We start from the raw sequence: 72,089 nt of genomic DNA, 5'->3' as shown, positions 1-72,089 counted from the left end.
ACTCGTCGAAGAAAATATCTGCAACATAAGACGTTGCAGCCGTGTAGGTCAGCATATTGAATATGCCGGCAAGTCACATAAGAGAGGGGTGAAAAGTAATCATCTATACTATATGCATATATGGCAGGTGGGGCTATAAGTTTTTAGCGAAAAGCAAGTTTTCTCCTACATCAAGAGAGGGCTAAAAGCAAAATGTTACTACATTGTTGGTTGTTAACGAGATGGTTCCACCAACCAGTTCTCGTACCCATGTTGTCAATAATACCCACATCAATATTATTATTTGTGTTGAGAATTTCAGATAACTTCAGTTCCTTTGGCTCAAATTGTCCATGACCGTGGACACGGCTAATCGATTAGGTTTGAGTACTCTGCAGAGTTTTGCACACGTTCCCCACAAGATTTGATCGCCTCCGTGTATGTCCTCGCACTTCAGGGTGTTTGAAGACCGGGTGATCAAAACATGGTCTTTCAACGGGTCCCTCTGAATCCCTGTCGGTGCCCATCCATTCCTACCGTTCTTCTACATCTGCTAGCACCGCCTATCCAGAGTCGCCGCATTGTCCAACCAAGCCAGAGCCCATAATGACTTGTGGCTATGCAGGTAAGCCTTGGGTCTTGAAAAATATCCGTCCGTCTCTTTGAGCCGGGGTGAAGCTTTCCGCAGGATGTCATGGCCTCTCCAGCATCCCGGGTCATCCACTGGGTTCTCCAGGGAGCCGATCAACCGTCCTTCACCCAGAGTTGCATTGCGTCTGAGGTCTTGAAAATCTTGTCTTAACCGGTCTTGATTATTTAAGCAACCTTGCATCACTCGTGTTATGCACTCAACCGAAATCCCGTCTACTCAAGCATAGCAATATGAAATTTGTCGTCCCGGGGCCAAGTATCGGGGTTGTTGTGTGCCTACCACATGATACTACAGCTTATACTAAAATTTCCAAGTACCTAAGAAGCATGCAATTTGGGCATAGGATGGTAGAACTACGATGCATAAAACATAGGTGATAGTATGATCAAAGTGACTTGCCTGGTGATGTTGACGAAGAAGAATTTCTCGAGAAATAACTTGATAGACTACTCGTCACTCTCAGATGAAATCTTTATAACAAACATATCATTCACATAAGCACTCATACTAGCAATCATTCTAGCAATCAAAACAAAAGAGAGAGGGAATAGGAATCCGAAAGAAACTTCAAATAAGGCTAGGGAGTCTTCTACTACATCAAACACTAAATAGATTTTGTCTAACAGAAAATAGTAACAAGGAACTAAGATATAAATTTAACTAAGATAAAATAAAGTACTTTTCACAAAACTTTTTCAAAGTACTTCCAAACGGGTTTTGAAACAGTGGTGAAACCAATTGCAGGAACTAGAATTGATTTCATGATAACAAATAAAATAAAAATCAAAACTTGTTGCAAAACTACTGTTAACTAACATAAAAAAACAATAATCTTTCTGAAATATAAAATAAAATAATTTTAAAACAAAAATAGAAAAGGAATTAGCCGAAATCCTAAAAGAGGTGAAACAAAAATTGTTTCACAAGAAACAGTGAGCTAAATTACTCAAACAAATCTGAAATTTTTACCACTGATAAATAAGATCACTAGTGATCAGTAGCAAAAAGAATCAAATTAAAAGCTATTTTTAAACTCCTGGAATAAGCAAAACAAGGTTTAACCTAAATCTGATCTAATTCAAATTTGAAAATTTCAAACATACACAAATTATATGGTTTTAAAAACTACAGGAAATTTTTGAGCTACTGGAAAAAGAATCAACTCCATTGGACTTATGGATCAAAAGTTATGGGCTAAACAAGATTGGAACTTTTCTGTTTTTGGAACTAAACAGAAAAATAAAACAATTGCTACAGACTACGTGGCAGTCCCTGATTGGCCGTATCCGTGCGCTTCTAAAACTAACTAACGAACGGCCCCTATGTAGGAAAAACAATTGAGTTAATAAAAATAAACGGCCGGTTCTTGTCAAAGAACCGAAGGGGTATGCCCTTCTAATCTACACCGTAGGTCTTTGATCTAAGGGCAAACCCAAAAAAAGAAAAAGAAAAAAAGAAAAACAGGAGGAGGAGTCTTACCGTGGCTGGGAGTAGCTCCCGTGCTGGCAATGGTGGCCGATGGTGGCTCGGGTCGGGGTGGAGCTCCGGTGAGGGTGGGGAAGGGGCCGTTGGAGGAGGGGGGCGGCAAGGTGGAGGGGCCTGCAGGGGGGGCGAGGGGGATATGGAGAGGGGTTCAAGGGGGGGCGATGGGAGGAGTTCTTCCTGGTCATGGCGATGTGGGGGAGCAGGGGGGTGGCCGACGGGGTGGGGTGGTGGAGGAGGGGGGCGAAGGGGTGGGGAGGCGCGGCAAGGGTGGGGTGGGGTGCAGCGAGGTAGGGGAGGGGGTGCAGTGGCGATGTGGAGGAGCACGGCGAGTTCTCTGGTGACCGACTCCGGCGATGGTGCAGGGGGAGGAGGAGGTGGGGAGAGGCGGCGGTTTCAACGGGAATGGAACGAGGAGGACCGGGGCCTTCTTATAGGGGCGACGGGATGAGCTGGGAGGGAAAGAGCTTCGCGAATACCGGAGGTGAAGATCTCCCTGTCCATGGCTAAGGAAAGCTCCTGTGACATGGGGAAGAGACAGAGGAGGAAGCAGATCCTCTGTTGGGCCGAAATAGGAAAACTCTTGATGGGCCAGCAGGTGTTTCCAAATAAAAGTGATTCCTTTCCTATTTTTAAAACTAGGAAACTAAAACGATAAAAGGGAATTCAAATCAATTCGGAATAAAGAGTTTCTATATACTAAAATTATCAGAAAAATAAAATCTAAAGGATGGGCATTTTTCCACGGCAAAAATAAAAACTTCAGAAAAAATTATTTTCACAAAATTGCCTAAAAGATTTATTTTCTTTTGTAAATAATTTTCAAATGACCCTCTAAGTTTTAGGGTTCAAATAACTTTCAAAATGCCCGTGTGTTTGAGGGTCATGTTCCTCCTCTCTTTTCTGTTTGACAAAATGTATTTCCCGGCATTTCTTGCACGAAGAAAAACAAATAGAAATGCAAAAGAATTCAAATGCAAATATCTCCGTTCAAATTCTTTATAGTTGAAGAAGTCATGTCATCTTCTCTCTTTGCTTTTAAAATATTGAATTTGAATTCATCGGAGATGGGGAAAGTCATTTTATTCCCTCTCATTCAAAAGTTTGGAAAAGTTTCAAATTTCCACTCAAGTTTCAATCACAAGCAAACAAACAAACAACTAATTATTATTTTAACATTCCAAAATTTGGGATGTTACAATCAACAACGGCCTCATAAACTAGCTCCTGCTTGGGAAGGATCCTTCATCATTACAAAGGTGTTAAACAATGGAGCTTACGGACTCTACAATCTTCAAAAGAGGACAGACGAACCGCATGCATGGAATACGGATCTACTAAAGCGTTTTTATGCTTGATTGCCAATTTATTCGATGTAACGTACAAAGTTTGTTGAATAAAGTTGTTTGTCCATGTCATAACTTCCTCAGTTTTAGTCGATTCCGGTCGAGTGGCTACGCGCCCAAAAAATGTACTCCGAGTGGAGAGTGATCCTCACACTCGGGGGCTTAGCTGCAAACAAGATTCGACTAAGTTAACAAACTCTTCCGAGTGGATAAAAATTATCCACTCGGACGCTTAGCTGCGAAGAAGTCTTCGCCTAAGTGTAAATGTACTCCGAGTGGAGACCGATCCTCATACTCGAGGGCTTAGCTCCGAACAAGATTCACCTAAGTTAACAAAGTCTTCCGAGTGGATAAAAATTATCCACTCGGACGTTTAGTTGCGAACCAGTGTTCGCCTAAGTGTAAACGTACTCCGAGTGCAGAGCGATCCTCACACTCGGGGGCTTAGCTGCGAACTAGATTCACCTAGATTCCGAGTTGAGCAAGTCTGGTGAAGCTAAGGCGGAAGAAGAGCAAGGAAAGATTAAGGCACAGCCGTAACCCTAGCCACGGTTACATTTATATAAGCAACCAACTGGGTCACCGACTGGTGGGACCTCCACATCTCAGCGTATCCCGCTATCAGTGGAGACATGACGTGTGGCGATGATGACGATGCAATAATCGAGGCATCATTGCTCAACTTGCCTTACAGTTGCGTCATCAGTCATATCAAGAGATACACGTAGTCACTCGGAGAAAGCCCAAGCATCCGAAACCACTCGGGCAAATTTCAGAACAGAATCGATCAAGGCGAATGATGAAGATTTAAGACGACCCGAAGTTTTGTCAATCTCAGGAAAAGGACCAAGATCAGAGCGACTCGACAAGAACTCATGTCGACCCCTTCCTCACTCGATCCCCGATCCATTCGGGCGCTAATGATGGGGATATGCACCTAGGGTAGGGTCATAGGCCTGACCTATATGTCCTACCCAAGGGCACCTCATTATTAGGACAAAGGCCAGATAGAAAGCTCCGACTAGATGAAGATGGTATTTAAAAGTCACTCGGTATGAAGCCACTCAGATTAGATTTATATCCACTCGACAACCCAAAGGCACTCGAAAAGATTCCAGTCGATACGGAAGATCAGAAGTCACCCATGACTGCCAACGAACACACGTTCAAGCAATGGTCTTTACTAGCATTTATTACCCACTTATGTTATAAGTAACGTATATCTTGAAACTCATATTGATCGAGCCCTTAGATGCTGATGTATTGATGAGAGGTGGCGCACTCTATATAAGCCACCTCTCCCCTCTGGCACAAGGGTTCGCACCCCTTGTATTACACAAAAACCACTCCGTAGGGCTATTACCTCCAAGAGAGGGGCCTGAACTCATACATCTTGTGTACAATCTTGTCGCAGCTAGGACTCTGCCCTCTCCATTCGTACCCTACACCTCTACTGTCAGGTTTATTCCCACGACATCCCCTGGTGGGCTCTTGCGAGCAAGGGAGGAGGCACAAGGTGCAAGGGAGGCCAAACCCTAGGCGTGGGGGCTGCCTTGGGTTGCAAGCCACCCCTAGGGCGCCCCCTCCTCGTCCTCTAGTGATGCCGCCACACCACCTAGGGAGACCCTAGGGTGGTCGGCCCCTCTCCCTCCCTTCTATAAATAGAGAGGGTTTTGGGAGGGATGCACACACCTTGAATATCACCTCTTGGCGCAGCCCTGCCTCTCCCTATTCTCCTCCTCCATGGTGCTTGGCGAAGCCCTGCCGGAGAACCACATTGCTCTACCGCCACCACGCCGTCGTGCTGCCAGAGTTCTCCCTCAACTTGTCCTCCCTCCTTCCTGGATCAAGAAGGAGGAGACGTCCCCGAGCTGTAGGTGTGTTGAACACAGAGACACCATACGTTCGGTGTTCGGATCGGATCTTCCACGATTTGAAACGCCGCGAGTACAACTCCATCGACTCCGTTCATAGTAATGCATCAGCTTAGCGATCTCCAACGGTATGAAGATGCTCTTCCTCACTCGTTACTGGTTTCTCCTAGATGGTCTTGGTGTGACGTAGGATTTTTTTTTGAATTATTACTATGATCCCCAACAGTGGCATCCGAGCGAGGTCTATGCGTAGATTCTATGCACGAGTAGATTACAAGTAAGTTGTGGGTGATGATGTGGTCAATTTTCTTGTCATCACTAGTCTTATCTTGATTCGGCGGCATCGTGGGATGAAGCGGCCCGGACCGACTTTACATGTACTCTTACGTGAGACTAGTTCCACCGGGTGACATGCACTTGTTGCATAAGGTGGCTAGTGGGTGTCCGTCTCTCCCACTTTAGTCGGATTGGATTCGATGAAGAGGGTCTTTATAAAGGGTAAATAGCATTGGCATAGAAACATTGTGGTTGTCACGTAGGTAAGAAGTGTTCTTGCTAGAAACCCAAATCAGCCACGTAAAACTTGCAACAACAGTTAGAGGACGTCTAACTTGTTTTTGCAAGGTATGCTATGTGATGTGATATGGCCAAAAGGATGTGATGATATATATGTGATGTATGAGATTGATCATGTTCTTGTAACAGGATTCATGACTTGCATGTCGATGAGTACGACAACCGACATGAGCCATAGGAGTTGTCTTAATTTATTGTATGAGATGGAACGCCATGTGATTACTTTAGTTTATTGCTAACCGTTAGCCATAGTAGTAGAAGTAATAATTGGAGACACGACTTCATGGAGACACAATGATGGAGATCACGGTGTCATGCCGGTGACAATGATGATCATGTCGTGCCCCGAAGATGGAGATCAAAGGAGCAAGATGATATTGGCCATATCATGTCACTATATGATTTGCATGTGATGTTTATCATGTTTCTATATCTTATTTGCTTACAACGACGGTAGTAAATAAGATGACCCCTCACTAAAAATTTCAAGAAAAGTGTTCACCCTAAGTGTGAACCGTTGCGAAGGATCGTTGTTTGGAAGCACCACGTGATGATCAGGTGTGATAGATTCTAACGTTCCCATACAATGGGTGTAAGCCACATTTACACACGCAAAACACTTAGGTTGAGTTGACGAGCCTAGCATGTACATACATGGCCTCGGAACACGGGAGACCGAAAGGTCGAACATGAGTCGTATGATGGATACGATCAGCATGGAGATGTTCACCATTGATGACTAGTTCGTCTGACGTGATGATCGGGCACGGGCTAGTCGACATGGATCATGTATCACTTGGATGACTAGAGGGATGTCGATCTAAGTTGGAGTTCATTAAATAATTTGATTAAATGAACTTAATTATTATGAACATAGTCAAAAGGTCTTTGCAAATTATGTTGTAGCTCGCTTTGTAGCTCTACTATCTTTGATATGTTCCTAGAGAAAATTTAGTTGAAGATGATAGTAGCAATTTTGCGGACTAGGTCCGTAAACTGAGGATTGTTCTCATTGCTGCACAGAAGGCTTATGTCCTTAATGCACCGCACGGTGTGCAAAACCTCGAGCGTCGTGTGTAGATGTTGCGAACATCTGACATACACGTTTTTATGACTACATGATAGTTCACTGCATAATGCTTAAACGGCTTAGAATTGAGACGCAGAAGACATTTCGAATGTCGCGGGACGAACGAGATGTCCCAAGGAATGAAATTGGGATTTCAGGCTCGTGCCCTTGTTTAGAGGTATGATAACTCCAACAAGATTCTTTGTCTACAAAGTAAGGGAGAAAAGCTCAATCGTTAAGCACGTGCTCAGATTGTCTGAGTGCTACAATCGCTTGAATCGAGTGGGAATTGATCTTCTAGATGAGATAATGATGGTTCTCCAGAGTCACTGCCACCAAGCTACTAGAGCTTCGTGATGAACTATAACATATCAGGGATAGATATGATGATCCTTGAGCTATTCGTGATGTTTGACACTGTAAAAGTAGAAGTCAAATGGAGCATCAATTGTTGATGGTTAGTAAAACCACTTGTTTCGAGAAGGGCAAGGGCATGAAGGGATATTTTATAAAACGGTAAACCAGTTGCTTCTCTATTTAAGAGACCCAAGGTTGAACCAAAACTCGAGACTAAGTGCTTCTGTAATGAGGGGAACAGTCACTGAAGAGGAACTACCTTAGATGCTTGGTAGATAGAAGGCTGGCAAAGTTGACAAAAGTATATTGGATAAACATGATATTGATGGGTACTTTACTTGTACTCCTAGTAGCACTAGGATATTAGATACTGGTTCAGTTGCTAAGTGTTATTAACTCAAAATAAAAGCTATGGAATAAACGAAGACTAGCTAAAGGCGAGGTGACAATATGTGTTGGAAGTCTTTCCAAGGTTGATGTGATCAAACATCGCATGCTCCCTCTACCATCGGGATTAGCGTTAAACCCAAATGATTGTTATTTGGTGTTTGCATTGAGCATAGACATGATTGGATTGTGTTTATCGCAATACGGTTATTCATTTAAATAGAATAATGGTTACTCTGTTTATTTGAATAATACCTTCAATGGTATTGCACCTAAAATGAATGGTTTATTGAATCTCGATCATAGTGATACATATGCTCATAATATTGATGCCAAAAGATATAAGATAGTAATGATAATACCACTTACTTGTGGCACATCCACTTGAGTCATATTGCTATAAAACGCATGAAGAACCTCCATGCTGATGCATGTTTGGGCTCACTTATTTTGAAAAGTTTAATACATGCAAACCATGCCTATTGGTACAAACGCATGAAGAAGCTCCATGTTGCTGGATCTTTGGACTCACTCATTTTTGAAAAGTTTGAGACATGCAAACCATGCCTATTGGTACAAACGCATGAAGAAACTCCATGCAGATCGATCATTTGGACTCACTTGATTTTGAATCACTTGAGACATGGAAATTATACCACATGGTCAAGATGACTGAAGGCCACGTCTTCGAGTGAGATGGAACAAGAAAGCAACTTGTTGGAAGTAAAACATTTTGATGTGTGAAGTCCAATGAGTGCTCAGGCACGCAGGGGATATCGTTATGTTCTTACTTCACAGATGATTTGAGTAGATACTAGTATATTTACTTGATGAAACACAAGTCTGAATTATTGAAAGGTTCAAGTAATTTCAGAGTGAAGTTGAAGATCGTCGTGACAAGAGGATAAAGTGTCTATGATATGATCATAGAGTTGAATATCTGAGTTACGAGTTTGGTACACAATTAAGACATTGTGGACATTGTTTCACAACCATAGTCAGATGGTGTGTCCGAACATCATAGCTGCCCCCTATTGGATATGGTGCATACTATGATGTCTCTTATCGAATTACCACTATGGTTTATGGGTTAGGCATTAGAGACAACCACATTCACTTTAAATAGGGCACCACGTAATTCCGTTGAGATGACATCGTATGGTTTATAAAAAGCTAAGCTGTCGTTTCTTAAAAGTTTGGGGCTACGACGCTTATGTTGAAAATTTTCATCCTGATAAGCTCGAACCCAAAGCGGATAAATGCATCTTCATAGGACACCCAAAATAGTTGGGTATACCTCCTATCTCAGATCCGGAAGCAAAATGTTTGTTTCTAGAAACGGGTCCTTTCTAGAGAAAAAGTTTCTCTCGAAAGAATTGAGTGGGAGGATGGTGGAAACTTGATGAGGTTATTGAACCATCACTTCAACCAGTGTGTAGCAGGGTGCATGAAGTTGTTCCTCTGGCGCCTACACCAATTGAAATGGAAGCTAATGATAGTGATCATGAAGCTTCGGATCAAGTTACTTCAAACCTCGTAGGTTGACTAGGAAACATAATACTCCAGAGTAGTACGGTAATCCTGTCTTGGAGGTCATGTTTCTCGACAACAATGAACCTACGAGCTATGGAGAAGCAATGGTGGGCCCGAATTCCGATAAGTGGCTGGAGGCCATAAAATCCGAGAAAGGATCCATTTATGAAATCAAAGTGTAGACTTTGGACGAACTGCTTGATGGTCATAAGGCTGTTGGGTACAGATGGATTCTAAAAGGAAGACGGACAATCATGGTAAGTGTCACCATTAAGAAAGCTCGACTTGTCGCTAAGATGTTTCCGACAAGTTCAAGGAGTTGACTACGATGAGACTTTCTCACTCGTAGCGATGTTGAAAGTATGTTGCAATTATGTTAGCACTTGCTGCATCATTTATGAAATCTTGCAGATAGGATGTCAAATATTGTTTCCTCGACGGTTTCCTTGAGGAAAGGTTGGATCTGATACAACCAGAAGTTTTTTTGTCAATTCTAAGGATGCTAACAAGTATGCAAGCTCCAACAATCTTTCTAAGGACTGGAGTAAGCATCTCGGAGTTGGAATATGCACTTTGATGAGATGATCAAAGCTTTTGGGTTTATACAAAGTTTATGAGAAACCTGTATTTCCAAGTAAGTGAGTGGGAGCACTATAGAATTTCTGATGAGTTGATTGGAAATAATGTAGAATTTCTGGAAAGCATAAGGTTGAAAAGTGTTTTTCAACGAAAAACCTGGATTGAGCTACTTGAACATTGAGCATCAAGACCTATAAAGATAGATCAAAATGCTTAATAGTACTTTCAAATGAATACATACCGTGACAAGATTTTGAAGGAGTTCAAAATAGATCAGCAAAGAAGGAGTTCTTGGTTGTGTTGTAAGGTGTAAGTATTGAGTAAGACTCAAAACCTGACCATGGAAGAAGAGAGAGAAAGGATGAAGGTCGTCCCCTATGCGTTAGCCGTAGGCTCTATAGTATGCTATGTTGTGTACCGCACCTGAAGTGTGCCTTGGTATGACTCAATCAAGGGGTACAAGAGTGATCCATGAATGGATCACTGGACAGCGGTCGAAGTTATCCTTAGTAACTAATGGACTAAGGAATTTTTCTTGATTATGGAGGTGATAAAAGAGTTTGTCGTAAAGAGTTATGTCGATGCAAGCTTTGACACTAATCCGGATAACTCTGAGTAGTAAGACGGATTCGTATAGTGGAGCAGTCATTTGGAATAGTTCCAAATGGCGCGTGGTAGCAACATCTATAGGATGAAATAGAGATTTGTAAAGCACACTCTGAAAGGTTCATACCCGTTGACTAATACCTCTCTCGCAAGCAAGACATGATCAATCCCAGAACTGTATGGGTGTTAGATTCATTACAATCACATAATGATGTGAACTAGATTATTGACTCTAGTGCAAGTGGGAGACTGTTGGAAATATGCCCTAGAGGCAATAATAAATTGGTTATTATTAAATTTCCTTGTTCATGACAATTGTCTATTGTTCATGCTATAATTGTATTAACCGGAAACCGTAATACATGTGTGAATACATAGACCACAACATGTCCCTAGTGAGCCCCTAGTTGGCTAGCTCGATGATCAATAGATGGTCATGGTTTCCTGAACATGGACATTAGATGTCATTTATAATGCGATCACATCATTAGGAGAATGATGTGATGGACAAGACGCAATCCTAAGCATAGCACAAAATCGTGTAGTTCGTTTGCTAGAACTTTTATAATGTCAAGTATCATTTCCTTAGACCGTGAGATTGTGCAACGCCCGGATACCGTAGGAGTGCTTTGGGTGTATCAAACGTTACAATGTAACTAGGTGATTATAAAGGTGCACTACACGCATCTCCGAAAGTGTCTGTTGGGTTGGCATGAATCGAGACTAGGATTTGTCGCTCCGTGTGACAAAGAGGTATCTGTGGGCCCACTCAGTAGTACATCATCCTATTGATCTCAGTGTGACTAAGGAGTTAGTCACAGGATCATGTGTTACGGAACGAGTAAAGATACTTGCTGATAACGAGATTGAAGAAGGTATAGAGATACCGAAGAGAGAATCTCGGGCAAGTATCATACCGGTAGACAAAGGGAATTGCATACGGGATTGAGTGAATCCTCGACATCGTGGTTCATCCGATGAGATCACCGTGAAACATGTGGGAGACAACATGGATATCCAGACCCCGCTGTTGGTTATTGGCCGGAGAGATGTCTCGGTCATGTCTGCATGATTCCCGAACCCTTAGGGTCTACACACTAGAGTTGTTATGGGAATCGTATATGTGGGTATCGAAGGTTGTTCAGAGTCCCGGATGAGATCCCGGACATCACGAGCAGTTCCACAATGATCCGGAGGTAAAGACTTATATATGGGAAGTCTAGTTTCGGTCGCCGGAAAGGTTTCGGGGTTTGTCGGTATTGTACCGGAACCACCGAAAAGGTACCGGGGGTCCACCGGGAAGGTCCACCTGCCCCGGAGGGATACATGGGCTGCAAAGAGAAAGGAACCAGCCCCTGGTGGGCTAGTGCGAGCAAGGGAGGAGGCCCAAGGCGCAAGGGAGGCCAAACCCTAGGCGTGGGGGCTGCCTTGGGTGGCAAGCCACCCCTAGGGCGCCGCCCGCTCCTCCTCCTCTAGGGCTGCCACCACACCACCTAGGGAACCCTAGGGTGGCCGGCCCCCTCTCCCTCCCTCCTATAAATAGAGAGGGTTTTGGGAGGGCTGCACACACCTTGAACATCACCTCTTTGCGGAGCCCTACCTCTCCCTATTCTCCTCCTCTGCGGTGCTTGGCGAAGCCCTATCGGAGAACCATATGGCTCCACCGCCACCATGCCGTCATGCTGCCGGAGTTCTCCCTCAACTTATCCTCCCTCCTTTGTGGATCAAGAAGGAGGAGACGTCCCCGAGCTGTAGGTGTGTTGAACGCGGAGACACCGTAAGTTCGGTGTTCGGATCGGATCTTCCGCGATTTGAATCGCCGCGAGTACGACTCCATCGACCGCGTTCATAGTAACGCGTCCAGTTAGCGATCTTCAACGGTATGAATATGCTCTTCCTCACTCGTTGATGGTTTCTCCTAGATGATCTTGGTGTGACGTAGGAAGTATTTTGAATTATTACTACGATCCCCAACAGAGATGAGGTGGTTTCGATGGTGAACATCTCCATGTTGATCATATCTACTATATGACTCATGTTTGAAGTTGCGGTCTCCTATGTTCTAAGGCCATGTATGTACATGCTAGGCTCGTCAAATTTAACCCAAGTGTTGTGCATGTGCAAAACTGTCTTACTCCTATTTTATGCGAACATAGAGTCTATCATACCAGATCATCACGAGGTGCTTCGAAACGACGAACCTTCATAACGGTGCACACTTTGGAAGAACTCAATTTTATGTTCATATTTTAGTGAGGGATCATGATGCTACCGTCACCTTAAGCAAAATAAGATGCATAAAAGGATTAACATCACATGCAAATCATAAAAGTGACATGATATGGCCATCATCATCTAGTGATTTTGATATCCATCTCGAAAGCACCGGCATGATCTCCATCGTCAGTGGCATGACACCATGATATCCATCATCGTGTCATGATTGGGGTTGTCGCACCAACTATGCTTATACAACTATTGCTAACTCATAGCGATAAAGTAAAGCAAAAAAGGCACAAATAAATTAAAGACAACCCTATGGCTCTTGCCGGTTGTCGTACTCATCGACATGCAAGTCATGATAATTCTATACAAAACATGATCATCTTATACATCACATATATCACACCATGTCTTTGGCCATATCACATCACAACATGCCCTACAAAAACAAGTTAGACGTCCTCTACTCTGTTGTTGCAAGTTTTACGTGGCTGCTAGGGGCAACCAGGAAGAACCGTTCTTACCTACACAAAGCCACAACGATGATAATCAATTTGCTATTTAACCTTATACAAGGACCGCCTCTATCGGATCCAATTCAACTAAAGTGGGATAGACAGACACACGCAAGCCATCTTTATGCAACAAGTTGCATGTCAGTCAATGGAACCGGTCTCTCATACGTAGACAAGTAAGGTTGGTGTGGGCTGCTTCATCCCACAATACCGTCGAATCAAAATAATACCAAGGAAGTAAGAAATCTGAATATCAACACCCACAAACACTTTGTGTTCTAATCGTGCATGTTATCTATGCATAGACCTAGGTCATGATGCCACTGTTGGCGAATGTTCCTTGGGAAACAAAAAATTTCCTATGGGCACCCATGATCAATCTATGGAGATCAACAAATACGAGAGGGGGAGTGCATCTACATACCCTTGTAGATCGCTAAGCAGAAGCATTAAGAAACACAGTTGATGTAGTCGAACGTCTTCGCGATCCAATCATGATTCATCCCGATCTAGTAACGAACGGATGACACCTCCGCATAAACCATCTTGATCCAGCGAGCATGGATAAAGTAGTAGCTGACTTCTCCGACAGCATGATGACGTGGTGACGGGGTTGGTGGTGCGATCTCCGCAAAGCTTCGCCAAGCGCTACCGCGATTGCGACGGTGGACAAGTAATACGAGAGAGAGAGAGAGAGGGAGGGCACCGCCAAGGACTTATGTATTGGCTGCCTCCCTGTCCTCTCATATATATAGGGGGATGGTGGAAGGTGGCCGACCTATGATTTCCCCTAGGAGGGTTGGCAGCCAAGGTGGGGCTGCATGTGCCTCTAGGTGGGAGGGGCGGCCAGCCAACCAGGGGCTTGTGCGACCTCTCTCAGAGCCCACGGGGGCTTCCAGGGTAGATGGACCCTCCCGGTGGACCCCCGAAACACTTGTGGAACCTCCGTCACAAATCGGTAACTTTCTGAAACTGTTTCCAGAACTCGAATGACAACTTCCCATATATCAATCTTTACCTCCGGACCGTTCCGAAGCTCCTCGTCATGTCTGGGATCTCATCTGGGACTCTGAACAACCTTCTGTCACCATCATAATAACTCAACAATACTCTATTGTCACCAAATGTTAAGTGTGCAGACCCTGGGGGTTCGAGAACTATGTATACATTACCGAGACACCTCTACAATCAATAACCAATAGCGGGACCTAGATGCCGATATTGGTTCCTACATATTATATTAAGATCTATATCGGTCAAACCACGATGTTAAGGATTCAGCCAATCCCGTATATAGTCCCCTTTGTTCATCGATATGTTACTTGCCCGAGATTCGATCATCGGTATCTCCATGCCTAGTTCAATCACGTTACTGGCAAGTCTCTTTACTATTTATGTAATACAAGGTCCCATGACTAACTCCTTATTCACATTGCTTGAAAGCTTCTTCTGATGTTGTATTATCGAGTGGGCTAGAGATACCCCCCCCCCGTCATACGGAGTGACAAATCCCAGTCTCGATCCATGCCAAACCACCAAATACCTGCAGAACATCTTTATAATCACCCAGTTACTTGTGACGTTTGATATACACAAAGCATTCCTCCGGTATCAGGCAGTTGCATGATCTCATGGTCTTAAAAAAGATACATTGACATGCAGAAAGCAATAGCAGTAAACTTAGTGATCGATCAAATGCTATGATTACGGTTTGGTTCTTGTACATCACATAATTCTCCTAATGATGTGATCGCATTATAAAATGACAACTCATGTCTATGGCTAGGAAACCTTAACCATCTTTGATCAACGAGCTAGTCTAGTAGAGGCTTACTAGGGACTCTATGTTGTCTATGTATCCACACATGTATTTGAGTATCCAATCAATACAATTATAGCATGAATACAAACTTCTTATGTATCGGAGTTTCCCACGAGAAGCCTCATGGTTTCCATAGGGAAGATGTCACCTTTGTGGTCGAAACGACATTGAGTTTTCTAGTCAAGCACTTAATGTGAAGAACTCAAAATTGAAATTCAACAAGTGTGTGCTCCAAGGTACCAGAAATGGATTAAAAACCATTTTGTGGTCCCTATTTAAATCCCATGCACTGAAGGTCAATGAATTACAAACATCTTGGCGTCGTGAGTAGGCCGCAAACATTGCGAATATTGGTTTTTAAATCCTCGAGAACCCAATGCTCGTATGAAATTCATGAAACTTACCCAGTGTCATGGCACGATATATAAATGGCGTGCTATTTTTTATGAATTTGGGACAAACTAGTTAAATGATACTCCCTCTGTTCCTAAATATAGGGTGTATAGTTTTTGGCACGGAAATTAAAGAATGCACCTAGAGGGAAGATTTCACAAGTTTTGGCTGAGATTACACCTGACTAATTGACATCAAAAAATAGAGGAGCTTGCCTGATATAAGGAAATGTAATCAAATCCCTAAAATAAATATCCAAACAAGTGGCACAACGCAATACGCCTTATATTTTGGATTTTTTCTCAAAAAACTATACACCTTATATCAAGGAACGGAGGGAGTATATAATTAATTTTTTGTTCACATTTTGTAGTGCATGGAGATGCAACTCAAATCATGCCATATTATTGTTTGTTGCAAGCCTTCATCTTTCTTCCACGTCTCCTATTAGCTCATCACTTGACTCGGCTCCACTCCACATCTCTCCGATATAGCATGCTATTATTTATCACATCCTATATATCTCCAGCCCGTAGTGCATGTCTTAATTTTTTCTTATATCCTATATATCACATCCAGTTGTGCATGTCCTAGTTTCTCTCTGAGTCGTCTCTTCTTATCCTCAACTTTATTTTCTTTGTTTCTCAAACTTCAAGTGCCTTTTGGCATTATAGATATCACTTTGCAGCAATTAGTAGCGCCCTGATGCATCAATATAATGAAAAGCAAATACAATTCAATGAGATGAGGGTTATACGATAACCAGATTGGATATGTAGGTTGTGACACTACGACATTCAATGGCCATGAGAACACACCCATAGGCTTCACATTTAAATCTAACATTTGTGCTCCGCTACTATCGTCATACACATTTTTATCATCGAATTGACTTTTATATCTAGAATAATTTTTTTTTCTTAAACTGGAAGGATGGACCAATGGGAAGTATCGCAATCATAATATACCAACAAGAAACATACAAATGTTTTGTTGCCAATCAAGACAAGGGAAACAGAGATCATAAATTTGCTCATCATTTTCCAATTTGATGTCATATCACAAGTTGTGAATTGTGGAACGGTGACGAGATAATTTGATCCGGTAGGATAACGACCACAACAAAATAAATTTTGCCATAAAAATTTTCTAATGAATACAAAATAAATAGAATGCTAGATAATGCATTGTTAAAGCAAGAAAAACATTAGCTTCACCTTCACGTACAACACATTCATTTTAGACTCTTATCTCTAGATGGCTGCTGTAACAATGTTGAGTCATAGGGACAAAAAGGTAAGCCTGACCAAGGCAAAAAGCGATAACACATATTCAAGTTACAGTCCTACATGCAGATAATAGCTAGCTGAATACATGGTCAGGAAAAAATTAATTATATGAACGCTGTCAGGTATCGCCTCTTTACAATCTAAATTCTAGGCATTTCAGAATGACCACCGCCTTGCAGCTCCTAGAAACAATAGAAACCTGTAATATTGATAGTCATGTCAACAATAAGTATTCAGAACGATAGGAAGGATATATCCTAACATCCCACTATAGGTACAAGTCCAAACCATTTAATGTCATTGGATTCATAAGATACATGCATGGATATTGTGAATTTTGATATACACATTCCAAGGTGGATTCAACATGGACATGATACGGGGACGGATTGCATACCTATCAAGTAACTTCAAGGCCCAGTGCTAGTTACCAGGCACCACCACTCTCATTTCATGTATCCTTTAGATTCAACTATATGGATAGAAGGGCACCGGTAGAAATGGGCATACATTAAAATCATGAAACTATTTGGAGAAAATACAAAAGCAATATATGTAACACGGTATCTCACGAACCAATATTTTTTTACTGTTTTCTTAGCTGCTTCTTTATTTCCTAGCAATATATGAACCTATGTTAAGTTGGTAAGGGAACAAAAAAGATATCTTGGTTAAAAATACTATAGTGTGAGGTAGTCTCATTAACAATTCAATTTTAATGATACGTGCCTCAACAAACCTTGTAACCTTCCAAAAAAAATTGGATGTTGTATTTCAAAAATATATGCTACAAATTATTGGTTAGAATTAATATTCTACGAATGCATGCTTGTCATGGAGGCATTTTCATTCTAATTTGTTAGCACACAAAAATCAAAATTGCATAGTATCAGATATGTAGCCTGCTCTAGTTAAAGTGATTCATAAAAGGATCTCCACTAACTATCTTGAAAAAATACATTGTTGGATCATATAAGGCATCGATCACATGCATCCCTGCATTATCGGGCGGCCATCCATAGAGTCAACGAAAATCCCTTGCAAAAGAAGGCGGGTTGTAAAGAAAAACCGGCATGTTTCTTGTCCTGCACATGATCCAACATATAAACAATTACCTACAGATCAAACACCATTCCAAGAATGAACATCAAACCTTAGGTTGTTACTTGCCTCACTACACGTGATCAGACTGTATGGCTGAAAGATCATGATCATTGAAGAAGACATCCTCTCACAGAAAAATAAACATTGTACATTCGATGAGGAGATTGATTGATAACATATTTGCAAGTACTAATTACACACGAGAGCCAACCAAAGGACAGCTAGTTAAACCCTTTATGTCGGTAGTATCACAACAATAAGTGTGGCAATGGAAATGTCAATTTCACCCAACAAGGAGGTGAGAAGATCGTCTCAGATGACTGCGACGAGCTTCTCAGGAGCTTGAGTACAACCAAGTTGTGTTTTCATGGCCTCAAAGAACCCGGTTTACCTAGGCCCGAGGGCATCCCGGAGGCCCAATACATACGACACGAATGTAGCACCATTGGAAGCCATCATCTCTCTATTTTCCCTGGCTTCTCGTCCCCACCCTCCTCGATGATGGAGAAGCTCACGTACTACCATCTGAGGTGAGAGATCTGAGGATTTGGTGGCACCCGCGTGGAGCAGCGATTATTTATCGGGAGGGGACAACCTAGGAGCGAGGGGTTGGGAAAGATGGGGCGTCGGTCATGTGACCGTGGTTGCTTTCTCTCTTTTTTTGCTTACTCTTTGAGCGAGCACGTGGGCTGGTTTTGCGGTGGAAGGAAGAGGTTGATTGAACCGCTTGGTTCTCTTGTTTACTTGCCTCTGGTTTTTGGAGAGCTTAAAATATATCGGTGAAAGGATGAATCCATAGATAGCGACACAAGGGGGTAGCGAACAAAGTTTAACCATCACGATGTTCAATTTCCTTTTAATAGTAGAGATATTGGGACATGTATCTTACAAGCCAAAGCTTATGCAAGAAGCCTCATGATTTCGATAGGGAACATGTCACCTTTCGTAGCGAAACTACATTCAATGCGTCCATCTAGTGCACTAATTTAGCCCTTTTTATACATTAATTGAGTTTTCTAGGGATTTCATACACGTAATACAAAGTTTGAACTAGAAGCACATGCTCTAATGCACGAAAACTCATTGGAAAATCGTTTTCATGTCCGTGAGTGCTTGCTTACCTCAAGAGGGATTTGCATATCCCCAACAATAAGAGTGTAATATTTCTTCTTGGCACTAGGAAGAGGATTTTTGAAACCTCCAATGGTGACTATAGCGATTGGCTCAATGACATTCATATTATTAACCAAAGTTTGCTTCTTCGGAAAATCCATGGTATTTTTGTTTGCCATTGACATTAAAAGTGACTTTGCTTTTGTTTCAATCAATAAGAGCCCCTACAGTCTTTAAAAAGGGTCTACCAAGGATGATCAACATGTTGTCGTGCTCGGGCATATCAGGAATAATAAAGTCTGTCAAGATAGTAACTTCGACAACCACAACAAGAACATCCTCGCAAATTCCAATAGGTAAAGCGATGGATTTATCAGCCATTTGTAAAGATATCTTAGTAGGTGTAAGCTTATATAAACCAAGTCTCTTATAAAGATAGAAAGGCATAACACTAACACCAGCTCCTAAATCACATAAATTAGTTTTAACATAATTTCTTTTTAGGAGCAAGGTATTGTGGTTATATGTGGATCTCCCAACTTCTTAGGCACTCCACATCAAAAGAATAATTAGCATGGATAGTAGCAATTTTTTGAGTTTCCAGTATTTTTCTTTTGTTGGTAATAATATACTAAGCATATAGAGGTATTTTCAAAATATCAGTCAACAGAGTGCGCAAAAATACATGCCTAATCATTTTAGCCAAGCGCTCAAAGTCTTCCTCGTCCTTACTCTTAGAAGGCTTGCGAGGGAATGGCATGGGTTTTTGAACCCATGACTTTATTTCTTTCCCATGTTTCTAGCAAAAAAATCTTTCTTCTCATAACGTTTATTTCTAGGTGGTGGGTTATCAAGATCTTCAGTAGGTTCTATTCCCACATCATTATCGGGTTCTTTATCACTGGTTGGTGAAGCATCTATATGAAAAGTATTGTTCTCCTCATCACTATGTGAATGTTCATTACTAGATTGTGTCTCGGCATTAGAAATAGAAACATCATTATGATTTTGAGCTTGTTTTTCTATTACAGGTTCACTAGAAGCATGCAAAGTCCTATCATTTTTGTTTTCCTTTTTCTTCTTAGAAGGACTAGGTGTATTATCGTTAATTCTCTAAGAATCATGTTCTATTCTTTTAGGATGACCTTCAGGATAAAGAGGTTCTTGAGTCATGCGACCTCCTCTAGTCATTACTCTAACAACATTGTCATTCATATTATCATTTATGTGAGCAAGCAAATCATTTTGAGACTTAGTAACTTGGTCTAGTTGGGTGTCAATCATAGAAGCATGTTTACCAAGACCCTTACCATCATTAGCAATTCTAAACATCATGTCACTCAAACGGACTATCATCATAGCATTACGTCTTAATTGATCTTTTACACAATTATTAAAATGTTCTTGCTTAACAATATAATTATCAAATTCATCCATGTATTGACTAGGAGTCTTACTCTAATTTATATCACTTTTATTAAAGGTACAGAGAGAATTTACCTCTACTACGTGTGACAGGGTGTCAAGTCCATGTATTTCTTCAATAGGTGGTAATTTCTTGACATCTTCAGTTTTAATACCTTTTTCTTTAATCGAACTTTTGGCTTCTTGCATATCTTCGGGACTAAGGAATAGAATAACTCTTTTTTAATAGGCTCTGGTGGTGGTTCGGGAAGTGTCCAATCATCGGCATTTTGCAATTTCAGCTTGTCCAAGAGTTCTTTCACTAAAAACACAACCAACACAAATATCTAGGAAGTCCCTAGAAGCATCGGTTAGTCCATTATAAAAGATATCAAGTATTTCATTTTTCTTAAGAGGATGATCAGGCAAAACTCTGAGTAACTTGAGAATCCTCGCCCAAGCTTGAGGGAGATTCTCTTCTTCAATTTGCAAAAAAATAAATATCTCCTACAAGGCAGCTTGTTTCTTAGCAGCAGGAAAATATTTTTCACAGAAGTAATAAAGCATATCCTCAGGACTACACACACAACATGGAGAAAGAGAAAGGAATCATTCTTTAGACTCACCTTTTAGCAAGAAAGGAAAAATGCTTAAGGATATAATAGTAACATATCTTTTCCTCATTAGTACACAAAGCAGCAATATTATTCAATTTAGTGAGGTGTCCAACAACAATTTTAGTTTCATAACCATTGAAAGGATAATATTCTACTATAGGAATCAACTCATGGTCTATAGAGAATTCATAATCCTTATTAATAATAAATATAGTAGAAGTAGCAAATTTAGGATCATGTTTCAATTTCTCCCTCATAGATTTTTCTTTGAGTTTGCATAGAAGTTTCTTTAACTCATCTTTGTCTTCACAAGGAAGAAAGTCCCTAGCTACTTCTCCATCCATAACATAACCTTTAGGTACATAAGGCAATTCCTATTCATTGGGAGAGCAAGGTGTATTAGGTGATTCAAACTCTTCATTAGTTTCAACATTTTCAAGTTCTTTAGCTTAAGCAATATGAGCATCAAGTAATTCATTGAGTGGCACAGTTTCAGTTTCATCACTAATTTCAAAAGTAGCATCATCATTAATTTCAAAAGTAGCATCATCAAGTTCAAGCCACATATTAGAACGAGCAACACACGGTGCAGTAATAAGCTGATCCAAAGCAATACGTGAATCAAAAGGAGAGCTAGATGGCACTTCTTTACCTCCTTTCGTACGAGAGGGGATGATCTTAGTTCAAGTATCTTTTAGATTATTCCTATTAGCAATTAGATACCCTTAAGTTAACACAATAAATATAGCTATGCTCCCTGGCAACGGCGTGTGAAAAAGGTCTTGATAACCCACAAGTATAGGGGATCACTACAGTCTTCATGGGTAGTATTTCATCCTAATTTATTGATTCGACACAAGGGGAGCCAAAGATTATTTATCAGCCTTGATAGTTGAGTTGTCAATTCAATCGCACGTGGGATATCTTTCTGCAGCAGAGGTTTAGTAGCACGACATATAATAGTAGTAGCAGTAACATTGATAACATCAATTTTTGTAACAGTAGTGATAGTGGCACTAGCAATAGTAACTTAGCAAGATTCAGTACATTTAAAGCATAGGCCATGGTACAACAATGGAAAGATATGGATGACATCAATCATGTAATAGTTACACACTAGAGCGACATAGATCTAGCTCCATTTCATTGATATAATGTAGGCATGTATTCCATATATAGTCATACGTGCTTGCAATAAGAACTTGCATGACATCTTTTGTTCTACCCTCCTGTGGCAGTAGGGTACTATTGGAAACTAAGGGATATTAAGGCCTTCTTTTAATAGAGAACAGGAACAAAGCATTAATACGTGGTGAATACATGAACTCCTCAAACTATGACAATCACCGAAAAGAATCCTAATTATTGTCACCATGGGGTATGCGAGTCAAGACACGTAATAGGTGCATACAACTTGCAAGATATTATCTTAATACTTCCAAATTCAGAGAGAAAATAATAATTTATTTTTGAAATCATGGCACTCGGTCCCTAGTGACAAGCATTAAGCATAACAAAGTCATAGCAATATCAATCTCAGATCATAATGGATACTAGGGATCAAGCCCTATCAACTTAACTCGATTACATGATAAATATCATCCAAACCACATCACCATCCAGCAAGCCTACAAAGGAATTACTCACTCCGAGTGGTGAGCATCATGGAATTGTTGATGGAGAAGGGTTGGTGATGACAACGGCGACGAATCCCCCTCTCCGGAGCCCAAAAAAGACTCCAAATCAGCCCTCCGGAGGAAGAGCAGGAGGTGGCGGTGGCTCTGTCTCGTAGATCGTGATGAAAAATTCTCTCTGATTTTTTCTTTGAATAGGTGAATTTATAGGACTGGAGATAGGGTCAGAGGATCCTTGTGGGCTCCACCACACTATGGGGTGCAACAAGGGGGTTGGTCGCACTCTGCTACCTCATGGGCCAAAGGACACCCCCCCTCTAGTGGGTCTTTGCTTCATAAATCATTATAATTCCCAAAAACAATTCACTAAATTTTTTGTCCAATTCTAAGAACTTCTATTTCTGCATAAAAAATACCAAGGTAGTTCTGATGAAAACAACACCAGTCTCGGTTAGTTTCATTCAGATCATGCAAATTAGAGTCCAAAACAAGAGCAAAGGTGTTTGGAAAACTAGATACGTTGGATACGTATTAGTTGCCACGTGCTCCGCTAGGTTGCCTCCCGGTTCCCCTCTCTGGCCTATAAATTCACATATATTCAAAAAACCCTAGAGAGCAACCCAAAACACTTGTTTCTCCATCGTAACTCTCTCTTCCGTCGCGAGGCCATGTGGAGCCCTTCTCTAGTGGCCTGCCAGAGGGGGGGTTGATCATGGAGGGCCTCCACATCATCCTTGTTCCTCCCATGGTGATGTGTGAGTAGTTCACCATAGCCCTATGGGTCTGTAGTTAGTACCTAGATGTTATCTCTCTCTCTCTCTTGATCTTCAATACAATGATCATCGCATCTTCACTTTGATCTATCTGATGCAATTCTTTTGTGCGATGTGTTTGTTGGGATCCAATGAATTGTGGGTTTATGTTTAGATTATTTATGAAAAATATTTGAGTCTTCTCTGAATTCTATTATGATTCTTATGTGAATGACCATCATAGCTTTGTAAATATCTCCAATCTATTGATTTGGCTTGGCAAAACTACATTGATCTTTCTTCAATTAGAGGGGTTCGTTGTAGTTGGTTCAATGCCACGGATTTCTATATCCCTGTGACAGAAAGGGACAAGATACATCTTTGCATTGTTGCCAGTAAGGATAAAATGATGGTGTTAGTTCATGTTAATTGAATTCTCTTTGTCTACATCATGTCATCGTTCTCCAAGAGTTACCCTGTTTTAGTTAATACTCTAGATACATGCTGGATAGCGATCGATGGGTGGAAGTAATAGGTGCACGCAGGAGTAAGCCTATATGATTATGGACGTGATGCCTATATACACATGATCATTGTTGTGAATATCACATAACTATGTGTTTTTCTATAAATTGCCCTACAGTAATTTGTTTACCCACCATATGCTTACTTTCATGAGAGATGCCACTACGGAAAACTATGTCCCCTCACTCTATTCAATTATAAGTTTACAAACACTACAATACCTCGATGTTCTTATTTACTTTTTATTTTGGTTTCCAATTTAAAATTATCTATTACCAACCACACTACTTACAAGCTTGCAAATAAGGAGTCCAAGGTGATTTACAACCCTGTTGCCCGCGTTGGGTGAAAGTGTTTGCTCTTTTGTGTGTAGCCCCAGAAGATGGGAGCTGGTTGTTACTCCTATTGGTCCGATAAACCAATTATCTACTAAGGGAGATACTTACCTTTATTGTGTTGCATCACCCGTTCCTCTTCAAGGAAAACCCTACGCAGATCAAAACCACGAGGAAGGATTTCTGACGTTGTTGCCGGGTAGTATCATCAACCTACTATCAAGTAACTTTGCACAAATTATCATTCACTTGTTCTTCTTTTTCTTTTTTGTTATATTTTTATTGCTTTAGAAAAATAAAAAAATAAAAATATTTATCTTTGCTAGTTGCTGCTTTACTTCTTTGCTTGTCGTTATGGCTAGTTATTCTTTTGTTCCATGTACTCCCGATAATGAGGTACTCAATTTTGAACAAAGGGGAGGAGAAAGTTTAAAAGATGCATGGTATAGGATTTGAAATGCTCAAAATATATCAGTTCATAAGAAATCCCCCAACATCTTGCTACGTAATTTCTATGTTGGTATTACCACTTGGTATAGATTTGTACTTGACACGATCACCCGTGGTAATTTATTAATGAGTCACACTTCAGATTCTTTCAAGGCCATGGTAAATTTAGTTGGGTCACCACCTATTATTATTATTGAAACTATTTTGACAATGGAACATGTTATGTGAAGACTTGATGCTATTGTAAGAAAAATGAGTACTAATGAAATAATTGGGGAGTTAGATAAAAAGCTTCACAATCACATCACTCAATTTGGGTCACGAGTAGGAATGACTCTGAAAACTTTAAAGGAGAATGATACAATTATTGATGAGAGGGTAGAACAAGGCATGAATAGATTGATAAAATGGAGGATGTCAATGATAAAGTAGGTTCCGCTTTCATACTCTCAAAAACTAATGCTTGTACCTATTAAAACAAAAGTCCCAAGTTCTTATATGTTCCTAAAAGCGTTAGTACCCCTCCTACCAAGAGAAACGAAGATCTCAAAATGATTAGTGCACATCCCAACTTTACAATAAATTTGATAAAGGGTCCTATTTTCAAGACTCCTATTGTTACTATTATTTATGGTTGTGTTATTGAGGAGCTTTATATCAAAGATGACAACACTTGATCGTATGCATTATGCCTAGCTAGGGGTGTAAAACTATAGCGCTAGTTGGGAGGCAACCAAATAGTTATCTTCATATTTTGTTTTTACATTCTGCGCGTGTGAGATAAAATGATTTTTCCTATGTATTTATTGGGTTTTTGTGTTTAAATTAGTGTTTGTTCCAAGTAATGCCTTTGGGATGATTTGAATGATAGTAGAATTGATGCAGTGCAAAAACAGAAAGTTAGTGTCGAGTAAAGATTTTTTTTTATTTTACTAGAATGTATTTTGGATCTGAAACTTTTACATAGTATTTCTATACAAATAACCCAAGTATTAATAATTCTTAAGAATTTGTGGAGTTACATAAGTATGCTACTTAACAGTATCTCTACAGACTGTTCTATTTTAGACATTATTCTGTTTTTGCTTGCACAGTTTGCTTGTTTTGATGATGCGATGGATTATATCGGGGGTATACATCATGGAGAACTTATACAGTACCTTATGAAATAATAAAATATTAATAAATTTATAACATTACCTAAAGTATTTGATATGTTTATTATACTAATGGGTCTCACGAAGTTTCTATTGAGTTTTGTGCGCTAAAGTTTTCAAGTTTTGGGTGTTATCGCGTTGGACGAAGGAATAAGGAGCGGCAATAGCCTAAGCTTGGGGATGCCCAAGGCACCCCTAGGTAATATTCTAGGAATACTCAAGTGTCTAAGCTTGGGGATGCCCCAGAAGGCATCCCCTCTTTTGTCTCAATCCATCGCAATGTCACTTGGAGCTATATTTTTATTCATCACTTGATATGAGTTTTGCTTGGAGCATTGTTTGCTTTAGTTGGATATTTGTTTTTAGTATCCTGCAATCATTTTTTATGGACACAACCATTTGAGGGAGACACACCGTGACCATGATTTATTAGAATACTTTATGTGCTTCACTTATAACTTTTGAGATGAGCAGTTGCTGTCGTACTTGACTTATATCTTTTAGAGCATAGTGGCGTATAGATTCTATAGAAATAATTGTACTCTCGTTCTTCATTTATATTTGTTTGAGAGTTAATAAATAGTGATGGTAATTTGCATGGGTTATAAGACTATTTGAAAAATAATAAGTATTCAGTGAGTACATAATCAAAACCACATGTAGCACTTAAAAGAGAAATCAAGGTCAATCAAATTATTGTTGTTATGTGAAAGAGCATCACTGAATGATCATTGGTTGATAAGAGTACCGTGAATTGGCAGTTGTTAACTTGTTGTTCATCCAAATATTTCTATGGCATGGTGATTATGTGTGAGCGTACTTGTTCCTCGTTGAAAATCTAGTGTTGTTTAAGACGGGCGGGCGCGATGGTTAACTCCTACCAAGCTACTCCCTAGGGGCATGTGAGTATTGCTTTGATGCGAGAGACCAAATTAAATCTTGAAATAAGTATGTGAGTTCTTCATGAGTAATGTGAATCCATGGATATACGCACTCTCACCTCCACATATTTGTTATCCTCTTCAGTACCGTGCATTGCCCATTCTCACCTCGATGATCGGTGCAACTTTCGCCGGTGCATCCAAACTCCGTGACAGGATATGCTTTGTTGCACATAAGCCTCATTATATCTTTCTCAAAACATCCACCATACTTACCTATCATGGCATTTCCATAGCCATTCTGAGTATATTGCCATGCAACTTCCACCATCACACCATATGACGTATACTTCCATTGTCATATTTCTTTGCATGATAATAAGATAGCTAGCATGATAATTACATGGCTTGTCCATTTTTTCATATCTTTTGCTACGCTAGATCATTGCACATCCTAGTACACTGCCATAGGCATCCATATAGAGTCATATGATCTTATCAGTTTTTCATATCGAGTTGTAAGTAAATAAAAGTGTGATGATTATCATTACTTAGGGCACTGTCTTAGTGAGGAAAGGATAATGGATATGATGATTGCCCCACAAGTCGGGAAGAGACTCCGGACAAAAAAGAAAAAAAATAAAAAAATAAAAAAAAGGGAGAAAGAAAAAAATAGAAAAAGAAAAAAAGAAAAAAAGAAATGAGAGAAAAGAGAGAAGGGATAATGCTACTACCTCTTATTCCACACTTGTGCCTCAAAGTGGTACTATGTTCTCATATAGAGAGTCTCTTGTTTTGTCACTTCCATATGCTAGTGGGAATTTTTCTTTATAGAACTTGGCTTGTATATTCTGTTGATGGGCTTCCTCAAATGCCCGAGGCCTTCATGAGCAAGCAAGTTAGATGAACACCTAGTTAGATTCAGTTGAGATTTCATACACTTCTAGCTATAGTGCATCTGTTGCATGGAAATCCCTACTCCTAGCATTGATATCTATTGATGGGCATCTCCATAGCCCGTTAATGCGCCTAGTTGATGCGAGACTTTCCTCTGCACTTTCACCCATTTGAAACTTACCACCATATTCTATTCCACCTTTATGCTATGTCCATGGTTCATGCTCATATATTGCGCAAGTAATAAAAAGTTGAAGCTTGTTAAAACGTATGATCCATTTGCCTCACTTGACATCGTGGTGCTTAATATTCGTATTTATGTGGTGAGGACGGAGCCATGATCTATTCATATGATAAAATGAATAGAGGTGAACATTTTTTAAGTATCGTATCCTTTGAAACTTGAATATTTTGTTTCTTATGTTTATAAGAATTACTATGTTGATGTTTATTAATTCATCATTTCTCAATGATTAAACCTGCAATAGATTACATGTTGGGTAGTATGTCACATCAAAAATTCTGTTTTTATCATTTACCTAGTCGAGGACAAGCAGGAAGTAAGCTTTGGAATGTTGATACGTCTCTAACATATCTATAATTTTTTATTGTTCCATGCTATTATATTATCATTCTAGGATACTTTTGGGTGCTTATTAACCAATTAACTGTAGCGACCCGACCTGAAACAACCAAGTCTCAGGTGTTTCTGTACCATCCCAAGATCATGCTGGTACACACACAGTACATCAATGTATATATCGAGAGTTCAATCACACAACTTTATTAATCGGATCTCATATGGAGTAGTTTATTACAATAAAGATTAGAATAAAGAGGCTGAAGGCTAACTCGTGAGATAACTAAATGAAGACTCGCGGAAGCTTCAAAGGTAGTTGAGTCCATCTGACTCCATGGCATATCACCGAGCGTAGATCGTGACCTCACTCCTGGTCGGAAAAGTACTCTACAACATGACACGTTGCAGCCGTGTAGGTCAGCATATTGAATATGCCGGCAAGTCACAAAAGAGAGAGGTGAAATGGTATCATCTATACTATATGCATATATGGTAGGTGGGGCTATAAGTTTTTAGCGGAAAGCAAAGTTTTCGCCTACAACACGAGAGGGCTAAAAAGCAAAAATTTACTACATTGTTGGTTGTTAATGAGATTGTTCCACCAACCATATCTCATACCCAAGTTGTCAATAATACCCACCTCATTATTATTATTTGTGTTGAGAATTCCAGATAATTTCAGTTCCTTCGGCTCAAGTTGTCCATGACCATGGACACGGCTAATCGATTAGGTTAGGGTACTCTGCAGATTTTTGCACACGTTCCCCACAAGATTTGATCGCCTTCGTTGGAGTCCCCACACTTCAGGGTGTTTGAGAACCGGATGATCAAAACATGGTCTTTCAACGGGTTCCTCTGAGCCACTGTCGGTGCCCATCCAATCCTACCGTTCTTCTACATCTCGTAGCACCGCCCGTCCAGAGTCACCATGTTGTCCGACCAAGCGAGAGAGCCCATAATGACTTGTGACTGTGCAGGTAAGCGTTGGGTCTTGAAGCATCCATCCATCTCTTCGTGCCTGGGTGAAGCTTTCCGCAAGATATCATGGCACTTCCCCATGCATCTCGGGTCCTCTGCTGGTTTCCCCAGGTAGCGCATCTGAACCGTCCTTCACCCAAAGGTATATTGCATCACGAGGTCTCGAAAAGTCTTGAAATATCCGGTCTTGATTATTAAATTGTCACAAAACCCCGTCTACCAAAAAGCATAGAAAAATAAAATTTGTCGTCCCGGGCCAAGTAACAAGGGTGATGGATGCCTACCACATGATACTACATCAAGATCCAAATTGTCAAGTACCAACTTTGCATGCAATAGGTGAAGAAGGTAGAACAAGATGCATATAACATAGGTAAAACATGATCAACGTGACTTGCCTTGTTGATGACTGTCGAACTCGACGCTTCTAAATAACAATCTTTGCACTCCGGATGATCTAACGAAACAATAATTTCACACAATAACATCACAACGACAAGTAATCAAAATAAAGCAACAAACAAAAAATAGCTAGAACATAAGAGAGAAAAATCGTCCTACAAGAACCAAAACAAAATCTGTTTTTTTGAAAACCCCAAGATAAAATATCCTAAAAATTCTGAAATTGAACCAACTGATAAATAAGATCACTAGTGATTAGTAGCAAAAAGAATCAACTAAAAAACTATTTTTAAACTCCAGATATTTACAAAACAATATTTAAACCAAATATGTTCCAATTCAAAATTTAAATTCTCAAACATGGTCAAATTTTATATCTACAGGAACTACATAAAATTTGTGATCCACTACAAAAAGAATCACCTCATTTGGAAGTATAGAATAAAAGTTATAGGGATTCTAAAATTTGGATCAAATCTGTTTCAGAACTAAAAAAACATAAAAAAGAATAGAAGCCTATGCTACGTGGCAGATTTCTATTGGCTTGAAATTGTGCGCGTTTTAGGCTAACTAGCGGACGGTCGCAATTTAAAGAAAACCCTTCGGTTAAATTAACTAACAGAAAACCGTGGTCTTCTTTGACTGAACCGAAGAGGTATTTCTAGTCTAATCTGAGGCGTAGGTTGAAGATCCTAAAGTGGAGGAAAAGAGAGAGAGGGAGGGAGGGAGCTCACCGTGGCTGCAGGGAAAGAACTCTCGCGAGGTGCTCCGGCCGAAGGGGTGGTGGCGGCTGGGGGTGTCTACGGTGGCGGTCCGAGGTGGCGGAGGTGTCCAGCCGACGGAGGGGGACCCCCGACGATCTCTGGTGGCGTCGGGTGGTGCCTGGGGTGATGGAGGCTCGTGGAGCTTCGTCTCCGGCGCTATTCCAGTGAGGTGGTTGGCGGCGGCTAGAGGCGAGGAGAGGTCGGGGTGGTCGGAAAAACGGACTGCGGGGATGGGGTTGATACTTATAGGGGCCTGGGCGCGACGGGAGGGAAGGGGATCGCGAGATCGGGCGCGGGATCCGGCGAGGACCATTCCTAGTAGGTACCGTGCGCAGGGATGGAAGGTGATGGGAAGAAGAAGAAGAAGTGAATCGGGCCTGATCTGATTTCCCATCGGGCCTAGGTTGCCTTCCTAAAAAAATGATTTGTTTCCTTTTTATTAAAACAGGATGGAAAGCTACAAAAAGGAAATAAATATTTTTCTGAAAATATAATTCTTATATATCAAAATGATCAGAAAAATATTTCCCACCACATGGACAATTTATTTTTCACAAAATAAAAACTTTACAATTTATTTTAAAAATCCAAATTTTGGGCTTTTAAAATTTTGGCACTATTTTTCTTGTGACTTTTTTTAGGTGTCATGTTACCTCCTCTCTTTCTTGCTTGGCAAGTATTTGTGAGGAAAAATTTGTGGGTGAAATCTCTTGTGCCAAAATAAAATTCAAATCAAAAACCGAAAGAAATTCAATGCCACATTCATTCCAATAAAATGCATAGATGCTTAGCTACAATTGTAAAACATTCCAAATTGAAAATTCGGGATGTTACAAACCTACCCACCTTATGATGAATCTCGCCCTCGAGATTTGGGTTGGCTAGAAAATAGGTGTGGGTGGTCTCGACGAAGATCTTCTTCCCGTTCCCACGTGGCTTCTTCCTCGGTGTGATGACTCCACAAGACCTTGCAAAACTTGATGATCTTGTTGCGAGTAACTCTGTTGGCAGTCTCGAGAATCCTGACGGGTTTCTCCTCATAAGTCAGATCACTTTCAAGCTGTATGGCCTCCAGAGGCACTATGTCTCTCAACGGAATATCAACCATTTCAGCATGGCATTTCTTCAACTGGGAAACATGTAAAACATCGTGAACTCCGGACAATCCTTCCAGCAATTCCAGTTTATATGCAACTTCCCCTCTATGTTCAAGAATTTTGTAGGGGCTAATGAATCTGGGTGCTAACTTTCCTTTTACACCAAATCTCTTGATTCCTCGAAGTGGGGACACACAAAGATATGCTCGGTTCCCACTTTGTATGTTACTTCCTTGCGTTTGCTATCAGCATAACTTTTCTGCCTGGATTGAGCTATCTTGAGTCGGTCATGAATCAGCTTGACCTTCTCTTCAGAATCTGAGATAAGGTCGGGACCAAAAAGTTTCCGGTCTCCAACACCATCCCACATCAATGGCGTTCTGCACCTCCTTCCATTTAAAGCTTCGAAAGGGTCCATCTTCAGACTGGTCTGATAGTTTTTGTTGTATGAGAACTCAGCGTAAGGCAAATTGTCGTCCCAGCTAGACCCATTTTCTAGTGCACAGGCTCTCTACATGTCCTCCAGTATTTGATTGACTCTCTCGGTCTGTCCATCGGTGTGTGGGTGAAAAGTTGTACTAAACTCCAATCTCGTTCCCAAGGTTTCGTGTAGTTGATGCCAAAACTTGGACGTGAATTGGGTTCCTCTATGTGACACGATACTCTTCGGAACTCCATGCAGACATGTGATCCTGGTCATATATATCTTGGCCAGCTTAGCACTCGTGTAGGTAGTCTTCACGGGAATGAAGTGAGCTACCTTGGTCAAATGATCAACCACTACCCAGATAAAATCATAACCTGAACGGGTCTTGGGTAATCCTATGATGAAGTCCATACCAAGTTTCTCCCATTTCCACTCGGGTATCGGCAAAGGTTGAAGTAATCCTGCTGGTTTATGATGCTCGGCCTTTACTCGCTGACAAACATCACAAATTGCTACAAACTCGGCAATATCCTTCTTCATTCCTCTCCACCAGAAACTTTCCTTTAAATCCAGATACATCTTGGTGTTGCCGCGATGTATCGAGTACGGGGAATCGTGGGCTTCCTGAAGTATCAACTTCCTGATTTCAGGATCGTTGGGCACATAGATACAATCCTCAAACCATATAGTTCTGTGTTCATCCTCACGAAAACCTTTAGCCTTCTCGTCATTCATTCTTTGATTTATCTCAGCTATCTCTTTGTCTGACTTCTGTGCTTCACAGATTTTTCCGGTCAAGGTGGACTGAATCTCCAGCGTGGCTACATATCCTCTTGGAACTATCTCCAACTTGATATCTTTGAGATCGTTGGTTAACTCCTGGGTAATCCTCCCGCTATGAGCGTGTTCACATAACTCTTACGGCTCAAGGCATCTGCTACAACATTTGCCTTCCCTGGGTGACAATGCAGTCTCATGTCATAGTCCTTGATCAACTCTAGCCATCTCCTCTGTCTGAGGTTCAACTCCTTCTGTGTGAAAACATATTTCAGGCTCTTGTGATCAGTGTAAATATCACAGCTATTTCCGATAAGGAAGTGTCTCCAGGTCTTGAGAGTGTGCACTACGGGTGCTAACTCCAAATCATGTGTGGCATAGTTCAACTCATGAGTTCTGAGCGGTCTGGATGCATAGGCTACAACTTTTCCTTCTTGCATGAGTACTCCTCCAAGTCCTTGACGCGATGCTTTATAATACACCTAGAAGTCCTTCCGAATGTTCGGCAATATCAGCACTGGGCTGTAACCAAACGTTTCTTCAACTCTTGGAAATTGGCTTCATATTCCTTTGTCCAATTATACTTGGACTCCTTCTTTAACAACTCTGTCATGGGCTTGGCAATCTTCGAGAAATTGTCGATAAAGCTTCGGTAATATCCAGCAAGTCCGAGAACAATGTGGATCTCCTTAACTGAGGTGCGTGCTAACCATTCGGTGACTGCTGCAACCTGATAAACCAAAAGTATAGGGGATCGCAACAGTATTCGAGGGTAGAGTATTCAACCCAAATTTTTTGATTCGACACAAGGGGAAGCCAAAGAATATTCTTGAGTATTAGCAGTTGAGTTGTCAATTCAACCACACCTGAAAGATTTAGTATCTGCATTAAAGTTTCAGTAGCAAAGTAGCGTGATACTAATGGAAGAAGCGGTAACAGTAGCAGTAGTGACAGCAGTAGCGGTAACAGTAGCAGTAGTGACAGCAGTAGCGGTAAAGCAACTTAGCAAGGACCAGTGGGAAAAGATGGATTGGTGATGGATAATTATGTCGGATGACATTCATCATGTAACAGTTATAACATGGGATGATTTGTAACTAGCTCCAGTTCGTCAATGTAATGTAGGCATGTATTCCGTATATAATCATACATGCTTATGGAGAAGAACTTGCATGACATCTATTGTCCATCCCTCCCGTAGCAGCGGAGTCCTAATGGAAACTAAGGGATATCAAGGTCTCCTTTTAATAGAGAACCGGAACAAAGCATTAGCGCATAGTGAATACATGAACTCCTCATACTATGATCATCTCCGGGAGTGGTTCCGTCTATTGTCACTCCGGGGTTGCTGGGTCATAACACATAGTAGGTGACTACAACTTGCAAGATAGGATCAAGAACACACATATATTGATGAAAACATAATAGGTTCAGATCTGAAATCATGGCACTCGGGCCCTAGTGACAAGCATTAAGCATAGCAAAGTAGTAGCAACATCAATCTTAGAACATAGTGGATACTAGGGATCAAACCCCATTAAAACTAACTCGATTACATGATAGATCTCATCCAACCCATCACCGTCCAGCAAGCCTACGATGAGATTACTCACGAACGGTGAAGAGCATCATGGAATTGGTGATGAAGGATGGTTGGTGATGACGACGGCGTCAATTTCCCCTCTCCGGAGCCCAGAACGGACTCCAGATCTACCCTCCAAAGGAAGAACAGGTGGTGGCGGCGGCTTCGTATCGTAAAACGCGATGAAATCCTCTCTCCTAATTTTTTCTGGGCGAGAGAGAATATATAGAGCTGGAGTTGGAGGCTGCGGAGCCACAAGGGCATCACAAGCCTGCCAGGCGCAGCTAGGGGGGGCGCGCCTCCTGGGCTTGTGGGCTCCTGGCTCTGTCCCTCCAGGTAGTTCTTGCACCAGTATTTTTTATATAGTCCACAAAAAATCCTCGCAAATTTCCACATCATTCCGATAACTTTTATTTCTGCGCAGAAACAACACCATGGCAATTCTGTTGAAAATAGCGTCAGTCCGGGTTAGTTCCACTCAAATCATGCAAATTAGAGTCCAAAACAAGGGCAAAAGAGTTTGGAAAATTAGATACGATGGAGATGTATCAACTCCCCCAAGCTTAAAGCCTTGCTTGTCCTCAAGCAATTAAGTTGACAAACTGAAAGAGACAAAAGAAAAACTTTTATGAACTTTGTTTGATCTTGTTGTTGTAATTATGTCTAACTCATATTCAGATTTTCAGCAAGATCATAAGATAACCACATAAGCAATGACATTTAGGTCTCATGATGTACTCATATCAACGGCATAATGAACTAGCGAGCAATAATAATAAGTTTCAAACGTCAACACTTCAATCAAAACAATCATGAAGCAATATGAACAGATGGTATCTCGCTAGCTCTTTCTGAGACCACCAAACATAAATGCAATGCACCTTCAAAGACCAAGGGCTGACTGAACATTGTAATTCATGACAAATAAGATCCAGTCACAATAATACTCAATATTGATACGTCTCCAACGTATCTATAATTTTTTATGGTTTCATGTTATTATCTTGTCAAACTTTGGATGTTTTGTATGCCTTTTATATCTTTTTTGAGACTAACTTATTAACTCAGTGCCAAGTGCCAGTTCCTGTTTTTTCCATGTTTTTGACCCCTTTCAGAGGAGGATTTTAAACGGAGTCCAAACGGAACGAAACTGCCAAAAAGATTTTTTCCGAAACAGAAAAAGATCGGGAAGCGTGAGAATCAGGGCAGGGGGCCACCAGGGACCCCCACAAGCCCCCTAGCCGCTGCCAGGGGGCCCGTGCCTCCCAGGCTTGTGGGCTCCCTGGGCCTCCTCTGCCCTAGGTCTTTCGCCTATAAATTCCCTAAAATCCTAGAAAAAATTAGGAGATCATCGAAAGTACTTTTTCGCCGCCACAAGCTTCTGTCTCCGCAAGATCCCATCTCGGGCACGTTCTGGTGCCCTACCGGAGGGGGACTCAGATACGGAGGGCTTCTTCATCAACACCATGACCTCTCCGATGATGCATGAGTAGTTCACCATAGACCTACGGGTCCATAGCAAGTAGCTAGATGGCTTCTTCTCTCTCTTGGATCTTCAATACAAAGTTCTCCATGATCTTCATGGAGATCTATCCGATGTAACCTTCTTTTGCGGTGTGTTTGTCGAGATCCGATGAATTGTGGATTTATGATCAGATTATCTATGAATCTTATTTGAGTTTCTTCTGATCTCACTAATGCATGCTTTCATATCCTTGTAATTCTATTCGAGTTGTGGATTTTGTTTGGCCAACTAGATCTATGATTCTTGCAATGGGAGAAGTGCTTGGTTTTGGGTTCATACCGTGCGGTGACCTCACCCAGTGACAGAAGGGGTAGCAAGGCACGCATCATGTTGTTGCCATCAAGGGTAAAAATATGGGGTTTTCATCATTGGTTTGAGTTTATCCCTCTACATTATGTCATCTTGCTTAAGGCGTTACTTTGTTCGTCATGAACTCAATACACTAGATGCATGCTAGATAGCGGTTGATGTGTGGAGTAATAGTAGTAGATGCAGAAAGTATCGGTCTACTTGTCTCGGACGTGATGCCTATATGTATGATAATTGCCTTAGATATCGTCATGACTTTGCGCGGTTCTATCAATTGCTCGACAGTAGTTTGTTCACCCACCGTAATACTTGCTATTTTGAGAGAAGCCTCTAGTGAACACTATGGCCCCCGGGTCTACTTCACACCATATTTTCAGCCTTACTCTTTTTCTTCGTTTCACTTTCCGCCTTCATATCTCACTTTGCAATCAATCTTGAAGGGATTGACAACCCCTTTATAGCGTTGGGGGCAAGCTCTTTGTGTTTGTGCAGGTACTCTGGACTTGACGAGATTCTCCTACTGGATTGATACCTTGGTTCTCAAACTAAGAGAAATACTTACTGCTCCTGTGTTGCATCACCCTTTCCTATTCAAGGCAAGACCAACGCAAGCTCAAGAGACGACAGAAGGTTTCTGTCGACGTAGCAGAAGGATTTCTAGCGCTGTTGCCGGGGAGGATGTCACACCCAAGATGCGACCCTATCCTCAATTTGGCACGAGGGGCTCGTCAGGGATAGAAGTGCATCTCGTCGTGTTGCAAGAATGGATATCGTTACAAGTACATGTACTGAAAAGAAGAGACATAAAGAATTGGCTTACACTCGCCACAAGCTACATCAGAGTCACATCAGTACATTACATAAACATCAAGAGTAAGAGCAGGGTCCGACTACGGACGAAAACAAACGAGAAAAATAAGAACGACGTCCATCCTTGCTATCCCACGCTGCCGGCCTGGAAGCCATCCTAGATCGATGATGATAAAGAAGAATAAGAAGCAACTCCAAATGAACAATCAACGCACTCGCGTCAAGTAACCTTTTCATGTACCTGCAACTGGTGTTGTAGTAATCTGTGAGCCACAGGGGACTCAGCAATCTCATTTCCAAAGGTATCAAGACTAGCAAAGCTTAATGGGTGAGGTATGGTTAAGTGGTGAGGTTGCAGCTGCGGCTAAGCATATATTTGGTGGCTAAACTTACGAGTACAAGAAATAAGAGGGGGATGATCTACGCATAACGGACGTGAAGTACGGTTGATCAAATGAATGATCCTAAACACCTACCTACGTCAGACATAACCCCACCGTGTCCTCGATCGGAGAAAGAACTCACAAAAGAGACAGTCACGGTTACGCACACAGTTGGCATATTTTAATTAAGTTAACTTCAAGTTATCTAGAACCAGTGTTAACCAAAGTTTCCACGTTGCCACATAACCGCGGGCACGACTTTCTGAACGATTTAACCCTGCAGGGGTGCTCCAGCTAGTCCATCACAAATTACCACAAGCCGCATAGAAATCCTCAATCACGAAGCTCGCGATCTCGTCGGATTCCCTAGTGGAAAACCTCAACTCTGAGATTACCCAAAGCATCACCGGAATCCCGATGCACAAGATATCTCGTCAAAGGTAAAACTAATCCAGCAAGGCCGCCCGACGTGTCGACGATCCCGATAGGAGTCGCGTACCTCGTTCTCAGGACACGGCGGATGAGCTAGACGTCGGGATCGCTAAACCTCCGGGTGACCAGAGGGGCGCCGGACATCGCTCAGGTGGGGCCAACACTCATGAGGAGCACTGGCCCAGGGCTTGATTAAATTATCCTCGAGTTAATTACTCCCTATGCAGTTCATTAGTTATTAGGAAAATGTAGTACCAAAGTTGGGCCTTGCCAGACCAGCTTTAATCTAAAACGAATTATCAAGGGGGTCCCCATAACAACCCCGATCGTGTTAGGAGCGCTCATTTATGGAACATAACACCGGTAGCCGAAACTAAGGGGGCAAAGGTGGAACAAAACACCAGGCTAGAAAGGCCGAGCCTTCCACCTTTTACCAAGTATATAGGTCCATTAAATTAAATAGCATTAATATACGGTGATATGACAAGGAACCCATGTTATCACATGGAAGCATCTGCACCTGCAACTAGCAACTCTAACAACATGGATAAGAAAGCGGTAACATAGCCAATCCGTGGTTTGCTAGGTCGAACAGGTTGAAGGTAATCATGGCATTGTTGAGAAGCTGATATTTAACATGTGGTAGGCAACGAGACATTAACGATAGAAGCGATAAAACTAGCATGGCAATGATAGTAATGGTATCTCGGGAAATGGTCATCTTGCCTGAGATCCCGCTTGGAAGAAGAACAACTTTGTGAAGTCAGCGAACCAACGTAGTCGAACGGGTCCTCACATTCCGACACGCTTGCGGAACTCTATCGAGACGGGGCAAACCGGAAACAAACATCAACACAGATATTCACCTCACGATGCACAACATGATGCATACCCTAATATGATGCATGATCAGTTCAATATGCAAGGGATGGCATGGCAAATCACCTCACGCAAACACTACACATTAAATGAAGCTCAATATGCAACGGGTTGCATATCGACGAAACTCCACGTTTAATTATTTAATTCACTCCCGTTAATTATCACGGCAATATTACATGTTGCTAACATAGCAAGTGTGAAGCGATGGTCCTACACGACATCCTAGTCGGGTAACACGCGAAACATAGATCGGAGCTACGGCACAAGAGACATGCAACACAATATATATATATATATATATATATGCCATGAATGCATCATGCGTGCAAGTTCAACACATCACGACAAGGAGGGAAAAAGCAGGTGTCGCCACGGCGAGCGAAAGGGGAACCATGGCGGCAAAACGGAAACGATGCCACGGCAACGTTCCTATCCCGATAACTCATCGAGGTAACCTGCCAACGAATAGGGAGCGTGCGGGAACGGTAAATAAGATGGGGTGATCCCGGTTACCGGGTTCCCATGTGTCGGGGCTCAACGAGAGGAACACGTGCAACGGCAACATAAGGCGCAAACATAAACATCTCATACATCACATGAATACGGTTCTCGTCCACGTCTCATGGGTATACCTTCAGAGCGAGCACATCGGAGCGGAACGGTTCGGTGAAGGAGACCAACGGTCGTCGTGGAAGTCGTGGTCGTCGAGGAACTCGGGTCTCGTCTACGGTAGTCGTTCGCTCGGCGTCGGTTCACGGGTTTTCACATCGATAGTCGATCACGTTCCGGGGGTCGTCGAGGACGTAGAAGGGTCTTCGGCGACGCCGAGGAAGTCGTTGAACACAGCGAACTTGTCGATTCCACGGCGGCGGGGAAGGTGCACATGGCGACGCAAGCGGCAGCAACACGCAGCAACATCTTCTAGCTTGCACGCTACGGCAACTAGCTAGCTAGCAGGCAACCTAGCATGCTACTGTAGCACACATTTGGTGGCTGCAAGCAAGCAGCAAGCAACAACAAAGCAAGCGGGCAGCAACAGCATCTACAACAAGGTAGCAACCGAGCAAAGCAACTACACCTGGCAACACTAGCACCTAGCATCTACAGCAGCATGCAACACACTATGATAACAGCAAGGCAGCAGCATGCACAGCAACAGCAACCTGCAGGCAACAGCCATGGCAGCAAGAACAATAGCAAGCAACAGCAACAACATTGGCGCAGGCAGCAATAGCAACATATGCAAAACAGCATAAGGCAGCAGTAGCTTCTTCAGGCAGCCAACAACACGGCAGCAACATCAGGAGCACGGCTACATGCAACAACAGCAGCAGCGGCAGCCATGGCTTCAACAGCAAGGCGAGCACGGCGCCGGGAACAGCGGCACGGGAGATGGCGCGGCGAGGGCAACGACAGCTGGAGGCGGCGCCCTGGGGGCGGGGCAGGCGGCGACCGAGGAACGGCGGCTGCGGCCACGGCGAGCGCGGCGACGCGGTCGTCGAGGGGAGCACAGCGGCGCTGGGAGGAGGACCTCCGGCGGCAGGGGAGAGGCACGGGGCGGCTCGGGTGGCGAGGTCGAGCGCGACAGGGCACAACACGGCGGGACGGCGCGCAGGGCCGTCGAGCTCGAGGGAGGAGCGCCGAGGCCGAGGGCGGTGCAGTGCGGGGAGGCGGCACGCAGGGTACCGGCTGCGCAGGAGAAGAGGCAGTGCGCGGGGATTGCGGGGCACGGGCGAGCGCCGACAAGGGGCGAGGCCGAGGCCATGGAGGCGAGGCAGAGGAGGTCGGGGGAAGAGGCTGAGGAGGAAGGGGCGCTCGGGGTTGGCCTGATGGGGAAAACGAGGTGGGGCGACGGCGCTGTCGGGAGGGAGAAGAGGGACGAGGGGCTGCTCATGCTAGGGTTGGGCCAGATGGGTTGGTCGGCTAGGCTGGCTCCCTCTCCCCCACGTTTTTTTTAATAAAAACACAGAACAAACAAAAAGGAAAAAATATGTTTTTTTACAAAATAAAAAAACAAATGCCTTTTACTCCTTTATAGATATACCCCATTTTTAAAATAGATTGGGCATTTAAAAAAAATGAAACCTTTTTTTAAGAATAAAATAAAACCCTTTAACAAGAGAATAGAAATAAACCCCTTTTAAAGGAGAAAAGAAAATGAGATTTTATTTGTAAAATAAAACAAGAGGAGAAATAAAAGAAAAACCCAAGGGTTGCCCCCACATTTAATAAAAGGACTTTTATTAAAAGGAAGACGAACCTTTTTAAATTGGGGTTAAAACAAAGACTTAGCAAGACCACAAAAACAAATTAGGAGGGGAGAGGAGGGTTTTAGGTCTGTGGTGCAACAGGGTTTTGAGGTGGCTCTCACGCACCCACTCTCAACATGCCAACAAACGACGCCACTCACAAGGCACTAACACCCAACAACACGGCAACAAGCAACACCGACAAAACACGGTTGACATGATGCCATGCATGATGTGATGATGCAAACTACATTACGATGCAATGAACAAAAATACACACACGACGGAAACGGAAAGGAAAGGGGAATCTTCTGGAACGCCAGCATCGGGCTGTCACAACTCTCCTACACTACAAGAGGATCTCGCCCCGAGATCCAAGAATGAAATGGGGAGAGGATGAGAAAGAACAAGAGGTAAAACTTAGTCGCTTCTTTGGCAAACGAGTGACACCAACGATCCTTGAAAGATTGCAAAGAGATGAGGAATGATATGAGAAGGAAGCAAGAATTCACGGAAAATTTCGGCAGCACTTCGGTAGGAAAATGGGACAAAAAATTCGATAAGATGGAAGAAATAGACAATAATCATAACAAACAACTAAATAGAGCAAGGGAACACCATGATCTTGGTAGAACAACATGATAGACCCAAAAGAGCAACATCACAATGCCTCTGGAACAAGAGAATATGAACTAGCTCAAGCGGAAGAAGAGAATGAAGAAAAGAATGACACCTACCATCACAATAGAATTGAAGAGCCTCCGGACAGAGAATTGACTTAGTAGTTGGAAAACCAACAACGAAGAACAAGACAGAAGTGGGCTTATGAAGATCATCTCAACCAATATGAGGTGACAACCAACCACTAAAAGAAACAAGGATTGATTGGGAGCAACAAGACATCGAAACTTCTTACACCAAGAGGATACATTGAGAACTTGGATTAATGACAAGCACCATGATAGCACCATCCATAGGAAAAGCTTTAGGTGAAGTCTAAACCAAGATAGCTCGATGAATAATTCATGGGTTGATATATCTCATGATCATCGAATTGGTGGCTTTAATTATCTCATACTTGAAAGGAAAACTCTTCGAGGCTCCTACACTAACAAGAATGCTATAATACCACCTCAAAGGATAAAGGAAGAACAAACACATTGAAAATGCAAGAGAAAGAATACTTGAGGTATTCCAACAAGAATCTTGAAGAACACTTGAGAATGAATAACATACTTGAAGACCCACCAAGAATGACCTCCGTATACGAATGGATGAAGCAATGATAATAAGGTAGAGAAGAATAAGATTATGACCTTGCCATGATTTAGATGAAGCTTCACAAAGAGATTACTTAAAAGAACTTGGAACTCCGGAAAAAGATAAGCACACGAGAAAAGAATTCAAACCATGAGCCACTCCGGAAGAAGAATTCAGATTACTATGAATAAGAATAAGAATTATGTTATGCTCATCCTTCATCAAGTTAAATTGATGACAAGTAACGGATTTAGCGTATCACTTATTCTACTATAAATGAATCTTGAAGAGGCAGAGAGATAAGCACCACTTGAGGCAAAATTAAGGAAGCACCGGTAAGAATTCACAATTGAATGGAAACACCATGAGTTAATGGAGATACATGAGACTGAAGAGATCATAAGCCACCTGAATGAAAACTTGAACAAGGCACCGGATAATCGAGAGACGAACGAAGAGACAACAAAGGAGAAGAATTGAGGATGAAAGCTGAAAGCTGAGAACGAAGAATCTTCTAAAATGATGGCCTTCGGAGGACGAGAAATAAAAACAACTCAGAGAAGCACCGGATAGCACGAAAGGGATTACTCATGATTGGAGACAAATTCAAGATGATAAGACGAAGCTGAAATGATGAATCTTCAAGAGAATGGACCAAGATTGAGAGAAACACTCCTTCAGATAGCAAGCTGAGAATGAGGAGGAGAACACCACCAAGAATTAATGAGACACTCCGGAATAAAGAAGGATGCAGGGTTGAGCCAAATAAGAGAATTAATTCAAATAGATCTTGGAGAAGGAATATGACTGATGAAAATCATGCTTACGTCATAGCTGAAAAGAATTAATGATCTTCGGGAAAAGATTAAAAGAGCCAGGAAAGATCCTGGGAAAGAACCTGTGGGTTATGGGCCCACTCAAAGAAATCACCACTTGACATCGAAGCAACTCGAATTACCATAGTTCAACAAAACAAAAGGGTGAGGATTATGAAACAAGCCAAAACAAACTCATGAGAAAGATTTCGTCCGATATTTTCGTGGACAGGATCGCACGGGCTCGATTTTATAGTAGCCATCAAGTGCAAGGCAGTGCACCCGACATACGAAGCATCCCCGAGTCGTAGCAAGCTACAAGGACTCTTTAAGACACAACGTGTACCGCTATAAGTCGACCGTGAACAAACGAATCCACTAGATGTCGAACCCAACCTAACATCATGCATTTGTTGGAAGATTGTCCTATAAGCAACTACTTGAATTCCCACCTATGAATTCCCGAAATATCTGGTCATGCAATCTGGTACACGGATACAAGGAGTAATATCACACAACTCCTATACTAACCCGTCACTTGTATCGCATCCGTCAACACACAACCAGAATCTCGGACCTTCATCTACAACAAACCCTCGTGATCACAACGATACAAAGTATGGCAGTACTCCCGAACAATCTGCACCAGTACTGGGGACATCGGGGTTATCTCGCCACTACTAGTATGGAAGCAATTACGAACATCCTTCGTTCTGAGATACTAAGAAATCTGAATGATCACGATGTGCTCAAGAATCCCCTGAAGCTCAACTCCCCTGAAACTCAAAGCAGATAGGAGGCACCAAGACAGAATTCCGTCTCATCAGCATCATATAGATCTCAAAAATATCCGCGTGATCCTAAAAAAAATTGAGTGAGAAGAGGAGTAGAATTAAACTATTACATCAAGATTCCTCACCAGAGCATAGAAGAGGAGAAAAAAGAATCCTACCCTCCGATATATAACTAGACCCAAATCAGTTTTTCACTAGACTCGACTCGGCCAAGTTCGATCAATCAAGGGGGCTCCTAGGTCGGTACGACTCTGATACCAACTTGTCACGCTCAAGATGCGACCCTATCCTCAATTTGGCACGAGGGCCTCGTCAGGGATAGAAGCGCATCTCGTCGTGTTGCAAGAATGGATATCATTACAAGTACATGTACTGAAAAGAAGAGATATAAAGAATTGGCTTACACTCGCCACAAGCTACATCAGAGTCACATTAGTACATTACATAAACATCAAGAGTAAGAGCAGGGTCCGACTACGGACGAAAACAAACGAGAAAAATAAGAACGACGTCCATCCTTGCTATCCCAGGCTGCCGGCCTGGAACCCATCCTAGATCGATGAAGAAGAAGAAGAAGAAGAAGCAACTCCAAATGAACAATCAACGCGCTCGCGTCAAGTAACCTTTTCATGTACCTGCAACTGGTGTTGTAGTAATCTGTGAGCCACAGGGGACTTAGCAATCTCATTTCCAAAGGTATCAAGACTAGCAAAGCTTAATGGGTGAGGTATGGTTAAGTGGTGAGGTTGCAGCAGCGGCTAAGCATATATTTGGTGGCTAAACTTATGAGTACAAGAAATAAGAGGGGGTGATCTACGCATAATGCACGTGAACTACGATTGATCAAATGAATGATCCTAAACACCTACCTACGTCAGACATAACCCCACCGTGTCCTCGATCGGAGAAAGAACTCACGAAAGAGACAGTCACGGTTACACACGCAGTTGGCATATTTTAATTAAGTTAACTTCAAGTTATCTAGAACCAGTGTTAACCAAAGTTTCCACGTTGCCACATAACCGAGGGCACGGCTTTCCGAAAGATTTAACCCTGCAGGGGTGCTCCAACTAGTCCATCACAAATTACCACAAGCCGCATAGAAATCCTCAATCACAAAGCTCGCGATCTCGTCGGATTCCCTAGTGGAAAACCTGAACTCTGAGATTACCCAAAGCATCACCGGAATCCCGATGCACAAGATATCTCGTCAAAGGTAAAACTAATCCAGCAAGGCCGCCCGACGTGTCGACGATCCCGATAGGAGTCGCGTACCTCGTTCTCAGGACACGACGGATGAGCTAGACGTCGGGATCGCTAAACCTCCGGGTGACCAGAGGGGCGCCGGACATCGCTCAGGTGGGGCAAACCCTCATGAGGAGCACTGGCCCGGGGGTTGATTAAATTATCCTCGGGTTAATTACTCCCTATGCAGTTCATTAGTTATTAGGCAAATGTAGTACTAAAGTTGGGCCTTGTCAGACCAGCTTTAATCTAAAACGAATTATCAAGGGGGTCCCCATAACAACCCTGATCGTGTTAGGAGCGCTCATTTATGGAACATAACACCGGTAGCCGAAACTAAGGGGGCAAAGGTGGAACAAAACACCAGGCTAGAAAGGCCGAGCCTTCCACCTTTTACCAAGTATATAGGTCCATTAAATTAAATAGCATTAATATATGGTGATATGACAAGGAACCCATGTTATCACATGGAAGCATCTGCACCTGCAACTAGCAACGCTAACAACATGGATAAGAAAGCGGTAACATAGCCAATCAGTGGTTTGCTAGGTCGAACAGGTTGAAGGTAATCATGGCATTGTTGAGAGGCTGATATTTAACATGTGGTAGGCAATGAGACATTAACAATAGAAGCGATAAAACTAGCATGGCAATGATAGTAATGGTATCTGGGGAAATGGTCATCTTGCCTGAGATCCCGCTTGGAAGAAGAACAACTCTGTGAAGTCAGCGAACCAACGTAGTCGAACGGGTCCTCACATTCCAACACGCTTGCGGAACTCTATCGAGACGGGGCAAACCGGAAACAAACATCAACACAGATATTCACCTCACGATGCACAACATGATGCATACCCTAATATGATGCATGATCAGTTCAATATGCAAGGGATGGCATGGCAAATCACCTCACGCAAACACTACACATTAAATGAAGCTCGATATGCAACGGGTTGCATATCGACGAAATTCCACGTTTAATTATTTAATACACTCCCGTTAATTATCACGGCAATATTACATGTTGTTAACATAGCAAGGGTGAAGCGATGGTCCTACACGACATCCTAGTCGGGTAACACGCGAAACATAGATCAGAGCTACAGCACAAGAGACATGCAACACAATATATATATATGCCATGAATGCCTCATGTGTGCAAGTTCAACACATCATGACAAGGAAGGAAAAAGCAGGTGTTGCCACGGCGAGCGAAAGGGGAACCATGGCGGCAAAACGGAAACGATGCCACGGCAACGTTCCTATCCCGATAACTCATCGAGATAATGTGCCAACGAATAGGGAACGTGCGGGAACGGTAAATAAGATGGGGTGATCCCGGTTACCGGGTTCCCATGTGTCGGGGCTCAACGAGAGGAACACGCGCAACGGCAACATAAGGCGCAAACATAAACATCTCATACATCACATGAATACGGTTCTCGGCCACGTCTCATGGGTATACCTTCGGAGCGTGCACATCGGAGCGGAACGGTTCGGTGAAGGAGACCAACGTTCGTCGTGGAAGTCGTGGTCGTCGAGGAACTCGGGTCTCGTCGACGGTAGTCGTTCGCTCGTCGTCGGTTCACGGGTCTTCACATCGATAGTCGATCATGTTCCGGAGGTCGTCGAGGACGTAGACAGGTCTTCGGCGACGTCGAGGAAGTCGTTGAACACAGCGAACTTGTCGATTCCACGGTGGCGGGGAAGATGCACATGGCGACGCAAGCGGCAGCAACACGCAGAAACATCTTCTAGCATGCACGCTACGGCAACTAGCTAGCTAGCAGGCAACCTAGCATGCTACTGTAGAAGAAATTTGGTGGCTGCAAGCAAGCAGCAAGCAGCAACAAAGCAAGCGGGCAGCAACAGCATCTACAACAAGGTAGCAACCGAGCAAAGCAACTACACCTGGCAACACCAGCACCTAGCATCTACAGCAGCATGCAACACACTATGACAACATCAAGGCAGCAGCATGCACAGCAACAGCAACCTGCAGGAAACAGCCATGGCAGCAAGAGCAACAGCAACAGCATTGGCGCGGGCAGCAACAACAACATATGCAAAACAGCATAAGGCTCTAGTAGCTTCTTCAGACGGCCAACAACATGGCAGCAACAGCAGGAGCACGGCTACATGCAACAACAGCAGCAGCAGCGGCAGCCATGGCTTCAACAGCAAGGCGAGCACGGCGCCGGGAACAGCGGCAGGGGAGACGGTGCGGTGAGGACAACGGCAGCTGGAGACGGCGCCCTGGGGGCGGGGCAGGCGGCGACCGGGGAACGGCGGCTGCGGCCACGGCGAGCACGGCGACACGGGCGTCGAGGGGAGCACGGCGGCGCTGGGAGGAGGACCTCCGGCGGCAGGGGAGAGGCACGGAGCGGTTCGGGCGGCGAGGTCGAGCGCGACGGGGCACAACACGGCGGGGCGGCGTGCAGGGCCGTCGAGCTCGAGGGAGGAGCGCTGAGGCCGAGGGCGGTGCAGTGCGGGGAGGCGGCGCGGCCATGACCAGGGCGGCGCGCAAGGCACCGGCTGCGCAGGAGAAGAGGCGGTGCGCGGGGACTGCGGGGCACGGGCGAGCGCCGGCAAGGGGCGAGGCCGAGGCCATGGAGGCAAGGCAGAGGAGGTTGGGGGAAGAGGCTAAGGAGGAAGGGGCGCTCGGGGTTGGCCTGATGGGGAAAACGAGGTGGGGCGGCGGCGCTGTCGGGAGGGAGAAGAGGGACGAGGGGCTGCTCATGCTACGGTTGGGCCAGATGGGTTGGTCGGCTAGGCTGCTCCCTCTCCCCCACGTTTGTTTTTTTCTAAAATAAAAGCACAGAACAAACAAAAAGGAAAAAATATGTTTTTTTAACAAAATAAAAATAAAAAAACAAATGCCTTTTACTCCTTTATAAATATACCCCATTTTTAAAATAGATTGGGCATTTTTTTAAATGAAACCTTTTTTTAAGAATAAAATAAAACCCTTTAACAAGAGAATAGAAATAAACCCCTTTTAAAGGAGAAAATAAAATGAGATTTTGTTTGTAAAATAAAACAAGAGGAGAAATAAAAGAAAAACCCAAGGGTTGTCCCCACATTTAATAAAAGGACTTTTATTAAAGGAAGACGAACCTTTTAAATTGGGGTTAAAACGAAGACTTAGCAAAACCACAAAAACAAATTAGGAGGGGAGAGGAGGGTTTTAGGTCCATGGTGCAACAGGGTTTTGAGGTGGCTCTCACGCACCCACTCTCAACATGCCAACAAACGACGCCACTCACAAGGCACTAACACCCAACAACACGGCAACAAGTAACACCGACAAAACACGGTTGACATGATGCCATGCATGATGCGATGATGCAAACTACATGACGATGCAACGAACAAAAATACTCACACGACGGAAACGGAAAGGAAAGGGGAATCTTCTGGAACGCCGGCATCGGCTGTCACAGAGGATCAAGTCAAGAACTCATCCAAGTAAGTGTCGCAAACTCATCTCTTGCATTTACTTTTTTTGCCTCTCGTTTTCCTCTCCCCCACTTCTGAAAAAACAAAAAAATTACAAAAATATTTGCCTTTTTTCGTTTGCCTTTTTCGTTCGCCCTTTTCTCTCACTTGCTTTCTGTTCGCTTGTGTGCCATGTGCCTTCAATATGCTTGCATCTTTGCTTGCTAAAAATCTAGTGATATGGATCCTCACCCACTTGCTAATCGCTTTAAGAGATCCACTTATGTGGAACCAATTGCTAGTGAGTTGAGTGCACTTGACTTTCTCTATGGAGTTTTGCTTGAGATGCGTGAATCTGAAAATCGTGATGTAGAAATTTATGAAATGATTCACGAGGGCTCCTTGAATGAAAAGCATAATTGCAATGATTTCATTATAAATTCTATTAATTACAATCATGCTAAAAATATGCAAAACCCTAAGCTTGGGGATGCTAGTTTTGCTTTGTCCACTACTTGTTGAATGATCGTGATTGGGATAATTATTTTTCTTATGATCTTGAGAATTTGTTTAAGCCTCATGATGAATATGACATTTGCAATATTATTGAAAGTGGGTTTGGAGAAGTCATGACTTTAGTTGATGATAATCCCACTATTTTTGAAGAGCGTCAACTTTGCATGCATGTGGATCATGAAAAGAATATCCTTTGTGATAGCTATATGGTTTAATTTGAATATGATCCCACATGTAATTATTATGAGAGAGGAAAATACTGTGGTAGAAACTTTCATACCACTAAATCACCTCTCGTGGTGTTGCGATTGATATTGTCTCTTTCTTCTTACTTGCATATGGTAACTATTGGTTGTCTTGACAATTTGTTTTCCTATAAAATTCCTTTTCATAGGAAGTATGTTAGACTTAGATGTGGATTTCGCATGCTTTATGATGCTCTCGTTGTGCTTCAATTCTTGTCTTTTGTGTGAGCATCATTGAATTATCAATGCCTAGCTAAGGGCGTTAAACAATAGCACTTGTTGGGAGGCAACCCAATGAATTTATCTTTTTCTTTCTGTTTTGTTGCATCCACACCATCATAATTCTGTTATGATTGTGCCTTTTGTGTTTCTTTTATTGTTTGAGCCAAGCAAAACCTTTATGACTAGTCTTGGTGATGGTTGTTTGATCCTACTGGAAAAAGACAAAAACCTTTCGCTCGCGAGATTATTTTTTATTTGTATTCAGAAAGATCTTTTGAGTTGATTCCTTTTGCTGCTGGTTGATATTCCTTTTGCCCAGGCAGTAGTAATTTTTCAGATTTTTTGAGGTACCAAAAGTATACGAAGTTACAGATTGCTATAGACTGGTCTGTTTTTGACAGATTCTGTTTTTTGTTGAGTTGGTTGCTTGTTTTGATGAAACTATCGATAGTATCGGAGGGTACTAGCCATGGAAAAGTGAGAATACAGTAATCTAACACCAATATAAATAGAAATCAAGATTGCTACAGTACCTAAAAAGGTGGTAGTTTGTTTTCTTGTGCTAATGATATCACGAGTTTCTCTTTAAGTTTTGTGTTGTGAAGTTTTCAAGTTTTGGGTGATGTTCTCATGGACAAAGGGATAAAGAGTGGAAAGAGCTCAACCTTGGGGAATCCCAAGGCATCACAAGCAAAATTCAAGGACACCAAAAAATCTAAGCTTGGGGATGCCCCGGGAAGGCATCCCCTCTTTCGTCTTCAATCCATCGGTAACATTACTTGGAGCTATATTTTTATTCATCACATGATATGTGTTTTGCTTGGAGCGTCTTGTATCGTAGGAGTCTTCTCTTTTTGTTGTGTCACAATCATCCTTGCAGCACACCTTTAGAGAGAGACATGCACTCATCGTGATTTTTCTAGATTGATCATCGTGTTGCACTATATCTTTTGAGCTAGATAATTTCGCTCTATGTGCTTCACTTAGATCTTTTAGAGCACGGCGGTGCGTGACTTGGTAGTTGGCTTATGCTATGAAATTAGTCCCAAAGTTGATAGGTACCCAAAGAGGATACAAAAACCTCCATCTTCATGTGCATTGAGTAGAAAGAGAAGTCTTGATTCCTCTCAATTAGTTTTGAGACGTGGATTTGGTAATATTAAGAGTCATGTTAGTACACTGTTGTGAATCTAGAAATACTTGTGTTGAAGTTAGTGATTCCCGTAGCATGCACGTATGGTGAACCGCTATGTTAGGAAGTTCGAGCTTAATTGATCTATTGATTGTCATCCTTTGTGTTGAGGTCGGGATCGCGCGATGGTTAACACCTACCAAGCCTTCCCCTCGGAGTATTCGTTTAGCACTTTGTTTCGATTACTAATAAAAAGTTTCGCAACAAGTATGTGAGTTCTTCATGACTAATGTGAGTCCATGGTATAGATGCACTTTCACCTTCCACCTTTGCTAGCCTCTCTAGTGCCGCGCAATTCTCGCCGGTGCACAAACCCACCAAATGCCTTCCTCAAAATAGCCACCATACCTACCTACTATGGCATTTTCATAGCCATTCCGAGATATATTGCCATGCAACTCCCACCATTCTGTCTCATGATTTGTGTCGTAACTCTCATATTGCCATTGCATGATCGTAAGATAGCTAGCGAGATGTTTTCAACATCATACGCCAAGCTAGATCGTTCACATCCCGGTACACTGCCGGAGGCATTTCCTATAGAGTCATTTCTAAACTTTGAGCTGTGAGTAAATAAAAGTTTGATGATCTTCATTATTAGAGCATTGTCCCATGTGAGGAAATATTAAAAAAAAGAGGCCATAGAGCCCAAATAAAAAAAGGAAAGAGAGAAAAAAAAAAGAGGCCTGAGAGCCCAAATAAAAAAAGAGAAAAAGAAAGAAGGGACAATGCTACTATCTTTTTCCACACTTGTGCTTCATAATAGCACCATGTTCTTCATGATTGAGATCCTCTCGTTTCGTCACCAACATATACTAGTGGGAATCTTCATTATATAACTTGGCTTGTATATTCCAATGATGGGCTTCCTCAAAATTGCCCTAGGTCTTCGTGAGCAAGCAAGCTGGATGCACACCCACTAGTTCTCCTTTTGAGCTTTCACATACTTACAGCTCTAGTGCATCCTTTGTATGGCAATCTCTACTCATTCACATTGATATCTATTAATGGGAATCTCCATAGCCCTTTGATACGCCGAGTCAATGTGACCATCTCCTCCTTTTTGTCTCACAACCACCACCACACTCTATTCCACCTATAGTGTTATATCCATGGCTCGCGCTCATGTATTGCATGATAGTTATAAAAAGTTTGAGAAAGTAAGAGTGCGAAAACAATTACTTGGACAATACCGGGGTTGTGCATGAGTTACATTAGTTGCGTGAGGATGATGGAGCATAGCCAGACTATATGATTTTGTAGGGATAACTTTCTTTGGCCTTGTTATTTTGAAAGTTCATGATTACCTTGCTAGTTTGCTTGAAGTATTATTGTTTTCATGTCAATAGCAAACTATTGTTTTGAATCTTACGGATCTGAACATTCATGTGACACGAAATAAGTTGCAAAGGACAACTATACTAGGTAGCATTCCACATCAAAAATTCATTCTTTATCACTTCCCTACTCGAGGACGAGTAGGAGTTAAGCTTGGGGATGCTTGATACGTCTCCAATGTATCTATTATTTTTGATGGTTTCATGCTATTATCTTGTCAAACTTTGGATGTTTTGTATGCCTTTTATATCTTTTTTGAGACTAACTTATTAACTCAGTGCCAAGTGCCAGTTCATGTTTTTCCATGTTTTTGACCCCTTTCAGAGGAGGATTTTAAACGGAGTCCAAACGGAACGAAACTGCCAAAAAGATTTTTTTTCGAAACAGTCAAAGATCGGGAAGCCTAAGAATCAGGGCAGGGGGCCACCAGGGACCCCACAAGCCCCCTAGCCGCGGCCAGGGGGGCCCGCGCCTCCCAGGCTTGTGGGCTCCCTCGGCCTCCTCTGCCCTAGGTCTTTCACCTATAAATTCCCTAAAATCCCAGAAAAAATCAGGAGATCATCGAAAGTACTTTTCCGCCGCCGCAAGCTTCTGTCTCTACAAGATCCCATCTGGGGCATGTTCTGGTGCCGTGCCGGAGGGGGGATTCTGATACGGAGGGCTTCTTCATCAACACCATGACCTCTCCGATGATGCGTGAGTAGTTCACTATAGACCTACAGGTCCATAGCTAGTATCTAGATGGCTTCTTCTCTCTCTTGGATCTTCAATACAAAGTTCTCCATGATCTTCATGGAGATCTAGCTGATGTAATCTTCTTTTGTGGTGTATTTGTCGAGATCCGATGAATTGTGGATTTATGATCAGATTATCTATGAATCTTATTTGAGTTTCTTCTGATCTCTCTTATGCATGATTTCATATCCTTGTAATTCTCTTCGAGTTGTGGGTTTTGTTTGGCCAACTAGATCTATGATTCTTGCAATGGGAGAAGTGCTCGGTTTTGGGTTCATACCGTGCGGTGACCTCACCCAGTGACAGAAGGGGTAGCGAGGCACGCATCGTGTTGTTGCCATCAAGGGTAAAAAGATGGGGTTTTCATCATTGGTTTGAGTTTATCCCTCTACATCATGTCATCTTGCTTAAGGCGTTACTCTGTTCGTCATGAACTCAATACACTAGATGCATGCTGGATAGCGGTCGATGTGTGGAGTAATAGTAGTAGATGCAGAAAGTATCGGTCTACTTGTCTCGGACGTGATGCATATATGTATGATCATTGCCTTAGATATCGTCATGACTTTGCGCGGTTCTATCAATTGCTCGACAGTAATTTTTTCACCCACCGCAATACTTTCTATTTTGAGAGAAGCCTCTAGTGAACACTATGGCCCCCGGGTCTACTCCACACCATATTTTCAGCCTTACTCTTTTTCTTTGTTTCACTTTCCGCCTTCAGATCTCACTTTGCAATCAATCTTGAAGGGATTGACAACCCCTTTATGTTGGAAATATGCCCTAGAGGCAATAATAAATTAGTTATTATTATATTTCTTAGTTCATGATAATCGTTTATTATCCATGCTATAATTGTATTGATTGGAAACACAATACTTGTGTGGATACATAGACAAAACACTGTCCCTAGTAAGCCTCTAGTTGACTAGCTTGTTGATCAAAGATGGTCAAGGTTTCCTGGCCATAGGCAAGTGTTGTCACTTGATAACGGGATCACGTCATTGGGAGAATCACGTGATGGACTAGACCCAAACTAATAGACGTAGCATGTTGATCGTGTCATTTTGTTGCTACTGTTTTCTGCGTGTCAAGTATTTATTCCTATGACCATGAGATCATATAACTTACTAACACCGGAGGAATACTTTGTGTGTATCAAACGTCGCAACGTAACTGGGTGACTATAAAGATGCTCTACAGGTATCTCCGAAGGTGTTCGTTGAGTTAGTATGGATCAAGACTGGGATTTGTCACTCCGTGTGACGGAGAGGTATCTCGGGGCCCACTCGGTAATACAACATCACACACAAGCCTTGCAAGCAATGTAACTTAGCGTAAGTTGCGGGATCTTGTATTACGAAACGAGTAAAGAGACTTGCCGGTAAACGAGATTGAAATAGGTATGCGGATACTGACGATCGAATCTCGGGCAAGTAACATACCGAAGGACAAAGGGAATGACATACGGGATTATATGAATCCTTGGCACTGAGGTTCAAACGATAAGATCTTCGTAGAATATGTAGGATCCAATATGGGCATCCAGGTCCCGCTATTGGATATTGACCGAGGAGTCTCTCGGGTCATGTCTACATAGTTCTCGAACCCGCAGGGTCTGCACACTTAAGGTTCGATGTTGTTTTATGCGTATTTGAGTTATATGGTTGGTTACCGAATGTTGTTCGGAGTCCCGGATGAGATCCAGGACGTCACGAGGAGCTCCGGAATGGTCTGGAGGTAAAGATTGATATATAGGAAGTCCTGTTTTGGTCACCAGAAAAGTTTCGGGCTCATCGGTAGTGTACCGGGAGTGTCGGGAGGGGTGCCGGGGACCATCGGGAGGGGTGTCACGCCCCAAGGGGTCTCATGGGCTATGGGAAGAGATAAACCAGCCCCTAGTGGGCTGGAATAAGTTCCCACTAAGGCCCATAAGGTTTGAGAAGGAAAAAACACAAGGTGGAAAGAGTTTCCAAGTGGGAAGGTGGAATCCTACTCCAAGTAGGATTGGAGTAGGACTCCTCCACCTCCAATTTCGGCCAACCCTTGAGGGTTTGAGGCTGCCTCTTCCCTCCCCCTCCATCCTATATATACTAAGGTATTAGGGCTGATTTGAGACGACTTTCTCACGGCTGCCCGACCACATACCTCCATAGTTTTTCCTCTAGATCGCGTTTCTGCGGAGCTCGGGCGGAGCCCTGCTGAGACAAGATCATCACCAACCTCCGGAGCGCCGTCACGCTGCCGGAGAACTCTTCTACCTCTCCGTCTCTCTTGCTGGATCAAGAAGGCCGAGATCATCGTCGAGCTGTACGTGTGCTGAACGCGGAGGTGCCGTCTGTTCGGTACTAGATCGTGGGACTGATCGCGGGATTGTTCGCGGGGCGGATCGAGGGACGTGAGGACGTTCCACTACATCAACCGCGTTCACTAACGCTTCTGCTGTACGATCTACAAGGGTACGTAGATCACTCATCCCCTCTCGTAGATGGACATCACCATGATAGGTCTTCGTGCGCGTAGGAAATTTTTTGTTTCCCTTGCGACGTTCTCCAACACTTTATAGCGTTGGGTGCAAGCTCTTTGTGTTTGTGCAGGTACTCTGGACTTGACGAGATTCTCCTACTGGATTGATACCTTGGTTCTCAAACTGAGGGAAATACTTACTGCTCCTGTGCTGCATCACCCTTTCGTCTTCAAGGGAAAACCAACGCAAGCTCAAGAGACGACAGAAGGTTTCTGTCGACGTAGCAAATATCAATTAATAGCAAAGCATAAAAATGACGGAGGTGCTCTCTAATTGGTGCCTTTTATAAGAAGAGGATGACTCAACAGAAATGTAAATAGATAGGCCCTTCGCAGAGGGAAGCATTGATTTGCAGAGGTGCCAGAGCTCAAGCTTTTAAAACAGAGATAAATAGTTTTGGGTGGTATGCTTTCATTGTCAACGCAATGACCAAGAGTTTTCACCATCTTCCATGCTACACATATTATAGGCGGTTCCCAAACAGAAAAGTAAAGTTTTGACTCACCCACCACCGATCAATCACACTCCACGACTAGACGAATCCTCGGGTGCCGTCCATACCAACAACAATCCAGGGGGAGTTTTGTTTGCAATTATTATTTTTCGATTTGAGCATGGAACTGGGCATTCCGATTACCGGCCCCGTTCTTGTATGTGATAGTGAATAAACACGTATCGAGGATAACATGCCTAGCATGGAAGATAATAACCGCCCCTTGTCACCACATGAGCGGTTCGGGCATACAAAACATATTATTACTTGAAGGTTTAGAGAGTGGCATATGCAAATTTACTTGGAACGGTAGGTAGATACCGCATATAGGTAGGTATGGTGGCCTCATAGGGAACAACTTTAGGTTTATGGAAGTGGATGCACAAGCAGTATTCCCCCTTAGTACAAGTGAAGTCTAGCAAAAGACTGGGAAGCAGCCAACTACAAAGCAACAAGAATCATCAATAAGCATTGAAATTAACCAACGTTGAGTGCAAGCATGAGTAGGACATAAATCACCAGAAACATGAATATCATAGAGGCTATGTTGATTTTGTTTCAACTACATGCGTGAACATGTGCCAAGTCAAGCCACTTGAATCATTCAAAGGAGGATACCATCCTATCATACTACATCATAATCATCTTGAATTTCATGTTGGCAATCAAGACAAACCATTATAAACTCCTAGCTAATTAAGCATGGCATTAGAAACTATGATCTCTAAGTTGTCATTGCAAACATGTTTCTCTCATAACAATGCTGAATTAGGAACGACGAGCTAGTCATATTTACAAAAAGAAAATAGGTCGAGTTCATACCAGATTTTCCAGGCTCAGTCACTTCATCATATATCGTCATTATTGCCTTTCACTTGCACGACCGAATGATGTGAATCATAATGAGAGTGTTCGTGCATTGGACTAAGCTGGAATCTGCAAGCAAACTCAAAGGAGAAGACAAAGTAATATGGCTCTTGGAAGGATAAACAAATATGCATGTGAGAGCCACTAAACATTTTAACCATGGTCTTCTACCTTGACCCAAAGAAAAAGAAAACTATTTACACAGGAAAGCTCCCAACAAGCAAAAGAAGAACGAGAAATATTTTTGGGTTTTCTTTTTAAACACCACTAAGCAAGCTGGAAAGTAAACTTACAACTAATTGTTTTTCTCAATTTAAACAAACACACGAGAAGAAAGTGAGAAAAAGAAATAAACTAGCATGGATGATACAATGGCAAGGTGTGAACACCGACTATCAAAGTGAATGTGTGAGCATGAATATAAAGTCGATGAGAAACACGTACTCCCCCAAGCTTAGGCTTTTGGCCTAAGTTGGTCTACTCCCACGGCTAGTCCGGGTGGTAACCAAAATCATAATGGGGGTTGTACGGGAACGCGGCAGCTACCGCCTGAATAGTTTCCTCACGGAGGCGAGCAGCCTTCGCCTCCCTCTCATACTCCTCTGCCTCTCCTCTGTTTATGTAATATCTCCGTTTTACCTGAAAGTCAAAGAAGGCAGGAGCAGGAAGGGTAATATGGAAAACACATTGTCAGTTAAATATTAACTAGTATAGGAGGGATTCATTATCCCTCTCAAGGAACTGATAACGTGTCATAGCGGCGTGATCAAGGAAAGCTGTATGGAGCGGGGGATCTCCTGTGCGGATGGGTATTCCAAGAAAATTTTCTATGCGAGTGGCATAGATCCCACCAAAGAAATCCCCTTCATTAGCATTATTGTTTAGCCTCCTCGCGATTATAGCTCCCATGTTGAAACTTCTATCACCCGCTACTACGCTCTTAAGAATACTAAGGTCAGGTGCGTAGAGGTGACAATGCTCAATCTTGCCGTTAATGCATCTACCTATGAAGAGGGAAAATAATGTACGACAGGAAAATGAATGCTCCCCATGGTAGCCTGCGTAATATCTCTAGTTTCTCCAACAGTTATACAAGAAATAAAATCTCTAACCGAAGACTTAGGAGGATCATTGGGACTACCCCAATCAGGAATCTCGCAAATTCTATTAAGATCCTCTAAATCCATGGTATACAATTTGTCATAAAGATCAAATAGTATGGATGAGTCACGGCCAACTGAAAATTAGTATCTACGAACAAAAGAGGTAGTGAGTATAGTATAGTGTTCGCATTTGTTGGAGATGAATTCTTCGAGCCCGGCGTTGTGAACAAATCTATCAAACTCGTCCTTGAAACCTGCATCAATCATGAATTCATCGGAAGGCCATTCACATGGTTGTACCTGTGCGTCCCTTGGCTGATAAGGATCGGGCTCCCGAATTGAGAGACGGGGACCACTTTTGTTTGAGGAACTACCATGATAGTTTCTCCTGAACATATTCTTCTTCTGAAATTTTTAGTAACTCGAAAGAAAAGTGAACAAGGCTCAACAAAAACTCATAGCAACTACTCCTACAAGTGTCTAGAGGCCATATCATGCATCAGAACTACTTGGGACCAACTAAAATTAACATGCAAAGCTCAAGAACAGGGTCACCAAGGCAGCAAAAATACGCAACGAATAAAGCACTAGAGCAAAAACTAATTGGACCAATGGAGGAATCGCATACCAAGGAACAATTCCCCAAAACAGTTTGGTGAATGGGGCTTTTCACAAAGAGATCGAAAAAATGCAGCAAGAAGAGCAAGAACACGGGTTTGAGATGTAGAATGATTTTTTCTGGAGGTAGGAGAAGGAGATGGGAGCTGGAATAAGTGGAGGGGGGCCACGTGGGACCCACAAGCTTGCCAAGCATGGCCTGGGGGGTGCCCGATCCTCCTGGGCTTGTGGCCCACTGGTGCCTCCCCTTGACTAGCTTTCTATCTCAGAAATTTTCATTTATTCCAGAAAAAATCATACTTGAATTTTAGGGCATTTGAAGAACTTTTATTTTCGGGACACTTTTGGGACGGAAAAAAGCACAAAAGAGGAAAATAAAACTAAATTTATCATTTTTCTTCTAAACAACACAAAGTAAAATTTGGGAGCACAAGGTTTTGACTTATAGATTCATCAATCTCATGGTCATCAAAAGAAATCCGTCAATGAGGTTGATCAAGTCTCCTTGACAAACTTTTTTCGAATCACATAAAACCAGAGAATTTTTGAATAATCACTAGGTTACCTCAACGGGGATGTGCATATACCCAACAAGTAAATCATACTTCATCTTGACAGTAGGTATAGGGCATTCAAAGCTTCCAATAAGAATTGATGAAGATTTTTCAATAGCATTGATGCAATGTACTCGATATTGTTTCTTCGGAAAGTGCATCGTGTGCTCATTACCGTTTACATGGAAAGTGGCATTGCCTTTGTTGCAATCAATAACAGCCCCTGCATTGCTTAAAAAGGGTCTTCCAAGGATGACCGCCATGGCATCATCCTCTGGAATATCCATAATAACAAAGGCCTTTAAGATAGTAACGTTAGCAACCACAACAGGCACATCCTCGCAAATGCCAATAGGAAAAGCAGTTGATTTGTCGACCATTTGCAAAGACATTTCAGTGGGTGTCAACTTATCCAATTTAAGTCTATGATATAAAGAGAGAGGCATAACACTAACACCAGCTCCAAGATCGCATAAAGCAGTTCTAACATAATTTCCTTTAATGGAGCAAGGTATAGTGGGCACTCCGAGATCACCTAGTTTCTTAGGAGTCCCACCCTTGAAGGTGTAATTAGCGAGCATGGTGGAAATCTCAACCTCACGTATCTTCTTTTTATTAGTCATAATATGTTTCACGTACTTAGCATAAGGAGACATTTTGAGCATATCTGTTAAACGCATTTGCAAAAATACAGGTCTAATCATTTCAACAAAGCGCTCAAAATCCTCATCATCCTTTTTCTTGGATGGTTTGGGAGGAAAGGGCATGGTTTTCTGAACCCATGGTTCTCTTTCTTTACCATGCTTCCTAGCAACAAAGTCGTTCTTATCGTATCTCTTGTTCTTAGGTTGTGGGTTATCAAGATCAACAATAGGTTCAATCTCCACATCCTTATCATTACTAGGTTGAGCATCAACATGAACACCACTATTAATATTATCACTAGGCTCATGTTCATCACTAGATTGTGTTTCGACATCAGAAATAGAGACATCATTCGGATTCTCAGGTGTAACAGCAACAAGTTTGCTAGCATGCAAGTTCCTATGATCTTTGTTTTTCTTCCTATTACCAGGATGACTAGGTGCATCAGTGCTAACTCCTTGAGAATCTTGTTCAATTCTCTTAGGATGGCCCTCAGGATACAAAGGTTCCTGAGTCATTCTACCACCTCTAGTGACAACTCTAATAGAATTGTCATTCAACTCATTGAGCAAGTCATTTTGAGCCTTAAGTACTTGTTCTACTTGAGTAGTGACCATAGAGGCATGTTTACTCAAGAGCTTAAGATCATTGACATTTCTATCCACACAAGCACTTATATGATTAATCATGTGAGCATTTTGATCCAATTGTCTACTAACATAATTATTGAAACTTTGTTGTTTGGCAACGAAGTTATCAAATTCATCTAAGCATAAGCCAGCAGGTTTATCATAAGGAATATCAGTCTCATTTAATCTACGAAGAGAATTTACCTCTACTACCTGTGTCGGGTTATCAAGACCATGTATTTCTTCAATAGGTGGTAGATTTTTAACATCTTCAGATTTAATACCTTTCTCTTGCATAGATTTCTTGGCTTCTTGCATATCTTCAGGACTGAGGAATAGAATACCTCTTTTCTTCGGAGTTGGCTTCGGAGGTGGTTCGGGAATAGTCCAAGCATTATCATTGCTCAAGATATTATTTAATAGAATTTCAGCTTGTTCCACAGTTCGTTCCCTGAAAACACAACCAGCACAACTATCTAGGTGGTCCCTAGAAGCATCGGGTAGTCCATTATAAAAGATATCAAGTATTTCATTTTTCTCAAGCGGGTGATCAGGCAAAGCATTCAGTAACTGGACAAGCCTCCCCCAAGCTTGTGGGAGACTCTCTTCTTCAACTTGCACAAAGTTATATATATCCTGCATGGTAGCTGGTTTCTTATGGGCAGGAAAATATTTCTCAGAGAAGTGGTAAATCATATCCTGGGGACTATGCACACAACCAAGAGCAAGAGAAGTAAACCAAGTCTTAGCATCACCCTTTAGTGAGAAAGGGAACAACTTAAGGATATAGTAATGGCGAATTTTTTCCTCATTCGTGAATAGGGTGGCTATATCATTCAGCTTAGTAAGATGTGCTACAACCGTTTCACACTCATAACCATGAAAAGGATCAGATTCAACCAAAGTGATCAAGTGAGGATCAACAGAGAATTCATAATCCTTATTGGTAACAAAGATGGGCGAAGTAGAAAACTTAGGATCGTATTTCATTTTAGCATTCAGAGATTTTTCTTTCCACTTGCTCAATAAATTCTCAAGATCATAGATATCCTTACAAGCAAGAAAGTCTTCAGCTACCTCTCCCTCTATAACATAACCCTCAGGTATATTAGGCAATTCATATCTAGGAGAGCTAGTTCTAACAGGTGGAACAGCAGGTTCTACTTCAATAATTTCATCAGTTTCAGAAGTATCATCACATTCAGCAGCAACTATAGCAATATGTGCATCAAGAAATGCACCCAATGGCAAAGTAGTATCAAGCAAAGCATCATTATAAGCATTATGGACAGCAGAAGTAGCATCATCAAGCACAGGCGACATATCAGAATTTCTAGTAGGTGGTGGTGTCGCAAACTTTCTCATAACTGAAGGTGAATCAAATGCAGAGCTAGATGGCAGTTCCTTTCCTGTCCTCGTAGTTGAGGGCAAGACTTTAGTTTTTGGATCTCTCGAATTCCTCATAGTGATCAACAGACGTAAATTCCAAGTGACTTAGAGAATAGAGCTATGTCTCCCCGGCAACGGCGCCAGAAAATAGTCTTGATAACCCACAAGTATAGGGGATCACAACAGTTTTCGAGGGTAGAGTATTCAACCCAAATTTGTTGATTCGACACAAGGGGAAGCCACAGAATATTCTCGAGTATTAGCGGTTGAGTTATCAATTCAACCACACCTCAAAGATTTAGTATCTGCAGCAAAGTTGCAGTAGCAAAGTAGCGTGATAGTAACGGTAGCAGTGGTAACAGTAGCAGTAGTGACAGCAGTAGCTGTAACAGTAGCAGTAGTGACAGCAGTACCGGTAAAGCAACTTAGCAAGGACCAGTAGGAAAAGACTCGTATGCATTGGATCGGTGATGGATAATTATTTCGGATGACATTCATCATGTAACAGTTATAACATGGGGTGATTTGTAACTAGATCCAGTTCGTTAATGTAATGTAGGCCTGTATTTTGTATATAGTCATACGTGCTTATGGAAAAGAACTTGCATGACATCTATTGTCCATCCCTCCCGTGACAGCGGGGTCCTAATGGAAACTAAGGGATATTAAGGTCTCCTTTTAATAGAGAACCGGAACAAAGCACTAGCGCATAGTGAATACATGAACTCCTCATACTATGGTCATCTCCAGGAGTGGTTCCGGCTATTGTCACTCCGGGGTTGCCGGGTCATAACACATAGTAGGTGACTACAACTTGCAAGATAGGATCAAGAACACACATATATTGATGAAAACATAATAGGTTCAGATCTGAAATCATGGCACTCGGGCCCTAGTGACAAGCATTAAGCATAGCAAAGTAGTAGCAACATCAATCTTAGAACATAGTGGATACTAGGGATCAAACCCCATCAAAACTAACTCGATTACATGATAGATCTCATCCAACCCATCACCATCCAGCAATCCTACGATGAGATTACTCATGAACGGTGAAGAGCATCATGGAATTGGCGATGAAGGATGGTTGGTGATGACGACGGCGTCGATTTCCCCTCTCCGGAGCCTAGAACGGACTCCAGATCTGCCCTCCAGAGGAAGAACAGTTGGTGACGGTGGCTCCGTATCGTAAAATGCGATGAACTCTTCTCTCCTAATTTTTTCTGGGTAAGAGAGAATATATAGAGCTGGAGTTGGAGGTTGCGGAGCCATGAGGGCCTCACAAGCCTGCTAGGCGCGGCCAGGGGGCACGCCTCCTGGGCTTGTGGGCTCCTGGCTCCGTCCCTCCAGGTAATTCTTGCGCTAGTATTTTTATATATTCCACAAAAAAGCCTCGTAAATTTCCAGGTCATTCCGAGAACTTTTATTTCTGCGCAAAAACAACACCATGGCAATTCTACTCAAAACAGCGTCAGTCCGGGTTAGTTCCATTCAAATCATGCAAATTAGAGTCCAAAACAAGGGCAAAAGAGTTTGGAAAAGTAGATACGATGGAGACGTATCACAACCTTGGTGGGATCCACTGCATTCCGTCTCCTGAAATAACGTGTCTGAGGAATCCGACTTCCTTCAACCAAAATTCACATTTGCTGAACTTTGCATACAACTGATGCTCTCAAAGTTTCTCCAAAACTAGACGCAAGTGTTCCTTGTGTTCTTCCTCGTTCTTGGAGAATATCAGTATGTCATCGATGAACACCACGACAAACTTGTCCAGGTAATCCATAAGTACCCTGTTCATCATACTCATAAAATATGCAGGAGCATTAGTCAAACCAAATGACATGACTGTGTACTCATATAGACCATACCTTGTGGTGAAGGCTGTCTTGGGTATATCCTGTTCACGAATTTTCAACTGATGATACCCTGATCGAAGATCGATCTTGCAGAACACTCGGGCTCCAACTAACTGGTCAAACAAATCATTGGTCATTGGCAAGGGATACTTGTTCTTGATGGTTGCCTCATTCAATGCACGATAATCGACTACCATTCTCAAGGATTTATCCTTCTTCTCTACCAAGAGAACTGGGGCTCCCTAAGGTGACGAACTTGGGCGAATATACCCTTTGTCTAGTAACTCCTTGATATGCTTCTTGATTTCTTCTAAATCATTTGCGGGCATCCGATAGGGTCTCTTGGATATTGGGGTTGTCCCTGGTAATAACTCAATCAGAAACTCAATCTCCCTATCCGGTGGCATGCATGGCAATTCCTCCGGGAATACATCTGGAAAGTCTTGTACGATCGGCACTTCCTCCTGAACAATTCCTATGAGCGAATTCACCCGTTTACTCTGTGATGGGCGTTGGGAAACGTACTTAATCCGTTTTCGCTCTGGGGTGGTGAGCAAAATAGACTTAAGGGCACAATCAATGTTTCCTTCATACTTGGTCAACCAATCCATGCCTAGGATTACATCCAATCCCTGTGACTCTAATACGATGAGGTCGGTGGGAAAATTATGGTTTCCGATGTTGAGGCTCAAAGCATGGCATCCTATCCCGGCTGTCATCATGCCCCCTGGGGAACTGACTTTAATGGGTTGACTGAGGGTTCTAGTTGGTAAACTATACTTTTCCACAACTACCCTTGATAGGAATGAATGTGTTGCACCCGAATCAAAAAGTACCAGTACTGGACACGAATTTAACAAAAACTTACCAACCACCGTATTGGGGTGATCCTAGACCTCTTCAACATCAATGTGGTTCACCTAAGCTCAGGGAAAAGGATTGGTCTTCCTTGCTGCTGAGTTGCCCTTGCTGTTTCCATTTCCCAGCTTGTTCTGTTGACATTCAGTGGCATAGCGTCCCATCTTCTGGCACTTGAAGCAGGTGATATGGTTCAGATCCTTCTGAGCTGGAGCGGGATGGTGCTGAGTGCCATTACCTCCATTGCCATTCTTGAAGTTGCCGCTATTGAGGTTGTTCCCATTTCCTCCATGATTGTGGCCTCCATGGTTGTGCACTGGATGGTTATGGTGGGTGTGTCCTCCAAACTTACCGGATCATGTTCCGGTATTCCCTGAATAGGGGGTGTAATGAGGCTTCTGTTGAAGTCCAGAATTGAACTTCCCATGTCAATACTTCCGTTTGCGGTTCTCAATCTGCTGTTGTTTCCCCTCCAAGATGAGGGCCTTATCTGCCAGCTCCTGGTAGTTGTTGAAGTTGGCCACAGTCAGCTGAATGCTCAACTCATCTTTGAGTCCTTCCATGAACTTCTCGTGCTTGGTCGCATCATCGGCCACATCTCCAGTGCATATCGGGCGAGCATGCTGAATTCATCAACATACTGAGCTACAAAGCGATTTCCCTGGCGTAAGTTGCGAAACTCACGCTTCTTCACACTCATGGCTCCATCTAAGGCATGAGCGGTGCAGAAGGCTTGCTTGAACTGCTCCCATGTCACAACAGCAATGGGGTATGTGGTGGTGTAATTCCCCATCATGAAGCTGCGGAGCCTTCAAGTTGATGTGCGGCAAACCACACCTTCTCAGCTTCAGTACATCGAGCAGTGATTAGTTCCCTCTCCATCTTGCGGAGCCAATCATCTGCCACAATGGGCTCAATGCTGGTGGAGAAAGTCGGAGGGTTCAACCTTAGAAAACGGGTGAGATTGTCGGCTTGGGGTGGATGATGGTTGTTTTTATTTTTCTGGTTCTGAATGATCAACTGCATCAGGGTGTTCTGCTGTTGGATTAATTGAGTGAGTTCCGGCGGGAAGTTGGAGGCAGGGTCACGTCTCGGAGGCATCTGGTGGTTTAGAGGGATGGTATTAGCATAGAACAAGGGTTTAAAGAGAAAATACACTACCCATATGAAATGCAACAAACAATTATCACACCACACATTTATTCATTAATCATCTCAAAAGGTTCAAAAACGGGGATACAAGTTTGCGATAACCTAAACATCGGCCTAAACGTTTAACGATAAGACAAATTGGTGGACTTGTCTATGTGTCCTCCTCAGAAAAGCATGGTGGTGGGTCCATCGGTAGAGCTTGCTTTGTAGTCCTCCTCGTTGTTATCAAGGGGGCTACGTCTCCTTTAGGGTGAAGGTTTTAGCCCATGTCCAATTCTTCCTCCAGATATGCAACACGAGCCTTCAACTTCTCGATCCTCTCCAGGAAGTCCTTCACCTCCAATTCGTGCTTGTAGTGGGCTTCTTCTTCGAGGTCGAGTTCGCGGAGCGACAGTTGCTTGATCTTCCTTGTGTCCTTGATTACACGAAGCTCCAGAGTCCCGATGTGTGTCTCCAAGGTCTGGGCGTAGGACAGGAGAGCGTCTTTAGTCTTGGTCGTGATGATGTCTCCATCTGCTCCTCTCCGGGAGACCATGAGTAAGTACGGTGAAATGGGACAGCCTCTGTACACGTCCTTGATACGTCTGAGTGCACAGTGAACCACCATTTCCCTTCCGAGAATCTAGCTGGGTGCGATGAACTTGAAGTCCACAGGATTTGTGTGCGGCTCGAAAGTTCTTCCGGGGATGTGCACCTCAATCTTGTAGCATGCATCTGCCGGGTAAGACGATGTAGGTTTTCCGGTGATGGTTGGCAGAGCAATACTTAAGTCCTTGGTGATCTACATCAGCTCCTTTCCAAAGGGACTCATTGCGTCGGGCTGGCAAAGCTCCGTGACCTTAGCTGGGATGAAGGTGGCCATCTAGAAAATATTGGAAGATGGGAGAGAAGTCAGAAATGAGCAGAAGATAAATATAGAAGATTTATTGATATAAGAAAAATAGTTTTCTTCCTAAGGCTTTTCCAATCCTAGAGGTTACGTCCTACGGTCAGTGTGTGCTCTGATACCATACCTATAGCGACCCGACCTGAAACAGCCAAGTCTCTGGTGTTTCTGTACCATCCCAAGATCATGCTGGTACACACAAAGTACATCAATGTATATATCGAGAGTTCAATCACACAACTTTATTAATCGGATCTCATATCGAGTACTTTATTACTATAAAGAGGCTGAAGGCCAACTCATGAGATAACTAAACGAAGACTAGCGGAAGCTTCAAAGGTAGTTGAGTCCATCTGACTCCAGGGCATATCACCGAGCGTAGATCGTGACCTCACTCCTGGTCGGAAAAGTATTCTACAACATGACACGTTGCAGCCGTGTAGGTCAGCATATTGAATATGCCGGCAATTCACAAAAGAGAGAGGTGAAAAGGTATCATCTATACTATATGCATATATGGCAGGTGGAGCTATAAGTTTTTGGCCGAAAGCAAAGTTTTCTCCTACAACAAGAGAGGGCTAAAAAGCAAAATTTTACTACATTGTTGGTTGTTAATGAGATGGTTCCACCAAACTTATCTCATACCCAAGTTGTCAATAATACCAACCTCATTATTATTATTTGTGTTGAGAATTCCAGATAATTTCAGTTCCTCCGGCTCAAGTTGTCCATGACTGTGGACACGGCTAATCGATTAGGTTAGGGTACTCTGCAGAGTTTTGCACACGTTCCCCACAAGATTTGATCGCCTCCGTTGGAGTCCTCGCACTTCAGGGTGTTTGAGAACCAGATGATCAAAACATGGGCTTTCAACGGGTTCCTCTGAGCCACTGTCGGTGCCCATCCAATCCTACCGTTCTTCTACATATCGTAGCACCGCGTGTCCACAGTCACCACGTTGTCCGACCAAGCCAGAGCCCATAATGACTTGTGGCTGTGCAGGTAAGCCTTGGGTCTTGAAGCATCCATCCATATCTTCGTGCCTGGGTGAAGCTTTCCATAAGATGTCATGGCACTTCCCCATGCATCCTAGGTCCTCCACTGGTTTCCCCAGGGAGCCCATCAGAACCGTCCTTCACCCAGAGGTATATTGCATTAGGAGCTCTCGAAAAGTCTTGAAAATCCGGTCTTGATTATTAAATTCTCACAGCACTCGTGATAAACACTCAACCAAAACCCCGTCTACCAAAAAGCATAGCAAAATAAAATTTATCATCCCGGGCCAAGTAACAAGGGTGATGGGTGCCTACCACATGATACTACATCAAGATCCAAATCTCCAAGTACCTACTTTGCATGCAATAGGTGAAGAAGGTAGAACTAGATGCATATAAAACAGAGGTAAAACATGATCAACGTGACATGCCTTGTTGAAGACTGTCGAACTCGAGCACTTCTAGATAACAAGCTTCACACTCCGGATGATCTAACGAAACAATAACTTCACATAATAAGCATCACAACAACAAGTAATCAAAATAAAGCAACAAACAAAAAATAGCTAGAACATAAGAGAGAAAAATTGTCCTACAAGAACCAAAACAGAATCTTTTTTGTTGAAAACCCCAACATAAAATATCTTAAAATTTCTGAAATTAAACCTATTGATAAATAAGATCACTGGTGATCAGCAGCAAAAAGAATCAACTAAAAATCTATTTTTAAACTCCAGATATTAACAAAACAAGATTTAAACCAAATCTGTTTAAATTCAAAATTTAAATTCTCAAACATGATCAAATTTTATATCTACAAAAACTACATAATTTTTTTGATCCAATGCAAAAAGAATCACCTCATTTTGAGTTATAGAATAAAAGTTATAGGGATTCTGAAATTTGGATCAAATGTGTTTCAGAACTAAAAAACAGAAGAAAAAAAAGCCTATGCTACGTGGAAGATTTCTATTGGCTGGAAGCTGTGCGTGTTTTAGGCTAACTAGAAGACAGTCGCAATTTAAATAAAACCCTTCGTTTAAAATTAACTAACAGAAACCATGGTCTTCTTTGACTGAACCGAAGAGGTATTTCTAGTCTAATCTCAGGCGTAGGTTGAAGATCCTACGATGGAGGAAAAGAGAGAGAGAGAGAGAGAGAGAGAGAGAGAGAGAGAGAGAGAGAGGGAACTCACCGTGGCTGCAGGGGAAAGAACTCCGGCGAGGTGCTCCGGCCGAAGGGGTGGTGGCGGCTAGGGGCGGCTACGGTGGCGGAACGAGGTGGCGGAGGTGTCCAACCGGCGGAGGGGGATCCCCGACGATATTTGGTGGCGTTGGGCGGCGCCTGGGGCGATGGGGGCGCAGTAGGAGGCTCCTGGAGCTTCGTCTCCGGCGCTATTCCGGTGAGGTGTCTGGTGGCGGCTAGAGGCGACAAGAGGTCGGGGTGGTGGGAAAAACGGAGTGCGAGGAAGGGGCTGGTACTTATAGGGGCCTCGGGGCCGACGGGAGGGAAGGGGATCGCGAGATCGGGCGCGGGATCCGGCGAGGACCGTTCCTAGAAGGTACCGTGCGTAGGGATGGAAGGTGACGGGAGGAAGAAGAAGAAGTGAATCGGGCCTGATCTGATTTCACATGGGGCCGAGGTTGCCTTCCTAAAGAATGATTCATTTCCTTTTTATTAAAACAGGAAGGAAAGCTACAAAAAGGAAATAAATATTTTTCCGAAACTATAAGTGTTATATATCAAAATGATCGGAAAAATATTTCCCACCACGTGGACATTTTTGTTTTCACAAAATATAAACTTTTTAAAATTTTATTTTTTTTAAATCCAATAAAAATACAAATTTTGGCACTATTTTTCTTTTGACTTTTTTTAGGTGTCATGTTACCTCCTCTCTTTCTTGCTTGGCAAGTATTTGTCAGGAAAAATTTGTGGGTGTAATGTCTTGTGCCAAAATAAAATTCAATTCAAAAACTGAAAGAAATTCAAATGCCACATTTATTCCAATAAAATGCATAGATGCTTAGCTACAATTGTAGAACATTCCAAATTGAAAATTTGGGATGTTACATTAACATTATTTTTGGAATGTGCCCGGTGCTAGTTGTTGTTTTCTCCAAGTTTTCGGCTTTTCAGGTTTACAATACCAAACGAAGTCCAATTGCCATGAAACATTAATATGATTTTTTTATGGACCAAAAGAAGACCTGGAAACTTCGAGGGGATACCACAAGCATCACGAGGGAGGCACGAGCCAAGAGGGTGCTTGCACGGGGTAAGTCACGCCCTGTTACCTCGTGCTCCCCTCGATTGCCTCCGGGTGCCCCTCGCTCGCCTATAAATTGACATATATTCCTAAAACCCTAGAGCGCAACCCAAAACACTTTTTCCGCTCCCACAAGTCTCTATTCCACCGCGAGGCCATGTGGAGCCCTTTTCTGGTGCTCTACCGGAGGGGGATCGATCATGCAGGGCATCTACATCATCCTTGTTGCTCCCATGGTGACGTGTGAGTAGTTCACCATAGACCTACGGGTTCATAGTTAGTACCTAGATGTCTATCTCTCTCTCTCTCTCTTGATCTTTAATACAATGATCATTGCATCTTCACTTTGATCTATATGATGTAATTCTTTTGTGCGGTGCGTTTGTTCGGATCCGATGAATTGTGGGTTTATGTTCAGATTATTCATGAAAAGTATTTGAGTCTTCTCTGAATTCTGTTATCATTCTTATGTTCATGATCATCACTGCTTCGTAAATCTCTTCGATCTATTGATTTGCTTTGGCCAAGTATATTGATCTTTCTTTAGTTATAGGGGTGCCTTGTAGTGGGTTCAATCTGACGTATTTCTATATCCCAGTGACAGAAAAGGACATGATACGTCTTTGTATTATTGCCACTAAGGATAAAATGATGGGTTTAGTTCATATTAATTGAATTCTCTTTGTCTACATTATGTCATCGTTCTCCAAGCATTACTCTGTTTTACTTAATACTCTAGATGCATGCTGGATAGCGGTCGATGGGTGGTGTAATAGTAATAGGTGCAGGCAAGAGTCAGTCTATTTGCTTATGGACGATATGCATATATACACATGATCATTGCCGTGAATATCACATAACTATCCGTTTTCTATCAATTGCCCAATAGTAATTTATTTACCCACCGTATGCTTATTTTCATGAGAGATGCCACTAGAGAAAACTATGGTCTCGGGGTCTATTCATTATAAGTTTACAAACTCTACAATACCTCGTTGTTCTTATTTACTTTTTATTTTAGTTTGCAATTTATAATTATCAACTACCTACCACACTACTTACAAGCTTGCAAATTACGAGTCCAAGTGGATTGACAACCCTCTTGCCCGTGTTGGGTGCAAGTTTTTGCTCTTTTGTGTGTAGCCGCTAAAGACGGGGGTTGGTTGTTACTCTTGTTGGCTCGATAAACCTTGGTTCTCTACTCAAGGAAATACTTACCTATATTGTGTTGCATCACCCGTTCCCCTTCACGGAAATCCCAACGCAGATCACAAGCATCACGCACGAGGAACCTCGTGGTTTGGAATGCCCTTAGTGTCGCATTGGAAAAGGAGGAGCTGGAGCTTTGGCGGCGTGTGTGTCGATGAGAGGAGCAGGTGCACAAAGACGTCTGGTACCATGCAATGAAATCCGTACGCACTAGACGTCTGTGCGTGGGCATGGGCCGATAAGCTTGAGCGTGCCCCCACCAAAGAGATTGAGTGGGCGCCGAGTGAGATTACCTGCATGGTCGCGCACCTCCGCCACCAAGGGGTTGATCGGCACGTTGACCGCTGTGAGGTAGAGGAGGCGGCGAACTCCCTTCATGTTGGGAAGATGCCGCGCACTAGGAACCTGCTAGCGATAGGCTCCCGCTTTACTGCTCCCCGCTCAAGGAGGGGTTATTAATAATTTATTAGTTTAGTTTTTATTCATTGTACGTATTAGTTAAGTACTATCATCACGTATATGTGATGATATATGTATGATGTCTGCAATGAGCTATTGAACAATTAATATATATTTTACTAGTTTCACATTTCTATCTGTTTTCGTATTCATTTTTTGTTTTGTCTATTAGACATATTGAAACATAACAATAGAACATAAATCATTCACACATCAAAAGATATCAATATTATGAATGTTGTGTAGATATTGTGATCGACATTAAAATGATTGAACAAAATAAAATGCGTCCATGACTACCTCCCTAACCTAAGAAAGCTCTTGTCTGTGCGTGAACTCGGTCAGGCATTCGTCCATACGGTTGACATGCTCGCGGTACAGGTGGAGCGCGATCTCGAGCTCCAAGCTGGCTATTTCGTTGGAGATTACCATCTCGAGGATGCGACAAACCATTTTCTTCTATTGCTCCCCATGCACACCTTGGCCAAGGAGGCGCTCGAGCCTACCGACCAGCCCGTTGGCATCGAGGGGGCCGCAGACAAGGCGAACGGCATGACCCGTGCGAACGGCGTGACCGGGGTCCGATGCAAGTACGGTGCGGTCGGGCTCTGGTGCAAGTACGGCGCAGACGGCCGCTGCCTATTCCTAGCGAGAAATCGGGCTACTGACTTGTCGTGGGGAGAGCTACAACATCACATGAGGTGGGACAATACCCAAGTGGGGATGGAACCACTCTTGCTCTACCGCATGCCGCGCCTCTCGCTCCATGGATGTCCATCAGTCTTGATGTGTGGCGCGCCTTGCCCTATCGGCACAGACGCACATGTTTTTCTCTACGGAGCACCACCGATGATCTTCTTGCTCGGTGCACTGCAACCTCTCGATGGTGAGGCGGCTATGTTGCTCGATAGTGCTGCCGCGCCTTGCGCCATGGGTCTGCTCAACCCTTGTGATGGCGTGTAGCACAGCATTTTTCTGCGCGTCGCGGGCATGCCATTGGCCTCGATGGGACATTGCGCCTGCACCAGA

This window comes from Hordeum vulgare, chromosome 5H (assembly GCF_904849725.1).
Source record: "Hordeum vulgare subsp. vulgare chromosome 5H, MorexV3_pseudomolecules_assembly, whole genome shotgun sequence".
In the NCBI taxonomy this organism is placed as follows: domain Eukaryota; kingdom Viridiplantae; phylum Streptophyta; class Magnoliopsida; order Poales; family Poaceae; genus Hordeum; species Hordeum vulgare.
This window is presented reverse-complemented; position numbering follows the sequence as displayed.